Source organism: Neophocaena asiaeorientalis, unplaced genomic scaffold, assembly GCF_003031525.2.
Source record: "Neophocaena asiaeorientalis asiaeorientalis breed wild unplaced genomic scaffold, Neophocaena_asiaeorientalis_V1.1 scaffold36, whole genome shotgun sequence".
Lineage (NCBI taxonomy): Eukaryota > Metazoa > Chordata > Mammalia > Artiodactyla > Phocoenidae > Neophocaena > Neophocaena asiaeorientalis.
Window position 1 is genome coordinate 3,493,165 of NW_020174149.1, and position 72,089 is coordinate 3,565,253.

General features: G+C 41.6%; 1 long non-coding RNA gene across 1 annotated transcript; it reads left to right on the forward strand.

The window, feature by feature from the left end:
- Window positions 1–15,444: 15,444 nt before the first annotated feature.
- Window positions 15,445–57,388, forward strand: LOC112406251 (uncharacterized). Its single transcript, XR_003004516.1, has 3 exons — window positions 15,445–15,561; window positions 43,758–43,857; window positions 57,257–57,388. It is a non-coding gene; the product is annotated as an uncharacterized LOC112406251 (long non-coding RNA).
- The last annotated feature ends 14,701 nt before the right edge of the window (window positions 57,389–72,089 follow it).

Here is a 72,089-nt window from a genome sequence, read left to right on the forward strand (position 1 = left end):
CTTCCCGGACCAGGGCTCGAACCCATGTCCCCCGCATTGGCAGGCGGATTCTTAACCGCTGTGCCACCAAGGAAGTCCCTAAGTGGTATTCTTAAAGACCTCCTTTATCACTAGACTGCCTAGGTTCTAGAGAAATCATTACTTGTTCCCACCTCTCCATTCAGCCCTCTCAGGAGAAAAAGACCTTGCACTGATCGATTTCCAACACTCCAGCTACTTCTAGATACAGGCACTTAGAGGTGAATTCACAAAAGAGCAAGTCGTAAAATTGCACCTTTTATGTCAAGAATTGTACCACCTCTAGCTTCTCTCACTAACCTACCATAATTTGAGCTATGAGATGGGCAGAAGTGAAGACCTTTCTCTCTATTAAAGATCTACAGAATAAATCAGAAAGTTGAAAAACAATTGTGGGTAAACTCTTGGGTACCCCAAGGTCTCACTTGCCTGTGGCCTCTCTTAAGGCAGTTGACGTCACTGGTCTCATTTATTTTGGACTCTGGTAGCCATGAATCCCCACAGCAGGAGGCAATTAATTCAATTCATAGTCTAATGTTAATTTTGTAATGTTGTTATTGGATTATTTGGGTTTAATTTCCCTGAGGATTTAATACATTTCTCTTCCAAATTGTTCCTTTGCAAACTGCTGATGGAACTTCCTGTTTATTGTGGTCAGTAGATCCAAACTTTTGAGAAATGGGTGAAGCAAGGAGCAAGTTACGTTGGCTGAGTTCAGACTCTGGAAAAAGTGGAATGGATCAGCCTGGGTCTCTTTTAAAACATGCTTGTATGTAGTTGTTTCAAACTTTAGCAGTTCACCAGTTTTCAGTGCTGCTACTTGGGGTTTTGGCACATCAATTAATTTTTCTGACTGCAGTCAGTATCCAGAGTAGCTGATGTGACTAATTACTCCCTTGCCTCGACTGGGTTTACACTTCCAAGTTTAGAGTATAATTAGAGTTCTAATCTTATTAATATAGGGCTTGGCTCTTTTCAACTACATCTTCCATTAGCTTTGAAAATGTTAACAGGTATAAGAGAACATTACCTAACATACATAATACGAAATCACCATAAATCTTTGGATGAAATGCACTGCCATATACATAGCACATTTAGGGATTCTTGATGAGACATATGAGCATACAAAAATAAATCTGTCTTCCTGACGTGTGGCATTTCCACACATGCTTCATTTACTAAGACTTTAGAGAACTTAAGGCTACTCCCTTCTAAGCTTTTCTCTCCATCCTGGACATTTCTGAGCTTTGGAAACCCCAGATACTTAGCTTCCTACCAGACAGTGCTGGTGGGATGTCCCACAAGCATATCAAGTCCAGTATATCCAAAATGGAATTTATCCATTCAATACCTGTCTCTCCTCCTGTTTTCCATTTCAGTGAATAGTTACTGTATTTGTCAGGGTCCAATCAGAAGACAGAAAACACACAGCAATTTGAATAGGAAATGGTTAATATAGGGAATTACTAGTTATGACAGGAGATTAGCTATAAAGGGGTAAAGAATACTCGAGGGCCAAGGGAGAGTATCCAAGGGAAGGACAAACTGACTGGAATTTAGCCTGTATTGGAGAAGGTGTGGATAGTAGAGAAGTCTGTTGGGTCACCCCAACAGACTGTTGGGTCTTCCGCATCATGGTCTACAGTTAATTGTGTTGTTTCTAGTTTTGAGCTATTGCACTCAATAATAATGGCCTATATTTTTTGACTACTTGTCATGTGCCAGGAACTGTTCTGTTAAAGTGCTGTTAAGCACTTTGTGAATTAGCTTCTTTATCTTTCATGATAATCCCGTGAGCAGGTACCATTATTGTTCCTATTCTACGGAAAGGGAAACTAAGACACAGAAAGAGTAAGTAACTTTCCCTATAGGTGGCAGATCCAGGATTGAATGCAAGCAGTCTGAACACTTACTCCCTATGCTGGTCTGCCCAATCAAGGCTGTTATCTCCTAACTTCTAGATAGCTCTTACAGCTGTTCATTTGTCTCCATCCCCATTGCTTTTACTCAGTTCATCGTTTTCTCTTGCTTAGACCTTTGTCTTTGTCCTCTCCAGTTCTTCCTCCACCACACAATCAGAAAAATTTTTATAATACAATATATTTATGATTTCTTCCTTAATATCTTCCAATGGTTTCCCACTTCCCTCGGAATCCCTAAGCCCACTCTCTAGGACCTGTTCTCTGCTTATTTCTCCAGCATTCTCTCTCACCACTCCCTACCAACTCTGTTTTATGACTAACTTCTTTCTGTTCTTCCAAATGGATGAGGTTTCTCTTGCCTCCAGGCCTCTGCCCAGGATTTTCCTGTGCATGGGGTATGTATCCACTCCCCTCTGTCCTTCTTACACCGATTCGTTGTTTGGGTCTCAGCTGAGGCATCCTACGTTGGGAGAAGACTCTTCTGACTTCGCGTTCCGTCAATGGCTCCTTTCACTGACTTGCCCTGTTTCTTGTCTCCTCTTCTGCTGCTCTGTAAATTGTGTGAGAGTGGGACCTTGCTTGTGCAGATCATAGGAGTATTTCTATTGTCTATCTCACAGATGCTCAGAAAATTTTATTTCTAAATAAATGAATAAATTTTTCATTAGTATTGGGAATAGGAGTTAAAACTGAAGTTGCTTGTTACTTATTTTTCCTGGTTTTGGCCACCGACCAGAGTTTTCTCTTTACTGAGACTTATATATATTTTTTAATTAAAAAAATTTTTTTTGCGGTACGCGAGCCTCTCACTGTTGTATCCTCTCCCGTTGCGGAGCACAGGCTCCAGACGTGCAGGCTCAGTGGCCATGGCTCACGGGCCCAGCCGCTCTGCGGCATGTGGGATCTTCCTGGACCGGGACACGAACTCATGTCCCCTGCATCGGCAGGCGGACTCTCAACCACTGTGCCACCAGGGAAGCCCGAGACATATATTTTTAGACCTTAAGTTTGTGGCTTATTCTGAAACCATAACATCTTAACATTCTCTTGCTGAGGATTCGCATCGAGGGCTTTCCCAGACTGAGACCTCTACATGGACCGTCAGGGATAGGTAGGTTGAATGTGAACTTAGGTTTATTCTGTCATAGTGGAGCATGCAGCTTGATAAGTTCAATATGTCCTGATGGATCCTGCTGTGTTGATGGGCCAAAACACGAGGAAGGGTGTGAAAGGGGACTGCACAGCCCCAAGGAGGGCTTCCTGATGATGCTTCAGGGTCTCTCACTAGGCAGACTTCTTAGACCCACTGGCTGAGCACAGAAGAGGGTTCTGATTGCTTATTATTTGTCCACACCCACTAGCTGCACCCTAACCTCTGGCAGGCAGTTAGAGTTGGGGACAAATCATTTCCATCAATCAGGAAGTGAGCTGACTTGTTTTGGGTTTAGGACTTTGTAAGGCTCTGGTTTATCTGAACTCCTAGTAAAACATTTCAAATAGGAAACTGTTTTTGTGCCATGGGCTGTATGTTTTTATTTAAATCTTTATATAGAAGGGCCAGCTCACTCCACACATTGATCCAGGCCCCCTGAGGCCGTGGCAAGATCTACCAAAGAGGTAATGAATTTTAATATCCAGAGGAACCTCATTATAGAGCCCTTCTTCTTACCCTCAACCCAGCCATTTACTTTCCAGGCACTTGCCTTTTTACACTGTTTATTTCTTCCTTTCTCTCTAAGCATAATCCAGTTGTTATGCTATGCAGAAGAATTGATGGCTATTATAGTCTTATTTTGCATTTCATGTTTGCGAAGTATTTTGCAGCCATTTGTTAACTAATATCTGGCCCTCTTTAGAGGTGGGTGGTGGTATTACTGTATAATTTATTTCAGTATTATGTGTGCAAAGAGAAAGAAATACCTGCCTTGGTTCCAAACAAAAATATCCCTATGCAAATTGTGTAAAATTACTATTTTTAAAATGTGTGGTGGTGCCTTTGTTTCAAGATTTATGAGTGGCTTGTTATAATGAGCTTGTCATATTTCGGTAGCAGGGTTGTATTTACTTCTGTGTTTACGATGACAGATTACAATGCCAGGGCCTTGGAAGGTGCCGATGTGAATGTGAGACAAAGATTATTCCTTTAGTAAAAGCAGTTGAAATTCAATTCTGGTTGAAATAACTTAAAGAGTCAAATTGTAGAATACAAGAATAGACATTAAATATTTGTAAAAATTAATTCACATGATTTATTCTAGAAGGTTGATTAAATGGCAAGGTCGCTATATCTAAAGGACGTATTTTATTTTTTATTTTAAAAAAAATTTTTTTTTTTTGCGGTACGTGTGCCTCTCACTATTGTGGCCTCTCCCGTTGTGGAGCACAGGCTCCGGACGCACAGGCTCCCGACGCGTAGGCTCAGCGGCCATGGCTCACGGGCCCAGCCGCTCCGCGGCATGTGGGATCTTCCCGGACCAGGGCACGAACCCGTGTCCCCTGCATCGCATCGGCAGGCGGACTCTCAACCACTGCGCCACCAGGGAAGCCTTAAAGGACGTATTTTAGAACAATACATTGAACAAACTTGCAGTATCAGTATTAGATCTTTCAAACGATATGGTGTGGTACTGTTTAAAAATAATTTAAAGCAATTGTGCAAGGCTGATTAGGAAGCAAACTCTCCTCAGCAAGGCCTTCCAACTCGAGCTTTTATGTTTTTTAATGTTTCATTTTTATTGACATTTTTTCCCTTGCAGGAAAAATGTGTGATTTTTACTAGCCTGGCAGGGGGTTGTGGTACCTCTTGCCAAAGTGTCAAGAAAACTACGAATTCTCTACATGAGGGACAAAGGCCAGATGTTTAGTTAAAACAGCACATAGCATTTATACAAATATAGGTAATGGAAACCAAGACCTTTAGTGGGATTTCTTTTTTTTTTCTCTGTTTTTGGCCAATCTTGTCTTTTGATATTTTTAAAATAAGCAAGCAGCCATCTTGTTTTTCTAACCTGAGCAGAAGAATTTAGTTTCTTACAAAGTGTGTGCTTTTTCAATATCTTGGGTTTTTTTGTTTTATCTTTGTTTTGAAGGATTCTGCTCCAAAATGTGGAATGTGTTCTTCAAATAATAATTTGCTTTAATAAAAAGAAAGTGTGAGACTTTGAATAGCTTAGGAAGGACCTAGCCTAATCCTTAGGCTGACTTTTTCCACTATCCTGGCCACACCTTCACTGGGGAGGAAATCTGTCGCTTAAACCTACACGGATGTGGGTTTTGGAGGGTATTTAAAAAGACAACTGTTTCTCATCTCAAACAGAGGAATAAGGACAGATGGGTGACCAATAAAAATTAGCATCATCATTCAAATGGACCCTCCTAGATGCTCTTTCATCTCTGATGGAAAAAAATGAAAAGGGGGTGAATTGAAATATGCATATGAATTGATTGTTGTTCCTTTATTTTTTTCTTCCTGATTGGCGGTCACGTGGTTTCTGTGCTCCTGTGGGCTCTTGGTGAGAGCTCCCACAAGGTCTGCAGGAGCCATGCAATTGCCTTGGTTCTGAGTAGAAGCTGGCCTGGCTCTGACCACGCTTGCACTAACACACGGGCATTTGGACTTTATTCTTTTCTGTTACCAGTCCTTTGGCTTTGGCCATACTTCCTGCCTCTTTGCTCTAGGTCTGAGCTCATGTGAGTACCTCATACCAGTGGGCCCCTGGATTACACTGGCTGGACTTCATCACTGAGAAGGGGGTTACACTTCTCTTCAACACTGGTTTCATTGGACCCTCAAAGGGATGTGTCCATGACATAGCCAGGAATTACTGCATGGCAGTTTTGCTGGCTAAACTCAGTCAGGTCCATGACATATAAAATGCAACCAATTCTGAGCAAGCAAATAGAAAAGCCCTCAGCCAAATAGTTGTATTTGGAGGGGACACTTAAAAACATACTTTTAAACCTACAGTGACTTTGGGTATAAATTTAATTAAAGGAGAAGATTTTCTGGTAATCTTCTCATTGTAAAAGGGGAGATCTAGACAGAAAATTCTATACTTATGGAGGTTAAATGAACTAAATAAGTGTTAACCTAATCCTATTAAATATCAACTGGATTTAATTCTAAACTGGGTTTTGTACCAGGTGAATTTGAGAAATCAGGTATTTCCTTTTTGAGTACCTATAGTAAAGAAAACAGACAAAGCTAGGAAAGGTTTCAGAATATATTTAGATGCACAAGCAGGCATACCATCTCTAGGGACAATAGCCGATTATAAATACAGGCTTGAATGACCCAGAGCAGTTTAAGAATAGTGGGCTTTGGCTGATGGGCCCTGGTGGAGCCCCTTCTGATTTAATGATAGCAGTAGCCAATGATCCATGGTCTAGAAGCATCAATGTGGATCTTCCAATAAATACCTCCTCTGTCTGTGCCCCATTCCCCAACCTCTACGTCAAGAGCAGTAGAATCGCCCTTCCTATGTTTTCATATACTTTAGGCTGAAGTTTATTTAAAGTTATCTCTTTAAAACTTTCCTTAATGAATATCTTGACCTGATCTCATTTGGATTAAAATATCCAGGGGGGAAGGAGTCCTATAATCCTAGGCAGTCCCTGATACACAGGCTAAGCAGGGCGTGGTGAGAGATGGAATAGAAGAAAACTCACTGTGGGCTCACTTTGGACCTCCCTGCCTCCTGAGTGGTTTCCTGTTTGTGTAAGTGTTTTGTAGTTGAGGCCTTCATTATTGAGGACAGCGGCAAAACTAGGCTCTCCTTTACCTGAGAGATTACTCAAATCCTTTGTTGCATATTACTAAAATTTCTAATGTGTTTAAACAAAATGGGGAATTTATTATGAGGATACTGGGATGTCTTATGAATGAGACTGGGGCCTATAGAACATCTGGAGCCTAGGATTCAAATCACCATCAGGACTTTCTCCTGCATCCTCGTTTCTTCTCTCTGTGCATCAGCTTCATTATTCCCTCCTACCGCTGTCTTGATCTCTGCTTCTCTATCTGTTTGCCAAAACTTCTGAGTTTACACATCCTCAGTTTCAGCCACCCTATGAGAAACTGCCTCGTCTGAGTTCCAGATTCAACATGCCAGGGAAAGATTATGATTGGCCCGGTCTAGGTAAGGTACCCCATCCTGAACCAGTCATTTGTGGCCAGGGTGGGTCACACTGCCCTAACATAGAAGATCCAATTGCAAACCTGTGGAAGAGCTGGGGGTGGGTGGTACTACTGGGAAGACAGTACAGTAGGTGTTCAAAAGAGCAGGAAAGACAGAGTATAAGGGAGAATCTGGACTCTTCTCTCCCTAAATCCAATTCACTTTGCAGAGGAAAACTACTTCCCAAGCTGATGAAAAACTAGTTCTGACATGCAGTCAAAGGGCATCTTAACCATCCTGTGATGGTGTGGCTATTTCTGTTCCTCTCTAAAGGTGCTGAGGAGGTCTTTATCCTAGCCCAGTGATACCAGCAGACAGTGCTTTCATTGCTGCTGTCTAGATCTTTGTTTTTGCAAGCAGCTGTTCTTGTGTGATATTTCTGTGGCTCGTTTGGGGCTTTGATGATAAAAACAAAACAAAACAAAATAAATTCTAGATCTTCCTTCCCCAGGGGCAGCCGAGGGCACAATTCCCAGCTATTTCTCCATATATCCATGAAAAGCGGTGCCAACTTTGAGAGCCTGTAAGATTCCCTTTCTCCCCTGGCAGGTGAGAGCCCTGGCTCAAGTGTTCCTCTTTGGCATTTGGAGGCACTCCTGATTCCAGCATTATGCTCAGTACCAGATATGAAGTACTGTCCTGAGAATTTCAGGACCAGATGGTTTGGTCCCTAAATTGTCCTCTTTCCTAAATGTTTCACACCCTTTATGCTGCTATGTGATACTGGCTTGTTTCATTTCTTTGCACTGAGTTTACTAAGGTCAGGTGAGTTCTGTGACCCAAAGTAGAATGGTTCATTGCCCTCTGAGCAAGAAAGTTTATTTTTCTATTAAGTTAGGCAGATTTACCATTCTTTGCCTGATCCTTGGGTAGTCTTCCTTGGAAACACTCCAAAATTTCCTCTCCTTATATAATGAACGACGTAGAGATCAGCAAGGAGTGTTTATTTTGGAGACAGTAAAAATAAGACTCTTGTGTATAATTCCAAATATAGGCATATATTCTTTGGTAATTAGCTTCATTGTTCTCTGTCATTTTTTTTGACAGTGTTTACACTAAATTAGAAGTAGTAATAATGGGATATCCTAGTTCAATCCTACAACCATATCTGTCTACAATAAAATATTTGCTTTTAGTGACAGAAAGTATTTCAGAAGTGTTCATTAAAACAATTTGATAACTGTGTATCCATTATTAATAACCCAAGACGGGGATTACATGTTACGTGACTCGTAACCAATAAGGAGGCTGCCATTTCCATAATTATAAAGAATTCATATCACATCCATTTTACTATTCTGTATCATTTGACCCATTTATGGCTCATTCCGAAAGAGTAAGATTTAAAAATTTATAAAGTTTTTCAAATGAAAAATCTGCCAGGTAATTTCTCCCTTCCATTGCTGGCAGTAGATGCTCTCCATCTAAGAGGCTGAGTGTTTGGTTCCACAGCGCTCTCCTCTAACTACATAACAGTAAAGAGAGTTCAGGATCCCCTGAGTTATGGTGACCCCTCTCCCTCGAGAGAGAGCCTGGGCAGAGGGCGTACACCTGGGAAGCATTCTGAGGTGTAAATTGTGAAAAGGGAGTTGGGGAGGGTGATGTCAGTTGGCTACATCTGGAATAAAATTAAGCTGTGGGGTGAAAGGTAGCCACTCAGTGTCCACGTGCTCTCTGTTCAGTGGTCCAGTCAAAGGTTCTGACCAGCCCATTTGGAGAAAAAGTTGAGCAAATGCTCTGCAGGGCTGGCTGAGTCATCAGCCCAGAAAGTTCCCCCAAAGGGTTGCGTACTAGTTGCTGCTACCACTGCTGCTATTATTCTAGAGTTCACTGTGGGCTGGAGGAAGAGAAGGTGGGGTGCAGCCTGGGAGTGAGGAGAGCATAACTGGAAGGTTGGTAGAAGATGGATTTTTATCTTCTAGGTTTCCTTTCTGGCACAGAAGAAGGAATCAGGCCTAGTGAATGATTCTTGGCCTGTTATTCTTCTCCTTCACCCCCACTCCAAATCTCAAATGCAGTTCACCTTGGAGCGTCTTATAATTAGGGTCAAGGAGATCCCGAGCTTATTGTTACACCTGAGAACCTGGGGCAGCGTTGTTCCTAACACACTGCAAATTAGTACCGAGAGACTAACTCCTTTCCCACGTGATCTGATTGCATCACCCTCTCTCTCTCTTTGGACAGGCATGTTGAACAGCAGTTGCTGAAGTGATTTTGATGAAATATGACCTTTGAAGACTGTGGCCACTGACCAAAGAATCTGAACTACAGTTTCCAACATTTTACAGGCTACAAAACATAAGCTGGCCAGCATTTATTGCTTGTACTAACAGCTTGAGTCAAGTTTCCTAAGCCTACAGAGAAGACCTCTTACTGCTGCTAATTTTACTATCAGCAAAGAAAAGGGAAATAGGAAACCATATGGAATGGCTGAATGAGAGCAGTATGAACTCGGATTATCCGAAGAGAGGGCAACTTTTTTCTAAAACTAAAAAGGACTCAATTTGCATAGAAATAAAGTGGGGAAAAAATGTAATGTAGAAAAAGTTATAAGCAGAGATTCTGCTCTGGCCTCTCAGGATGGCATTGATTTACATATTAAGGCAGTCACCAGGGAAATGTTAAAAACCCTCTAGGGAAATTTCCAATGTGATGGATAGAACTTTAATATTAATATAGGATTCATCATGATAATGTAAGTCATAGATCTAAGTCTCCCTTCATCAAATGAATAGTCCCTTTCCAGCCTATTATACAGGCAGCACATGCTTTAAATAGTGTCACGTGGGAGACTTGAAGTCTTTCTTTACCTGCAGTTTCTGAAGTTTTGTTCACAGGAATAGTGGCCCACCGGGTCATCCATCTTTAATTACATCATCTAGACCATTTGCATTTTCCCCTTTTTATTAATATTTAGTGTTCCTTAAAATATACTTCCATCGTACTTTTTTTCACAAATAGAAAAAGCATAATTCAACACATACTATTTCATACATGCAGTGACTATGAAGGGAAGATCTGATTCTTAATCTATTCGTTGATCATTATACAAGGAAAAAAGTGATTTCTGGGTTGCTATTTGATTTAGTTATCTAGTACATAATTGTCAACCATATGCATGTGTATTGTTCATCTTACTCAGGGTTTCCTAGTCTTCTAACACTGACACCCCACAAAATGGTGGCTGAGTCTCTCTAGAATCCTATAAGACGATGACAATCTTTTTGGAATGAGAATGATTGCAGTGCTGATACCAATATAATAAATGCCAGTAATAATAAATGTTAAGATTCACTGCTGCTTTTTTCAGCAGAAATTCGAATGTTCATTAGTGGAGCATATAATCACTTTTTCTTTAGCCCAAAACACGCATGAAAATAAATTCATAAGTACAGACTATGAATACAGACATAAATTGTGTACACAGACAAGTAGACCCTCAAGTTCTACAAGGAAGAGGGGGCTTTCCTTAAGCCTGGAATCACTGCACTATGTCTTTAAATTCGTGATGTGCATTGGTTTCATTCTATTCCATTTCTCCGCTCATGAAGTAACCAATGTCAACATTTGGGGTATCATTTCATGTATTTAGTTGGTATCCATTTTGGGGTGTAAAGGTTGAGAAGTCCTGCTGTAAAGAAAATTATTTAATGAGTAGACTCTAGCATTCCTAACTTTCTTTTGACCTAACTTTCTTTTGATCTTATTTTTCAAATAAGATCTATAAACACATTTGGAAATGCTGGCCTAGTGGAGGTGTTCATAAACTGGGACTCCTCGATTTTTTTTTTTTTTTGGCTGCGTTGGGTCTTCGTTGCTGCACGCGGGCTTTCTCTAGTTGTATCCGGGGCGGGGGGGCTACTCTTCGTTGCACGTGCTTCTCATTAAGGTGGCTTCTCTTGGGGAGCACAGGCTCTAGGAGCGCGGGCTTCAGTAGCTGTGGCTTGCGGGCTCTAGAGCGCAGGCTCAGTAGTTGTGGTGCGCGGGCTTTGTTGCTCCGTGGCATGTGGGATTTTCCCAGGCCAGGGCTCAAACCCGTGTACCCCCATTGACAGGCGGATTCTTAACCACTGCGCCACCAGGGAAGCCCACCTCCTGGATTTTTTTTTTTTTTGCGGTTCGCGGGCCTCTCACTGCTGTGGCCTCTCCCTTTGTGGAGCACAGGCTCCGGACGCGCTGGCTCGGCCATTGCTCACGGGCCCAGCCGCTCCGCGGCATGTGGGATCTTCCCGGACCGGGGCACGAACCCGTGTCTCCTGCATCAGCAGGCGGACTCTCAACCACTGCGCCACCAGGGAAACCCCACCTCCTCGATTTTTAAGCTTTGGTTTTCACTGGGAACTTTGAGATGAACTCCAATTCATCCTTTAAGTTCTGACTCAGATGTCACTTCCTCCGTGAAGATTTCTCCACTTGACCTAGAATGAATATGTAATTCTTCCCTTCGCCCCCTACCCCCATAGCAATTTTTTCAAGTCCATATCAGTGTTTAGATCATGAGTTATTTATTTTTAATTTCCCCCCTCTAGTCTACAATTTCCTTTATTTTAAGGAGTGTGTTTTTACTCTCAGTGTCCTGCAGAACACCTGGCTCATTGTAAGAGTTCAACAAATAACTGCTGAAGGAATGAATGAGTAAGTAAAGCTTGGGAACTTAAGCAGAAAAATTATCTCTCTGGGGTGTTGGTATGTGATTAATGAATGAACCCTTCTGAGTTAAGTACTTTTTCCATTATAGTGACTAATTCCCATACAGTTGATTAGATTGAGATTGACTCTGATGTGAAATGGTTAATCATTTAGTCTGCCAAAAATACAAGATCGACTGTTATTTAGTCTGTTTTTTCCCCTTGTATAGACATGAGTCGTCTACTGTATATGAAAAATTCTAGTACCCATTCATAGCAGATATATTTTTCTTATCTACACTCACTATCAGTCCATAACTCAGAATTTTCTTTTGTTTAACTGTTAAAGGAAAAAAAATGACATTTATAGACCCTTTTACTTTTCCTCAAAAACCTAGCATTATAGATGAAAAGAATTGCAGATTAGGCTATATTGTGCTTTTAGCCCTTTTATTTATAATATTTAAAACATTTTTCTGATATACTCTTTAAGTTTCAAGCTTATAAATTTTATTGTGGTTTAGGCATATTTTCCTCCCCTCCTTCCTTCCTTCGTTCTTCCTTTTTTTTTTTTCCATCTTTGAAAAGATAAAGATGGACTAGAATAAAGATAATAATCTCCCTCCCTGACTCTACCCTGCTCTAGTTCAATGCCAATGTTAACCCTTTGGTGTATCACTTCGTATATTTGGTTGGCATAAATTTTGGAGGGTGTAAGGACCCAGAAGGCTACACTTATAACAGTCTTTTCTACACTACCCTGTTCTCTTTTGAAGATGTTTCACAAAGCCCCAACCTACTAAGGACATTAAGAGGAATGAATATGCCCAGGAAACTTAATTATGTTTCTGTCATAGATACTAGGCTGGCAAATTAGCTGCGGTTAAGAAGTTCACTGTGAAGTGTTGTCAGAATGTAAAAGAAGAGGCAGCACACCTGATTGGAAGAGGAAAAATAGAGTTAAGCCAGAAAGGTTGTTAGACACCTGCTGTCTCCCTACCTCCCCACTTAATGTTTTTAGCAATGAAGACTACCACTGCAGCTAAGTGACACTCATAGGTACTGTTGGCACCACGGGGAGGCCTAAAAGAAAAACAAAAGGGATGACCGTAGTTGGGGAGGGAAGGGAGGAGGAAGAAAGAGACAGAGGAAGAGGAGAGGGAGACCATGTGATGTAACGGGAAAAGCACTCAATTTAGTAAACTCTGGTTTCCCAGCTTCCCTGTAACCTTGGCAAGTTAGCTAGCTCAGAGTCTCTTCAGATAAAAAGTTTGTGGATTGCTGATGATCTCTAAGGGCTCTCTACCTCTAAAAGGTTACGTTGGTGATGTGAGATAAAGAATTTAAGAGAGCTGGAGAGAAGGAAAAGATATGCATGCACAGGATTGTTAAAGCCACCCAACTCAGGTGCACCTGAATTTGCTCAGGAGCAATTCCTGCTTTCTCAAATCTGGGGAACACCTGATTAGACCTAGAAGTTTCTGTTCATTAGCTGGGGTGGAGATGAATATCTAGCTTACAGAGAAAGGAGCTGTTTTATATATAACCCCTGCCAGGAAGCCAAAAGATGGTGGGAATAGATAGAGTCCTTGTTTATCATTTAAGTCTGGAACCTGCTGCTTCATCCCAGGAAACCAAGCATGGAAATAGTGATTGGATCTTCAAACCCTCATCTTTAGATGGGGTACTGTTGACAGGGCACAAACTCCTTGGCTAAGTACCAGGGGTTCCTGGGAACCAATCCTCTGTAGCAGGGTTTAGACTCAAGACTATTTGAAGGCCAAAACAAAGAGAATGAGTTTCACATTCTCACGCAACTGCTCTGATGTCTGAATTCCAAAGGCATTCCAGAAACAGAGCTCAGACTTGGTCCCTTGACCATCAGAGTTCTCCCTGTAGCCCATTTCAGGGTAAGCCTGGGGACAGTCAGCTGTGGAATGTTAGAAGGGTAGAATAAGTTTCCAGGGCTGTAGGCTGTTAGTTGATTCCCCAGAAAGCAGTCCTGTGAAGCCATTCTTATTTTTACACATGGCGTATCTGAAAAAGGGATTATCTGGCAAATTGCAACATTTTTTGTTTTATGTGCCTCTGAAGGCAAGATGTGTTTTGTCCTCCATCAAGTCTTAAAAAATATTTATCCTGGCATCTTCCCATTTTTCTTTCCACATGGAAACTCCGATATTTTTAAGACTAGTTGTGAAATCATTCCTAGATATGCACATTACATGGAGATCTTAGAAAAACTTTTAAAGAAAATGAATATAAAGTGATATTTCTTTTATGAAGCAGACGTTACAAACTATTCTTTTGTTGGGCTTTTCTTGATTAGCAAGATGTAATAAAATGACGTATATTCTCACCCTGTGGTGGGTACACTTTATCTAGTGGAACAGAATATTGAAAACAGCATGGAAGTTAAGAAAAAAATGAGAATTTGAAAAAATGTCCTCTTTTTTTTTTTTTTTTTTTTTTTTTTTTTTTTGCGCTATGCGGGCCTCTCACTGCTGTGGCCTCTCCCGTTGCGGAGCACAGGGTCCGGACGCGCAGGCTCAGCAGCCATGGGTCACGGGCCAGCCACTCCGCGGCATGTGGGATCTTCCCAGACTGGGGCACGAACCCGCGTCCCCTGCATCGGCAGGCGGACTCTCAACCACTGCGCCACCAGGGAAGCCCAAAATGTCCTCTTGATAGCATCATGAAAGCAATGCTATGTTATGGTTAAATAAGGCACGAACAATAATTTTGTGTTAGGTATGTTTTTCAATTATGCATTTGACTTTGGTAATAAAAGACTCATGTTTTTCAATAATGTTTGGAATTTAAACATACTGTTCCTTTTTTCCAGTCTTCAGGAGAGCACTTACCAATGCAAAAGTTACCTCTTACCCATTCTTGTCCATTAAAAATTAAATGCTTTTACAGTAAATTATTAAAAGTGGTAGGTTGGCGGCAAATCATCAAAGGTACCAATAAACCATTATGCAAGCAAGCAAGTGAGCAGTCTGATTAAATCTAAGGGATCAGAAGGCATTTACATCCCTCGATATCCATCGCAAATTCTCAACTGCAAAAGCAACCATAAAATGCTACATTAAATTACTTTAAAAAACTCTTCCAGGATTTTCAACATTCAAGAGCAACTTGCTTTTTAATTAAGTATGAACTAAGAACTTCTACCGCAAAGTACAGATATACCACTATTTAAAGGTTATTTCCTCTTTCTTTAAAACTGCTGCAAAATTAGCCTCATTTTTCCAACTGACATCACTCACTTAATGGAATTGAAGCATTCTAGCAGAGTTTGCCAAAAAGCTAGTTATTAATTAGGTGCTGTTTTCCCACCAAGTGTCTTTACTATCATTTAATTACATTGAAAAAGGAAATGATGGGCCCTGAATGTTGCAAAATCATGTTGAAAATGTTAGAAGTATTTAAATAAGATATGTTTAAAGAAAAAAACCCATAACTCATGGTTTTGGTTTAAATGAGGTAATATACATCCAATGTGAAATGCCTAGCATACTGCCTGGCACCTAGGAGCTACTCAATAAATGGGGGCTTTTCTTGTTGTTAACCCCATTTTTCATTTGAAAAACTCAGGCTTCACCAAGACTAACTTGTCCAGTGCCATCCAGATGGTGTGAACTGAGGGCTCTTTGATTCTGAGGCCTGTGCTCTTTTATTTGTGTCCCACCAGGTGCTAAAATCTGCCGTGCAGGCAACCACCTAGCTACTCATGGAAGCACAAAATGTCTATTGAACCAACTCCTTGACAAGTAAGAAGATAGGAGGAAGAAAAATATGAACATGAAGGTAAAATTTTGTCAAATTGCAATAATTGTGGACAAGGGCAAAAGCAGCCCAAAGTGTTTATAATTGGGTTTTAGAGCAGGGTCTACTCCCAAGTCTCCCACCCACTGTTCACATCTGCCAAGTGGGGTGAGGACAAATAATTCTGCAGCTTATCTGGTATTGGTTTGGGTGGCTAATAAATCTGAATGAATAAGTGAAAAGCAGACACTTGAAGGTCAGACAAGTGTCAACTGATTTCATCTGTCAGTGGTTCTCAAATTTTAATGTAAATCAGAATCACCTGGAAGGCTTTTTAACCAATGCAGCTGGGCAACCCCAGAGTTTCTGCTTCAGTATGGGGTGGGGCCCAAGGCTATGCATTTCTAAGCAGTTGGCAGGTGATGCTGGTGCTGCTGGTCCAGGGACACCACTTTGAGAACCACTGATTTAGGTTATCTAATTTAACCGTCACCACAACCCTGTGATGTAGGTGTTATCGGCCCCACTTTATTTTATTTATTTATTTATTTATTTTTTGCGGTATGCGGGCCTCTCACTGTTGTGGCCTCTCCCGTTGCGGAGCACAGGCTCCGGACACGCAGGCTCAGCGGCCATGGCTCATGGGCCTAGCCGCTCCATGGCATGTGGGATCTTCCTGGACCAGGGCACGAACCTGCGTCCCCTGCATCGGCAGGTGGACTCTCAACCACTGAGCCACCAGGGAAGCCCCTGGCCCCACTTTATAGAAGAAATAATGGATGAGTTTGGGATACATGTCAGAAGAATAGTTTGAATCCTGGTTAAAGAGAAGTTGAGAAATTGCCTTCAAAGAATCTTCAGAATTTCTGAATCACTCCATTGGTGACAGTAAAGCAAGACTACAGCTGTTCATCTCTTCTCCCACCACCCTCCAGAGGCAAAGATATTATCAGAATGAGATAAAAACCCACTGATAACATACTCAGCACTGCATGGTCCCAGAAACAACAATGAAAACTGAAGCCATGCTTTCAGAGATCCTTGAGCTTTCTAGATGGGGAAACTGAGGCACGGAAAGGTTTGATGACTTGTTTAATTTGACTTAGTGTATGAGTGGCAGCACTGAGGTATCAGATAGCCTGAAACCCAATCAAGGTTTAATTATAAAGGAAAGACTTGGAGCTTCTATCTGACAGCTTGACTGCTATCTGCAGTGAGCACCATCCCAAAAAGTGACTGAATGTAGAGGCAGCCTAATGAGGTGGAATAGGTACTAGGACAGGAAGCAGAATTCATTTGCTGACTGTATATTTATTATCTTTCACATGCTAGGCACTATTCTAGGTGTGGGGATAAAGCGGTAAACAAGATGGACAAAATTCTTGTTTTTGCATTCTAAAGGCAGTAAGGTAATCAACAAGTAAAAAAAAGGCAGGAAATTTAAGAGAGTAATAAATACTAGGAAGAAAGTTAAAACCAGGTAATGTTGGAGAAAATGACCACAGACTCAGAAATTTATAAACATGGGTTTGGTGGTTTACTAAAGATACAGAAAGAAATGTAAGGGATTGACTACCAGCCAGAGGTTTGAACTTTCACACCCCGCTGCTCAACATTTCAATTTTATGGGTTCTTTTTAATCTATGAGTATAACCCAATATTTCCCCCTAGACTTCTCCAGAAATTATTTTAGGATCCTCGGAGGAGGGAGGCTCTTGTACTACATGTAAACAAACTATAAAAAGTTGATAATATACTTGAAAAGCTAAGCAGGAATACATTTCGAAAAAAGGGGAAATAATAGTATGTGAAATCATGTACAGAACTAATAAAAGATTCAGATATGTACTTCAAAGTCAAGGGCAATGATCACAGTAATAATTGATTCAAGTAAGAATTAACAATGGGAGGTTTAGCAAGTGGTGATTCATCTCTTCCCAACCCTGACTTGAATGATGTCACAGTGGTAGCTTGAAGTCAGCCATGGTGGGCGTATTTAAACCAGGAAATTGGTAAATGAATGCTACAGCGCAGACCTTTTAAAATTATTACTTTTCTCCAGAGGGGTGGTTGTTGTTGGGAGAAACACCACCATAGGTCTCTCCTGCTTCTATGCATCTTGCTGAGTATGCCAAGAATGGAAGACTCTGACCTCTCTCAACCCAGGCTATTTCTTAGGGTTGTATCTGCAGTGAACAACTTTGAAGGATGAGGTAACGTCTCCCTCTGGGACAAAAAGCGAACTTGCTTACTACTTGCTATAAAATTGGTAGATTTTTGAAGGTAAGTGTTTCTCTCCCATAACGCAGCACACTTCATTATTTGGGCGCTATTCGAAGCGGGGAAGGGTAGCTAAAGTGGCCTACTGGGTGGGGCTCCTGGGTCAATTCAGTGTACTGAATGTCTAATTGGTAATGATGCTTTATATGCATGTATTGTTGCTTCATATGTGCGTACCTATCTGGGTCCTTCACATTGCTTTCATGGGATTTGGGGGCAAGGGGAACCCGGTAAGCATGCTGACACCCATGATGCTTGCTGTGCTGTGAATAATCAAGCCTGTGGTCTCACTAGAGTTATCTAGCTCACTGATGGTTCAGCAAAGTTGAAAGTTGATGGTGTTCACTAGGTGGCAGCAACCATCCAACCCCAGTGACAATTCTGGAAGACCAAATGCAGCACAATGTGCTAAACCACTTTTGCCTTGGACAACACTCTTAAGGACCCCTGATGACTTTTGGGTTGTTTACCAATGGCCTAGCCAGTTGGTCTGCCACTTGGAAGACTAAGACTGGTAGATTAAAGATATTCCTCTTTGTGTCGTGAACTGGGTAAACACATTGTGTCTGCCCATCAGACATCACCTGTGTGATGGAAAAGGCCTGTTTTTTTGCTCAGATGAACTAGAATTAGGCAATTGATCAAGATAGCCACCATTGCCATCTGGTTTCATCATTGTACTGGGCATGGTAACACATCCACCATCACTGGGCACACTGAAAAGGATGTTTCTCATGGATGTGGAAGCTTCCACTGCATACCAGACTAGTGACTCCTGCAAAAATTTGGCCTATTTGTTCTGTGGTGATGGAAGCCACATTACATGGAATATTAGCTCTGTCTGTTCCTGGCAGATTGACTACATTGAATCTTTGACCGCATTTTGGGACTACTGATATTGCTTCTCTGCTTTGACATTTTGTCAGGGTACGGTATTGCTATTCCAGTCCAATTAGCCAACTCTAGCCACATCCTTGTGGCCTTTACAACTAAACTGTCATGTGTTGTTAGGCTTGCTGGATCATTTGCAAAGACCATCCAGCAATGGGCTAACAGTCAAAGAATTTGATGGGGCTTCCCTGGTGGCGCAGTGGTTGAGAATCCGCCTGCTAATGCAGGGGACACGGGTTCGAGCCCTGGTCTGGGAAGATCCCACATGCCGCGGAGCAACTAGGCCCGTGAGCCACAACTACTGAGCCTGCGCGTCTGGAGCCTGTGGTCCGCAACAAGAGAGGCCGCGACAGTGAGAGGCCTGCGCATGGCGATGAAGAATGGCCCCCGCTCTCCGCAACTGGAGAAAGCCCTCACACAGAAACAAAGACCCAACACAGCCATAAATAAGTAAATAAATAAATTTATTTTAAAAAAAGAATTTGATGGACATTCCATATGGAAGTGGCAAATGACATTTCCAACTTGTATTCTTGATGGGGAGACCTTAGTCACATGACCATGCTTAGTTGCCCAGGAGGGAGTTCTGGGGGTACAGAGCTGGCTCTACACTCGGCTAAAACTCTTTTACTGGGGAAGAAGAGTGGAATAGATCTTGGTGGGCAGACATAAATCTTTGCTGTGAGTACCCTGTGTAAATCTCTATCATAATATTTGTAGCATAGTTTTATTTCTTTATCTTCCCCTACTAGCCTGTTGAGCTCCTTGAGGACCAAGGCCTGTGCTTTCACTTCTGAATCCCTAGTATCTAGCTCACTGCCCCTCCTATATGAAGCACTCGTTATATTTCTGTTGAAGAATGAATGAAGCAAGTAAAGTGTATGAATGGGGGGGAGCAGGACAAGGGGAAGATGAGCGATACTTTCATTACCTAATTCAGAAAGCAAAGCTGGCTTACCTAGGGCCCTGCTCTCTAAGTTTACATAAGGCTTTTGATGAAAAGCTTTGCCGTGACAAGAATGAACTAATTCAGCCAAAAAAAAGGCAAAATTCAAATGTGAGATTCTATAGCTCAGCTCAAAAGGAACAGTTGCCTGATTGTCACCAGGTGACCTCACTTTTCTCCTCCGTCATCAGCAAGGGGAAGATATAAAACAGGTGAACCTGTGAGTTTACACAATTTTTAAACAGAGGTAGGTGATGTAAAAGTAGTTTTGAAGCATATGGGAGGAGCTGTTTATACAAAACCTGATTTCCCAGCCACAGGGTGAGATGAGAGTAGGGACCAGGGACCTCTGTTCGTCTGCAGACCCCACCCCCCAATCCCTATAGAAGGAGAGTTTCCAGCTGGCTTAAGTCAGCAGAACCAAGCAGGGCTGCCCACCCTGGCCTCCTGGAGATAACAACAGATGGTGAATAGGCAAAGCAAATTAATCAAGCCACCAAATGTTCTCAGATTCGGTTTTCGAATTCACTAGGCTAGTTACAGATGACCACTGTTGCTATTGCTTGTCATATTCATTTGACAGCCTTGTCCAGCCCTTACATTTCTCCCTCTGGCTCAGGCTAAAGAACATGTGCACTGCATTTCAATTAGCACTTCTCAAAATTCGAGGAGGTTCTGAGGCTAAGAACACCAGTGTGCCAGCAATTCATGCACATAGGCTATCCATGGGGCCCATTTTAGTGTTCTAATATAACCTAAAGGTCAAAGGCTGGAGCTCAGTTTTTTGAAATACAGGTTTAGAAAACTTCCTTGAACATGTCCAAGTTCAAGGAACTTCCTTGAATGACGCCCTGTTGGCCTATCTTGTCCATCTATCTGGAGGAGTCAGTCATGACTTTTGAGATCTCTTTCCATAGTCCATGTGAGAACCTAGCTTAGTATGGAGCAGACTCTGACAGTCTAACAACCCACCCATCTCCCCATTTGTAGTACTTACTCCTCCACATGAAAGGCTTTTGGCAGTGAGTGGGCAGCCAAACGTCAACGTGGCATCAAACTCCAGAGAAAGCCCTAGTCTACTCGGATAGCGGCCAGTAAAACACAGGGTGTGGGTTCTGTTCCTACAGCATCTGGATGTATTATGTCACTCCTGCAAGATATTTTTACCACCGAAAGAAATGCCTTCTGGGAAGGGCTGTCTAGAGGGCAATTCTGCCAAAGGCACAGAATGAGGAGAAGGGGTGAAATCAAGGTATTGGCCCAGGGCTTCCCTGGTGGCGCAGTGGTTGAGAGTCCGCCTGCCGATGTGATGCAGGGGACACGGGTTCGTGCCCCGGTCCGGGAAGATCCCACATGCCGCGGATCGGCTGGGCCCGTGAGCCATGGCCTTAGAGCCTGCACGTCTGGAGCCTGTGCTCCGCAACGGGAGAGGCCACAACACTGAGAGGCCCGTGTACCGCAAAAAAAATAAAGGTATTGGGCCCGGTAACATGGGCTTGTTACTGACCCTTTTGAGTCGGGCCCCAACAAGGGTCCTCCTGCCCATTTTTGTTCAAGCCAGTAGAACGAGAGGAAGTTTGGTTCAGAAGCAAAGGAAAGCTTTATTCTTTTGATCGGAGAATGGAGAGGGGTAAGCTCAGACTCTACAGCACACACCCGCCCCGACAGGCCCCGGGCAGGGCTGCTTTATAGGGCGGGGCAGCGGAGTGAGGGGGGCGGAGCTCTTGAGGGGTGGGCGCGGCTGCACGGCTCAGGTTCCGGATCATCGCGGTGCTGGCTGCAGCCTCTCTGCACACAGCCCGCCGCCGCCATCTTGAATCGTGTCGTTCCATGCTCGGAGCCTCTGCACACGGCCCCGAGCCGAGGTGTTGGCAGGGCGGTTCTGCACCAGGAACTCTGGGCGGAAGGGCTGGTGTGAGGCCTCTGTCCGTGGCTCCCTGTGAGCAAGTGAAACTAGGTGAAGCGCCAAGGCGAAGAAAAAAGGTTAGATTATATTTTATTACCCAGATTCTATTTTTATTTCCCAGGAATTGTTAATGGGCTTTGCCAGTAACAGGCACATCCCTAAGGACTATGAATTTGTCCCAAAGCCGTCTTCAGGTGCATTTGGAAACTGACCTTAAAGCAGTGTGATGTACTGGTTTGAGAGAAGATGCAGTCTTAGCTCTGCTCGGACCTTTTGTCATTTCTGTGGAACAGTTTTCCCTTTTGTCAAGTAACGGGGTACGACTCCCTGGGTGACCCTCAGTAGGCCACATCCACATGGTGTGACAGGTCTAATGGTGAGGAGAGAGAAGGACAAAGAGGATGAGCTGCAGGCAGGGCCAGCTCTGGGAGCTCCAGCCACCCTCACCAATCAAAGGACATGTTTGACATAGACTTGGCTGGAAGGACCTTAATCAGAATTTTTTGCTTGCTTCCTGGAGAGTGGAAATCAGGAAAACAATGGCCATGATATCTTTGAATCAGGGCTGGTCTCGAGATGACTCATAATAACAAATTCTTTTTATATACTACTGTTCTGTTTCTGAAGTGCTTTGAAGCCCTACTTTGGGAATAAAGAGGGATTATTAATTCATTTTAGAGAGAAACTTGCAGAGAATTTCAGATCTGCTAGCAAATGGTTCAATCTAGACCTAATGATGTCATTGAGAAGGCCAAAGCTTTCCTTGTCTGTCCCAGAATATGTCCTTTAAAACTGCCAAAGTGTAAGAAGTACCTACCCATTAACCCTCTACCATGGATTCCTCATCAGGTTAAATTGATGAATGTCATCTAATGAACAGCAAAAGCCTGCGAATATCAGGCACAGATGAGATACATTTTGTTGGACAGGAGAGTGGATGGAAAGGTCTAGATGCTCAGAGAGTGCTCATATGGGCAGGAAAAGTCCAGGTTGGAACTTAAGGGGAGGCCCAGGAGCAGTGTGAGTGCATGGATACATCTTCAGGGCTGAGGCTTGCAGAAGGCATTTGGGACAGTAGGTTCAGGGGCATAAGCGGGTCCACAAAGCAGGGATTTGAACATATTTAGTAACTGCATGTTTCTGTCTGAGATAGGCCCTGTCTGAAATACAGTGAAGGAAAACAGAGCAAATACTTGAAAGAATGGACAAGAATGCCTTCAATTGCTTATTACATACACATCCGTATTCCAAGGCTCTATCTCCAGGATTCTGACTGTGTAGGTCTGGGATGCTGCCTAGGAACCTGCATTTGCAAATGATCATTCTTGGTGATTCTGATGCAGGGGGCTGATGGACTACACTTAGAGAAATAGCCAAAAGATGAACAATGAGCTTTTGGTGTAATTCTTGAGTGGTGTTTAGGTCTTCCCTCTCCTGTGAGTGTTTTGTGCACCATGCATTATTGCTTCTGGGACTGATCAGTGCTGGCCAGATCTGGAGGCAATGGATGGACATTTTACCGTATTTATATCTGCTATGAAAGAGAGGTTTTGCCACCATAATCCTGTGCTGAGTCCTTGGATTGGGAAGGTTATGGGGACCTCCTTCTGCATTTCCTCAACAAAGATGCAACTTAGGGGCTTCCCTGGTGGCACAGTGGCTAAGAATCGGCCTGCCAATGCAGGGGACATGGGTTCTAGCCCTGGTCTGGGAAGATCCCACATGCTGCGGAGCAACTAAGCCCGTGAGCCACAACTGCTTAGCCCGCGTGCCTAGAGCCCATGCTCCGTAACAGGAGAAGCCACCGCAATGAGAAGCCCGCGCACCCCAACGAAGAGTAGCCCCTGCTTGCCGCCATTAGAGAAAGCCCGCGCGCAGCAACAAGGACCCCAACACGGCCAAAATTAAAAACAAATAAATAAATTAATTTTTTAAAAAAAGGATGCAACTTAAATAACCGTCACACTTTTTGCCTCTGAGGCAGATCATGAAGTAGTTAGGGGGCTTCCTGGTGTGATTGGAAGGGAGTGGAAGCCAGAGAGTAAAACAGGGAAAGTGTGCAGGAGCCCAGTCCTCCAGTACCTCCATTAGAGAATGGAAAGAGCTGGCAACTTTGAGTTATGGGGCCATAATTCCATCTCAGGATTCTGGCAATAGTATAAGCCACTTGAGTTCTTTCTTGTTAGCTTATGAACATTTCACCCTCCTCACCCCCATCCTACACCTGCCTTGGAAGATTAATAACTCCGTAAATTACAGTTGTATTACAATACACATATTTTTACCTCAATATGAGGCTTTCATCTGGGTATGGAAATGCTCTCAACTTACATGTCCTAGGGTGACCTGTCCTGCTCTGTGCACTAATGCAGTTTCAGTTTTGCAAAGTAAAAATGGACTTCTGCTGACATAAGCTTCACAAAAGGCTGTGGTCCTTGAGTCAGACTAGTCTGGGTTGGAAAAGAGCAAATGAAAAAGCATGAAGGTGAGAAGACGATGGATGTGGGAGGAAATCCAGGAGAGAAGTGTGGCTAGAGTAGAGAACTTGAGTGTGTGGGGTGTGTGTGCGTCAGAAAGAGATCCTGAATGCACGAGGTATTCAGACGCTGAAGGCAATATACCTTTGAAGGTTCATACCTATGAAGGTATCTTTGAAAATTTCTGTGTAGGAAGATGATATGATGAAAATGATACCCAAAATGGATTGGTTGCTCAGGATGGCCCTAAGGGTGGCAGGCTGGTTGGAACAGGGCCACGAGGGGAACAAAGAGCTTTATCTTGAGGCTGCCTTTGTATAATGAGCATTGTTTTTGATTATTTAGGGTGTGTGGGGGGGTGGCTTACCAAGGAGCTGGTGGGTGCCCTTCTGCTTTTCTTTGCCGAGGGCAGAGGAACCCACTTTACCTTCCTGCCTCCTGCTTTGCTATGAAGTTGTGCTTCTGTCCAGGTTTCTTGATTTTCCTACAAACATGTTACATCCATATCATATTCCAGGAACAGAGCCAATGCCAGAGAAATCCATGTCTCCCAATTTCCTGTTCAGTGTCTGCTAGGATCTTGATGTCATGGTAGTACCCCTTTGGGTGATTAGTCTTTAATGATTTATTGAAACTGTATTGTCTGAATTCCTTAAACCAGAGTTCAGATCTTCTCCCCTGGCAGAGGGTCTACTGGTTTTAGCCCTCATGGCTGGGCTGCATAATAATAATACTGTGGATAGCTCTTGAATGCAAGGGGAGGGGGGAAGAGGGAAAGAAAAAGAAAGACGACAAAAGGAAGGAGAAAAAGAAGAAAAGAGGGATGGAGGACAGAGGGGAGAGAAGCAGTAAAAAGCAGCTCAAGGATAGGACAATGGTGAAGGGACCAGATGCTCCTAATACCCACCCACTGACCTAGAAAGAATGAGGAGGGCGCCTTGGAAAGTGAGAGCAGCCTCTCGCTTTCACCACGTGGGGGCAGACTTGACTTACAAGAAAGAGCAACAAGGTGCGAAGGCTGCAGGGAAAACGCAATCGTGCTTGTAGAGCGAGGATTCAGCGTTAACCTCATCATTCACTCCCTGTGGCCCTTCATGTCCCTTAACAGCTAGAGCCCTATTTCTGGGCACAATGCCTGGGTGGATTAAAGACAAAAAAAGCCAGCTTTGCTCAAGCTCAGATTCTTACATAATATGGCATATGGAATTACAGTTAAACAGATATCACCTACAAAAAAACGCTTTGACATCTCACCTGCTTATTTAAAGTGTAGAATCACCCAAGCTTTTATGCAGGGCTCTCTTTTCTGTTTGTCTTTTTTTTTTTTTACTGGAGGGTTATTGCCTGTACATTACATGTGCATTATTATTTCAGGCATTTCAAAAGGTTGGAAAGGGCTCTTCTGTATTTCTTCCAGCTCCTTTGCAGTCTGCTTCTCTTACACTTTCAGTGCACGGTGATCAAGTGCATGGAAGTGTGTCTTTCAGTTTCAAAAAAAATTCATAAACTCTGAGCCTTTGTGTTAACAGAATATCTTTACTTGGAGAATGGATGGAAACAACCAAATTACTGCAGCTAGTTCCTTGGTGCTTAAAAAGCAATTGTCGTATGCATGTGATGGTTTCTGAACATAATGTGACTGACATAGTGATAACAGAAGGAAGTCTGAGCTGAGATATTAAAGAGGAACTACTTCCTCCACCTCCCCAAGTTGTTAAGTATTATTATCCCAGATAACTGCATTCCAATGTCCATGCTATTTTCCTTCTGGTAGAATTTGCCCTTTTTTGAACTATATAGATTAACTCCAGCGAGAATGTACATTTTCCAAAATAGACTTTCTAAGTAGCCAATTAAAAACAGAATCTCTTAAAAATAAAAATCTTCTCTTTGAAATGGTGATTGGGCCTCTGAGATAAAGAATCCCATTTGCAAGTTTAAAAGGAATAATAAGAACTTTCTACTATCAACTGGTTGAGTGAGGACTGAGGAAAATGCAACTTTGCTCTTCTAAAAAAAATTAAAAATAAAGGGATAGCAAATTGATCAAATAATTATGGGAAGTTTGGCTCCATTAGTCTCATGCTTTTCAGTATGCCCCAGTTAGCAATAAAAGTCAATTTATGTGAGTATGCGAGGCCACAGTTTTATTCAAATTGTCTGTTAAATTTGGTGGCACAAGAAGAAGTGAAGCGAAGGTACTGTTCTGTAGCAAGGTCTTGGGTCTCACTATCTCCTCATCCCTAAGTATAATGAGAAGAGCATTACCTCCATTTAAGACTTACCTACTTTAGGACTTCCCTGGTGGCGCAGTGGTTAAGAATACGCCTGCCAACTCAGGGGACACGGGTTCGAGCCCGGGTCCGGGAAGATCCCACATGCTGCGGAGCAGCTAAGCCCGTGCGCCACAACTACTGAGCCTGCATGCTGCAACTACTGAATCCCATGCGCCTAGAGCCCATGCTCTGCAACAACAGAAGCCACCCCAATGAGAAGCCAGCACACCGCAGCAGTGAGTAGCCCCCACTCTCTGCAACTAGAGAAAGCCCGCGCACAGCAATGAAGACCCAATGCAGCCAAAAATTTTTTAAAAAAGTAAATAAATAAATAAATAAATTTAAAAAGATTTACCTACTTTATGAAACACCATCAGGTTAATTTAATTGATGGCCCCTTTAACATTTATAATCCATTACAGTGACTGGGAGATGATTATTTCTGGGTGTGGTCTCGGTTTTCTCCTTCTAGTGTTGCAAGCTGCATCCCAATGTTATGAAGCCCTGGCAAGAAAAAACAAAAAAAAGAAATGCCTGCTAGAATGAGTTGTTCTTAAAAAAACTAATGACTTACCATTAGAATGACTTACCATTAGTTTCTGTCTTTGCAGCAGTGGAAAATTGGGAGAGGATCAAACATCCTCCCCAATTTGGCCACCACCTTCTTGGTTTAATAGTGTTTTTAAATGAAATATCTGACATGGTCTTTGTCAGGGCTGTTAATTTGTACCTTGCAGGAACATGATTCAAACTTTTCTGGAATACAGACTGAGGAGAAGTTTCAATAATAAAGAAATACAGGGACATCTGGAATTTCCTCTGAAAGTTGATGTGATCTCTTAACTGAAAATCAAAGGCTTTGCCTCAGACTTTGAGATTCCCTCTCTTAGTTAATTAGTGTCAGGAGAGAAGGTCTGATAGATGCAGAAGGGCTGACAAAACTCACGATGTCTGTTCTTTTCAACTAAGTGTGAGCGCCAAGGCTTTGGGTTTCTCTTATTTGGCTCCATCCCCTGAGAGCCTCGTTTGTTTTTAGTACATAATTTTAGTGTTCATTCTTACCAACCATCAAGTCTGATGCAATTTTAGAAAAAAGTAAACCAAAAGTAATTACTTGGAGAACACAAAGGCCGTATCTATATATGAGATCAAACATTTCCACCGTTCCCTTGCTATTTACCTCTGAACAACTACTCTTCTTTTTAGTGCTTTCCACTTGTTTTCTTGACAAACAAAGAGCTGGGAATATCTTCAGGCTAATTATACAGGACCGTTATGGGATCCCGCAGGGACCAGGATGAAGTAAAGCTCCATCTCCGCTTTAATTTTAGGGGGAAACTAAACCTCAAGGGAGGTCATGCCTATGCTGACTTCTCAGCTGGCAGGTAATCCTGGTCTAGGCGTCCTTCCCTTCCACTAAACAGGACCCTAGGTATCCAGAGGATGGCTTCTAGCATCTCATGGATAGGTGGCTTCACGTGGTCTAGTGTTATATGACCAACCCCTCCCTTCACCTCAGCTGGAAGGTTGAGTGTGGGTGTGAAAAGATGAGAAACAAAAAGGAGTAGAAAAAATAATAGCAGTGACCAAAAATATAGACTTATCTTCTTTTTTGAAAAATAATCTCAACATAAAATCTGGCAGTCACATAAATAATTGTGAGAAATTCTCAGAAGACCCGGTGTTCTGCCCATACTGCAAACCCAGCCCCAAGGTTCTGCCAGGTCTTGCTTGCTCTCGGGAGCAGTCCATGTTGGCCTCTAAGAGGAAGGACTCCTTCAGTTGCAGATGACAGACACCCAATTCAGACTTCTTTTAAAAGGAACTCCAGGGATGCCTCTTTCTTTACGGATCAAGTGATGTTACTGGACTTCTCTGCAGTTTTCATTTGTACTTGTTCATTCTTTAGCCAAGTAGGCAGCATAGCTGCCAGATGCCTGAGACTTACAATCTACCCCCTTAGGGACCTCAGCAGACTGGGGAGGGAATGTGAAGTCAGGTCAGGGTCACGTGCCCACCCCTGGAGCCAGGGGTGGATGAGGTTAGCTCCACCCAAACTACAAGGAATGGGCTTTCCTCAGGAAAGGTAGCTTCCATTACTAAATCATATGGGGAAGTGATTCTGGGCACCCAACACAAAAAATGTCCATTACATGTCTTTATCTATACACATCAAGAATGCTACTGCTCCGGGGAGTAATACTATCTTGCCATTGCCTTATAGTGTGAGATTGTCCCTTAAGGAAACTGTGATGCTGCTTTCTCTTCTTTGTCTGTTGCCTTGCGTCTAGTTTGAAGCTGTACCTTTGGCTTCTGCCCCTGCCCTCACATGGGGCTTCCATGACAGGACATGATGCTCATTTTATCAATATTTCTTAATACTTGTGGATTCCTTAAATGGTGGCCAAATACCCCCTTTGGCTTCATCTCGGGCACCCCCAGAATCCAACACCTGTCTTCTAGAATGCCCGGGGTTCTCTGTCCTTGCTCTATTGACAACCCCTTGCCTGTTTGGAGCACTGTTCCTCATGTCTGGTTAGATTGGCCTGCTCTGTCTCACAGCTGGGCCTGACCAGGTACTGACGGGGAGATGGCTCGTTACACTGCTAAGAACCTGTGCACAGACTGCTGCCTGGCCAACATACTTATTTACTAGGCTTTGAACAGGGGCCTGGAGAATGGAGAGGACATGAACTTCTAGATGACAGCATCAAACATGAGCAGCAGGTACACTTTTCCCTTTCATGTGTGTGGAAAGTATTAGGAGGGAAATATTCCTCTCAGGACATATTTTACATCGGCAATCATGTTTTCCTGCAAGTTGATTTAACTTTTAACACTTGAGTAAGGATCTGATGTAAAACACTTAATAGCCAGGGGAAGGACTATATTTCCTGTCTTTCAACACCACCACGGCTGTTAAATGCCTTTCCCCACTGACTGGGGTGTACTGTTCCATACATTGTGATCTTGCCACACTTGGTTCATTCACTCCCTCCTTCATTCATTCACAAGTGTCAGGCCTTGGAAAGCCACTTGGGGTGCAAAAATAAGACCCTTGAGGGTCTCTCAACCTAGTCAAAGTCCTGATGAATAAACACAGGATAGGAACGTGATGGAACAGATGTTCTTAGGTGCGTCTAGGACATCAGACAGGGGCTCAGAGGAGATAACGTTGTGGGGTGGGCCGGGGGGCAGCCCTTGGGTTGAATCTTGTAGAATGAGCAAGACTTCATCCGATGGAAACAAGGAGGAAGTGTATTCCAGGAAAAGGAAGGTTCCAGGAAGTGTACTCCAGGAAGGATTATGTTGGATGATGTAGGGCTTTGACTAGCGTGGTAGGTTTGAGAGAGTAAGAGATACAGTAGACCATAGGGTATAGGGCAGGGAAGAGAGGGAAGCAACAGGACACAGGGTGGTAGGCAGAGGCCAAATCATGAAAGGTTTTTAAATTATAGTAAGGAGTTTATATTTTATCCATGGGGAGGAGGAAAAATTAAAAGGTTTAAATGAAATGGGAGTATACCATGATTAGGTTTGCATTTTTGGAAGATCACTTTGGCACTCTTGGTAGTATTGCCTAGAGAGGGAGACAGTGAGGCGGGAAGACCAGTTAAGAGGCTGTGGCAGTAGTTCGGGCCTGGGGTGGTGAGGGCTTGAAGTAGGGAAGTAAAGGTGGGCTTGGAGGGAAGGGAGCAGATTTAAAATACAACACATAAAAGGTATCAAAGTGGCAGAGATGAAGGGTAAATGGCAGGTTTTAGCATTGGGTGATGGAGTATTTGGTAAAGCCACTGGAACAGTCTGGGGAATATAGACTTACTAATAGCTTTGGAGATTAAGGTATCAGTTCAGTTTTAGATCCATTTGGAATTGAAAGAGGGACATCCAGGTGCAGATGTCCAGGAGGTGGCTGATATATGAACTTTGAGCTCAAAAGAGAAGTCTGGGCTAAAGATGCAGATCTGAGAGTTGTTCATCATAGAAAGAGTGGCTAAACCGTGTGTGTGTGTGTAAAGTCATTTAGGGCGAACATGCAGAGTGACGAGAAGAGGGCTAAGGACAAAGCCCTCGAGAATTCCAGCTCTCAGTGAAAAGCAGGAGTAACTGCAGAGGACAGAGAGGGCAAGGGCAGATGAGGAGCATGAGTGGTCATAGAAATGTGGGTAGAGCTCATTTTAATAAGAAAGGAATGGTGAACTGTGCCATGGAGAAGAAAGGTGAGATGAAGACTGATACATGGTCGCTGGATTTGTCAATGAAAGTTTCTCCAGTGATGTTGCCTAAATAATAGCAGGAGTATGGGGTGGCAGCTTGATTGCAGAGACCTGAAAAGTGAATGGAGGGTGGGAAAGTAGGGATATTGAATGCAGATTATTTATGTTGCTTATTTAAATCTGAGTTCTTTCTCCCAGATTGTAAGCCCCAGGGGAGTAGGGACATCATTGATCTTGGTCAACATTATAACCTTAGTACTGAATGCAGTTCCCATCAACAGTAGCCATTTAATAAATATTTGGTGAATGGGAAAAGAGAGCACAGTGGTAGATAAAAGGCATAAATTACAATGGAAGATTTTTATTTTCTTTACTAAATTTGAGGAAAAATGTAGAACTTGAAAAATGCACATGAAGCAAGGTTTCAGAGAAAATATAAAGAGACAGACTTCTGCTGTGAATATTACAATATAAATTGGGCATTTCCGCTAGCTCTTTCTAGAAATCATCCCCACAAAAATGAGTGTAAGAAAACCCTGCAAACTCCCGGACAACAGTTTTGATGAAACTAAGGAACTGTAAATTCCCTGAGCAATGGTAATAGAGAAGGGGAGAATTTATGAGAATGTAGAGATTGCAGATCTCAAGGAGCCAGCAAAGGTAAAGTGGAAATTCCTTGAGGTACAAAACCTCAAACCCTCATCGCAACAGGATGCATATCTAGGAGGCAGGGGTGTTTTGGGACTTTGTTTGCTTTTAAGAATCCAAGGAAGCAGGACCAAATAAGAAGTCACTCAGAAAGGCTATATATAGAGGAAATAGATTCCCTGTCTCAAGGCATCAGGGGAGAAGAGAAAGTTTCTTTTGTGAGTCACTGCTGTCAATCACCACCACTCACAAAAAACTGGGTAATGAGAAAATTCCACCTGGATTGGAACATGACACCAGCCCCTTCCCAACATACACTTGCAATTAGTTGTTCCAGAAAAACTCATCCCTTTCAATAATGAGGAACCAAAAAGTGAGAATCCATATAAAAATAGACCATAGGGAAAGGGAAGAAGGAACAGGAAAAAATGTTAGAGAATACTCATGAGAAAAATGTTGGCTTGGAGCAGATGAGTATTGTGACAAAATATATTGCATGAATTAAAAAGAATCAATATAACAATTGTTTTTATGAAATAAGAGCTTCAAACAGAGATGTAAGAGCCCAGGGAAGAGATGGTGAAATGTAGGAGAAGATGTAAACTAGAAGAGCTCAAGAAAGGAATATAAGAAAAGAGGTAGGGCTTCCCTGGTGGCACAGTGGTTGAGAGTCTGCCTGCCGATGCAGGGGACATGGGGTCGTGCCTGGGTCCGGGAGGATCCCACATGCCGCGGAGCGGCTGGGCCCGTGAGCCATGGCCGCTGAGCCTGCGCGTCCAGAGCCTGTGCTCCGCAACGGGAGATGCCACAACAGTGAGAGGCCTGCGTACCACAAAAAAAAAAAAAAAAGAAAAGAGGTAAAATCATCATAGAAATGAAGGCAAAAGTGGAAGGAAAACAGTAAGAATAGATATTGTTAAAATATATTAAAGGACATAGAAGATCAACTAAGAAAAGAAGAAATAAGGAGAAGGTCAAAAAGAATGAGGGGAGGGCTTTCCTGGTGGCGCAGTGGTTGAGAGTCCGCCTGCCGATGCAGGGGACACAGGTTCGTGCCCCAGTCCGGGAAGATCCCACATGCCGCGGAGCGGCTGAGCCCCATGAGCCATGGCCGCTGAGCCTGTGCGTCCGGAGCCTGTGCTCCGCAACGGGAGAGGCTACAACAGTGAGAGGACCACGTACTGCAAAAAAAAAAAAAAAAAAGACGGAAAATGACAGATGGAAAAAACAGGCAAAGAAGATCCAATGTGTACAAAAATATTTAAAAGATGCTCAACTTCCCTCATATTAAGAGAAATGCAAATCAAACAAACACTAAGATAAGGACTTCTATTTCTAGCAATATCACTAAGACACAAGCAGATCCTACTCAGGGACAATGTGCATATTGCTTATGGTTTGAAGAGAAGGAACATCTTTTTCTATGAGACTGGAGGGAAGGAAATAGGATTGGTTCAGATATAAGAACTTCAATTTCCTGCCTTCACAAACGTGTTTTCTCTGTATAGAGGGAGTCAAGCACATCTGCTAGGGAAAAGGGGGGTGGGGTGGAAAGGAAGAGGCATCAGAGAGGACTGGAGATGTGGAAAAACATCTGTGTGGAATGGAAGAAAGTGTGAGCTGGAGGATGCAAAAGAATTGGGTGCAGCGTGTCTCTGAGTTGCTGGTCTGACAATGTGGTCTCCTACAGCATGGTTCAGTTGCCTGTTTGGGGAGCGAGGAAGGCAAAGCTTGGGGGTTCCAGAGAAGATCAAGTGGAGAGACAAGCGGGGGCAAGAATACTGGCAACAAATAGTTGAAGTGAAAATGGAGGGGTCAAAGGAGGTTGGTAATTTATTGGAAGTAAGTTTTCAAAAGTTGAGTATTCCAAATCATGGGCCTCAAAGAATGGGGAGGCTCCCTATGCCTATGTTTTTTCCTTTACTCAAAGTAGAAGACGTGCTGATCTCCTTGGTCAGATCCAGGGTATTGATTAGGCCACATTTACTCATGGAGAAGTCATTTTGAGAAAAGATGTCAGTTCATGGATATGACTTACTCTCTTTTCTCTTTCACCCATGTGGCCAAAGTGGTTAGCTGATCAGGGTTTATTCTGAGGGCTACTGTCCATCTTTTCTTCCTCTGCCTTCCTTGTCCATGCAGCTTAAATACATAAGCACTGTGGCCTCATACCCTTGTCTTTTTCTTCCTTTTGGCTGCCTGGTTTTTGGAGAAATCCAAGATGCAGTGAGGCCCTCATGTATTGCTTGTCTGAGACTTACTAGGTTATGGGAAAAGGGTGCTCACTATGGTCCAGCTCAACCCACTGTGTTTACTTTCCCTGGTTAGGGAGTCCTTTGGGGATGGTGGCTAAGACCAGAGACTCTTAGCAAATGTCTTCTTTACAGTACAGGCAACTGCCTCCAACACATAGCAGCAAGAGGAAAGAGTCTAGGGTGTGGCCAGGGTCATGAGAACCTGCAGTGAAGAGGGGCTGAAGGCCACTGAAGGAGGAGAAGATATAAAGCTCCGTGTCTTGTTTTAGGCTTAGAAAGGTCAGAAGTACTTCTAATTTAAGCTTGTAGTGAAATGTTTCAGCAGGGAGTTGACAGTTTTAAAACAGCCATCTTGAAAACCAGAAGTGTTGTGGTTTTCATAGTATTGAAAAGGAAAGGGGCTTAGGACTAGGTGAGAAAATAATAATAATAATTTAATAAACTAATAAGTTCATGAATACCTTAAATGAGTACTAAAAAGCAATTCCTGAGCTATCATTATTTACAGCAATAGACACACATCTTGATATAGATGTTCATATAAATACAAAGCTTTACATTTTAGATGGGTAAAGGTAAGTTCATGTGTCATTAGCAAATTTGTCATTAGGGAAATATGAATATTTTTACAGGAGGTATAACAGAGATCTGCCACATATGACAGAACAGAGTGTTTGTTAAATTTAATCTTACTTTTTCTTATTCCTATATCATAAATATGGCTTCCTTATTAATACACATGATGGATTTACATCACTGTTTCTGAATAAGCAAAATACTTAATTTCATATCTAAATGACATTCTCCTTTCTGAAAAAGGAGTCTGTATTTCCATGGGGACAGGAATGGGGTTATTTTGATCAAATCCCAGACTGGAATGGGATTGACAGGATGCCAGCTCAGTGGATGGGTCCTAAAGACTCCATAGTTGGTAAGTGGGGTGAAATGTTTGATATAGAGAGTGGAGATGAAGGTAGGTAAAAGAAGTCAGAAAATTTCTGCACAGTACCTGTCTCTTAACAAGTAGTCAAAAGATGTTTGTTAAAATAATTACTTTTATATCTTTTTAAAAAATTAAAATGATAGAACTAACTTTAGTGAAGGTACCACTATAAACCACAAATTATAATTATAAATTATATAATTATAAAATTATATAATTATAAAATAATTATAATTTATAATTATAAAATTATAAATAATTTTATAATCACTAATTTTTATTACTATTGCATAAAATGACAAGATTTCATCTAAAACATATATTCTTAATCGGGATGATATCACCCCTAAGAGGGAAAAAATTGATTCTTTTTTTTAAATTTAAATTTTATTGTTTTATACAGTTGGTTCTTATTAGTTATCTATTTTATACATATTAGTGTATATATGTCAGTCCCAATCTCCCAATTCATCCCACCAAGGCACCAGTTATTTTTCATTGATTGAGTGATTTGTGAAGGTAGAAGAAGAGAAGACACCATTACCTAGCAGTGGCTTAGCCGTCCTCACTAGACAAATTTTGAGAGCCATTCAGCTCTGGAAGTCAGCCTCAATAGCTCTGCTCTGGGTTGGTCGGTCCGTCTACCTGTCTCTCTGCCGGCTACCTATCTACCTATCTATCTATCTATCTACCTACCTACCTACCTATTTATCTTCTAATTATTTTTGTACTACCTGTATTGAGATATAATTCACATACTATACAATTCACCCATTTTAAAGTATCAGTGATTTTTAGTATATCACAGGCTTGTACAACTGTTACCACAATCAATTTTAAAACATTTTCACTCCAAAAAGAAATGTGTGCCTTCAGCAGTCACCCCTGTTTTCTCCCAGTCAGCTTCTCCCAGTCACCTTCTCCTCCAGCCCTAGGCAACAACTAATCTACATTCTGTATCTGTAGATTAGCTTATCCCTGGACATTTTATATAAAAATGGAATCATACAATATGTGGTCTTTTGTGACTGGCTTCTTTCACTTAACATAATGTTTCCAAGATTCATCCATGTTGTAGCTTGTGTCAGTATTCATTTCTTTTTTATAATTTTCTGTTGTATGACCATATATTTCCATTCATCACTTGATGGATATTTGAGTTGCTTATACTTTTTGGGTATTGCTAGTAATGCTGTTATGGACAGTGTACAAATTTTTGTGTGGACTTATGTTTTCATCTCTCTTGGTATATGTGTAGGAGTGGAATTGCTGGATCATGTGGTAATTCTATGTTTAACCTTTTGAGGAACTGCCAGACTATTTCTCAATTAGCTGTACCATTTTACATTCCAACTACCAGTATGTGAAGCTTCCAATTTCTGTACATCCTTGCCAATATATTATTTTCCATGTATTTGATTATAGCCACTCTAGTGGGTATGAAGTGGTATCTCACTGTGACTTTAATTTGCATTTCCCTGATGACCAATGATACTGAGCATTTTTCACGTGCTTACTGGCCATTTATATATCTTTTTTGGAGACATTTCTAGTCAAGATCCTTTGCTTGTTTTAAAATTGGATTATTTGTCTTTTTATTATTTAGTTGTAAGTGTTCTATTGATATAAACATCCTAGATAGAAGTTTGTTATTGGATATATAATTTGTAAATGTTTTCTCCCTCTGGGTTTATTTTTAGTTAGCAGTTTTAGCCACTGCAGAAAGCCTTCTGAAAAGAATGAAAGAGAATTGCTGGGATACTATATTTATGATCACTATGAAATTCTATTCAGGGGCTTCTTATATGTGGCTTTAGGTTTAGGGAGAATGTAAAATGTACTTGCTGTATAGGTTGTCAGTCACGAATCTCATTCTGTTTCCCATTTGGTGGTAATACAAGAGTGGGATGAAATTTGTTTGTGCTATATATAAGCTCCTAATATTCTGCATTAGCCTTAGTGTATTTCCCCAAGTTTCAGAGCTGATTTAGAGTCATAGTGATGGAACAGCTAGACTTTGTGCTTTAGACTTGAGAGGCGTTTGAAAGAATTCTAGTGCAGAATGTAAGCCCTTTCCAAAGTTCACCCTTACTTTACTGCCCTTTAAAGGAATTAAAAGTCTTATTTACTCCGTTTTCTCAATCTATTCTTTTAGAGAAAATTTATTTATTTCCAGTTATTTAAAATCAAGGTCCCCCAAACAAGCTAATTCTTTATATGTTGCTCTTTTTGACAGCATCACAAGGTAAGTTTCAGCATTGCCAACTGAAATGACTTTCCATGACTTTCCATGAGTCACCTCTAATTACATGGGCCATAGCCATTTTAATTCCTTATTTAAATTGCCATGGAGATTTACATACTAAAAATGTTGCCTGATGCATGTAGGTTATTCAGCTGCTTTTTTAGGCTAACTCTGTGAGTACCAGGAACCATGGAATGTGGGAACTCACCTTAAAGATGGTTTACTGCAACTCCTCTTATGAGTTGTAGTAACACCCCAGTAAGTAAGTACATGTTAATATATGTAATCTTTTTTATACTCTTCTGTATTTTCCAAATGTTCTAGAATTAACATGGATTATTTTATAATTCAATAAGCAATTATTTTAAAATTTGACCTTTTATTATTATACAAGTAGTACTTGCTTATGATAGAAAACATAGAAACTACATGTAAGCAAAAAAGCAAAATACATGTCGCTTGTAATTCTACCACACAGAGATGACCATTATTAACATTTTGATGTGGTTTCTTCCAGAAAAATTAAAATGATAAGGTAACACTGATCTTTTACCTTTTTCTGCTAACAGTATGTTGTGACTATCATTCTATATAGTAAACACATTACACACATGGAGAAAATAACCTTCAAATCTATGTCCATGTTTGACAAATTAACTTTATGAAATAGTCAGGGAACGTATTATTTATTCTATTTTATGCATGAAGAAATAGAGATGGAGAGAACTTCATTAACCTGCTTAAGTGCTCAAACTAATAAGTAACAAAAATGGAAATAATATTTGCGTTTTGACTCAGAATCCAGTGTTCCTTTCATTCCTGTGCCAGTAATAGGCTCGTGACACTATAGACACTGAGTCATCAAGGCAGGAAATGATAAATGTTAATTAAGGACATACCGGAGTCTGAGTGAACAAAAAAAATTGGATTGAATTATGAACAGCTGGTGAAAGGAATTTTGTGGGGTTTTGTGCCTCATTAGTTGCTAATTAATTGCTACACATAAATACCTTAATTATTCAAACAGCTTATGAATAAAGGAGAAAATAATGTATAAACAAAGGAAAGGATGAATGTGACTCTGCGCATTAGATAATAAAATGATTACCCAAAAAGTACTCAACAGGTTAGCGAGGTGAGCTGAATCTATCAAGATGCTATGTAATATAGATGAAGGCAAAGTTCTCCACTTGGGAACTCCGGATCTTCTGTGTATTTGTGGAAAACTTCCATCATGAGGGAATCAGATTACTTCTATGCCAAGAGTGCAGTCACTCGACTCTGATACTGTAGTACCAACACAGCTATAAGCAGTACGTCATAGAATGGGCATGGCTGTGTAAAACATCTCTCTTACAAAAACAGGCCATGTTTGACCAATGGGTCACAATTTGCTGACCTCTGTTTTAGATGATATTCTACTAAAGAAAGATTCCCATTTTCAATGGTCATGCCCATTCTTTGACATACTATTTATAGCTGCATTTGTACTATGGTGTCAGAGTCGCGTGATTGCACGGAGATTATATGGTTAGTAAAGGTGAAGATATTTACTATCCGGCCCTTCATGGAAAATGTTTGCCCATCCATGATCTAGAACAAAGATATGGGGTAGGGAGAAGAGTTCAGCTCCAATCTCAACTCCAGGCATTACAATTTTTAGAGAGGTAAATGTCAATGGAAGCGTGCTTGGAGGAAATTCACCATCATGGTGCAGGAACTGAAAAGTAAGTCCCATCTGAGATAATAGAGAGATTGAGACATTTAAACATGGAAAAGAGAAGCATTAAAGATGGGGGGCGGGGGCTGAAAGAGGGTGGAAGATTCTTAGCTGAATTAAAGTGCTGAAAGAATACCGAATGGAAGGATGTTGTGCCCCAACTAGAACCACAGTGACTTGCAGGAAGACTATTTAGTGGACTTTCTAACAATGAAGAGTTAAAAAATGTAACAGGCCAGCCTAAGAAATCAGGTTTCCTTGTCAAAATTTAAAGTGCTCATGGCTGGACTGGATGATTACACATTGGGGACATTAGTGAGGAGATTCAGAATAAGAGTAGTCACCATTTTGAGGATGCCTACTGTCTACCATCACCTCTTTATATACATCACCTCTAATCCTCATAAATAACTTTGTATTATTATGAACCTCACTTTGTGGATGAGGAAATAATTCAGAGAGAGTGAAACATTTGCTCAAACTCACAATGCTGGTAAATGTCAGATCTATAGTCAGATAGGTTGGTAGATAAGAGTTCTTTAAAAAGATTTTTTGGAGATATTTTTGAAAACAGAAAAGGAAAAAGAATAATATAACTAACAGATATTTCTGCCAACTAGAATTTACAATTATTAACAGTTGTCAGTTCTGGGTTGTGAAAATATCTGTGATAATTATTTCTAAGCTAGTTATATTAATTATACAGTTATGATTACACAAAATGATTCTGGTTAACATCTCTACCTTAATGCTATGGGAAGTGAGAGTTTTCTGCTTTTCCCAGGATGAACAGAGCAATCCCAGAACAGAACTCAAAGTTATGACTCATTTTCTTAACTAAAATTCTGATCAGATTAAACTGGTTGTTTCAGTGACTTTTGCTCTTCTTGTTGGTGGGGGAATTGTACCTCCTGCTTGGTAATAGCCCCCAAGGTGTTCATGGGGGCCCCATGGGATGGGGGGATGGGGGGTTCATGTCACACATGCCTTCCCAGACAAGTGGCAGCCTCAGCTTTTCCTCTTTCCTTCTACTCTGGGATTCTGCTGGGTCCCTCAAGCATCCCATTGTGCCAGCCAGTTCTGCTGGCTCCTTTGGTTACGACCCTGAGCACCACTGTTGATGAAAGGAAGCCTGTGAGATGGCAGAGCTTCATAAGGTTCATGGCACAGTGGGGTGACACTGACTCCTCTTTGTGCCCTCTCTGTTGAAGTGGCACCAAAGCCACTTGTGGCCAATACCCCTCAGAGATTTTGGTGAAGCCATTTGTATTCGTTTGTTAGGGCTAATATAACAAGTCCCACAACCTGGGTGACTTCAAGAACAGAAACTTATTATCTCAGAGTTCTGGAGGCTAGAAATCTGAAATCAAGGTGTTGGCAGGATTGTCTCTTCTTAAGATTATAAGGGAGAATCTGTTCTAGGCCTCTCTCCTAGCTTCTGGTAGTTTGCTGGCAATCTTGGGTGTTCCTTGGCTTATAGAAGTGTCACCCTCATCACTGCCTTCATGTTTACATGGTGTTCTCTCTGTGTGTGCATGTCTGTTTCCATATTCCCCCATTTTATAAGGACACTGTTCATATTGGATTAGAGTCCACCCTACTCCAGTATGACTTCATCTTAACTAAGTATGTCTGCAACGACCTTGTTTCCAAGTTATGAGACACTGGGGGTTAAGACTTGAATGTCTGATTTTTAAGAGGACACAATTCAACCCATAACACTGATCCTACAAGGTTTTTTGAGTTTTTTCTTAATAAGAATTGAAAGAGACCCTTTGGTTATAGGATTGTGACCAAAAGAAGGTAAATAGGATAACATAGATGAATCACTTTGTAAATGGAAAAGTGCTATCCAGATGGTAGCTGTTACTAAGGGATAATGCTGATATGTTTGCATATAGGCTCCCATCAAGAGATCTGCATGGAGAAACCCTAAAGGAAACTCCTCAAGCCCCTCGTTCTCTCATCACAGCTAGAAAGACAGGGATGGGTCATTGGATTTTCCTCCATAGGAAGTTGTTGGTGTTATAAGGGAGCTGGTAACAAAGTAAGAGACACGCCTAGCACTCACCTCCCTTCTACTCAGAGAATTGATTACTACCTTTCCCCAAAGAAAATTAACTACAGCGGCCCCTGAATCCAACCTTTTTGAAATTCTTAGTATCTGACTTCAAGTTTGATTGTAATCTCCTTGTGGAGTGGGAGCAGAGAGTCACAGAATTCGGAAGGAGAATCAGAGATCCTGTATTTGGACTAGACTGGTTTCAGCGTTTTTGATGTTGTTGTTCCCTTGATGAGCACAGAGGCCTGAGATCCCACACCTCATTAAAGAACGTTTTGTTTGTTTAATTCCTTTTTTCTTAATTCTTCACAGTGCAGTGCTTTAGAGTCAGTGGGCCTTCTCTGAATGCTACTGGTCAGTTTACTTTGCTTTTCTTCTATGTTTTTATTAGTCTGGAAATGGTTACGAACCCGTGTCCCCTGCACTGGCAGGAGGATTCTTAACCACTGCGCCACCAGGGAAGCCCCTGTTCATTATATTTTAATGATTTATTTACCTGGCCATCTATTCCACTGACCTAGAGAAACTTTTGAAGCCAAGGCATGTGTACTGCTCCTATTTTTATCTAAAACAGTGGTTCTCAAACTTTAGCAGGCATCAGAATCACCTGGAGGGCTTGTTAAACCACAGATTGCTGGCCCATCCCCAGAGTTTCGTTCAGTAGGTGTGGGTTAGGGCTGAAAATTTGTATTTCTCACAAGTTCTCAGGTGTTGCTGCTACTGCTGCTGGCCTCGCCGCGGGGTGGGGGGGGGGGTGGTGTCACACTTTGAGAACCAGTGATCTAGAGCAGTCGCTGGCAGACGATAAGTGCACCGTAAATGTTTCTGGATGCATGAATTCATGAGTGAAGGTGAGGAAGATTATCTTTTATATGACACTAGGAGACTGTGGAGAGAAAAAGGGAGGTTGCTTATCTGCCCCTTCTGCTTTCCTAGAGTGATGAGAACAAAATGACATCATTTACTGAAAGCACTTTGAAAGCAGCTACACCTTTGGCTAGTCCTGTCAGTGCCTATTCCTCAGTCCCGAGGCTTGTCAGGGAGTGGGTTCAGGGCTTCCTTAATGTGAGAGCAGAGGAGACAAGCCTTGAGTTTCTTTACTTGCTGTTTTTGGGGCAAAGATAGTCAAAACTCTGTACTTCCTATTTCAAAGAGTTGCAAAAGCTGGTTTTCAGTTATTTAACTGGCACAGACTTTAAGTTCAGTCTAGTCCTTTTAAGAGAACTGACTTCTCATATATTTTTCTAGTCTAACAAAAGCAATCATAAATTAATAAAACCATAAGCCAAAGAAAATAAATTAGTAGTTGGTTGAAAAAAATTTAATCTATTTGCTTAAATGCAAATTAAATTAAAAATTACATTCATACAATCATGTGTTCCATAAAGATTTCTATGAACACTTCTGATTAATTTCATGGAAAAATAGAAATATGGCTTGTTTCAAACAAGTTATTAAATACATATTGATTGCTGTAAGTGTAACACTGTTGTGTTAGCAATTCATTTACAACACATGCTGCTTTAAAAACAAAATGTTTCCTTGAGCTGTGTTGAACTCATATCTGTTTCCAAATCACTTGAAAACTGGAGTGGTTGAAAATGGATTAGATGCAAAGGAAGAAGCATGGAGTCAGTGGGAAATCTACTAATTGGACTCTGGAGAAAGAAACCATAGAAGTCATTGGTCAGTTCTTGACAGTGAATTGGTAGTAGGGCTTTTGGTAAAAAAAGAGGGAAGAAGTTAATGAAAAAAAAAGGGGGGAATCAAAGCTTCAAGAGAAAGCACAACAACTTGACTGAACCCAGGAAGGGTGAGTTTGGAATCTCAATGGAAGGGAGAGTCTTAGAATGAAGAAGTTGCTCCTCTTCTGAGTCAGGAGGAAGTGAAGGGGAGCAAGGAGGATGGTGACAGTTTTACCTTGTAAAAGTTCAGAGACCTCATCTAATCTTCATTTTATGGCAGAGGAAACCAAAGCCCAGAGAGGTGCAGTGACCTGTCCAAGGTCACCTCACACAAGGCCAGTCCCAGGTCTGGTACCAGGTTACAGCTCTCCTTCCTCACTCCATATTATCCCCTCTCATTTTCACTTCCTTACAACCTCACTTTTGTTTCCTTAGCACATTAAGCAATTGTTTACTAGATATTGTTGATGGCTGTGGAAAAGAACAAAGGCAGGAAAAAAATAATAAAAGCAAATTCAATTTAGATGAGAAACAATTCAAATGCTTAATTGGTTGAAAAAAAATCAAGAACAGGTGGTGCTCTAGTCTGCCAGGAATCTTCAAATGAGCGTCTGGATGTTATTTTGTATTCAAAATGAAAAATGTAGAAGTCTTTGTGTGTAAAGATACATCACAGCATGCAAGGTGTAGAGGTTATATGAAGAAATCCAATTTGGACTGGAGAGAACATTGATGCAGATTCCAGTTGCACAGCTGCTATTTACATAGACTCATGTAGATTGCATCAGTGGTAGTCGTCTACTTTCCATGTAGTCGCAAAATGGCGTCCTGGAAGAAAATGGCCACACAATCACTACTTCAACTGTGCCACACCACTGTTTGTACCACAGTCTGCCAGAGGCAAAACATTCATGGTCCTACTTTTTCAACCTTTGTTTCAAATCCGTCCTGCTTCCTGTCAATGCCCTCCAGTCGAAGACCCACAGGAACACCCCTGGATTTGAACAAGTATGCTTATTACTCATTCCAGAAAGGGAGAATGCACACCATGGGCAACCATGGTGTGTCTCAGCAAGAGGCTGTTAGGAAGGACTTATAGAACTTGTTTGACTGAGTACTTTGGGGAAGACCCAAGGAAGCAGAGGTTCATCCTGGATTGCTACTCTCTGAAATCAAGGACAATTCTATTATTGAATATCCCTGTAAATCTTATGTATAGGGAGTGCAGCAGAGCTAAAGCTGTACTTGGGAAAGAAGCAGCAGTCACTCACATTAGCCAGGCTGTCTGCTATTCTGTGGTCTGGACAATGTTCATGCTTTGTCTGTGTTTAGATACGATTACTAAATGGCTGTGTTTTTGTCTCATTCCATCCTGGTCACAGAGTGGCCTTGTTTGATGATGATTTTCTGTGAAACTGTTTACGTTCAACAGGAGAATGTCAAGGCCCAGCTAACAGTACTAGGTCAGCTTCTTGGATGTCAGGGGTGCTTTTCTCTTTTTCTGAATGAATTAAGTTAGAGGAAAAAGGCAAAGTTTTGTGATGTGATTTCCAAAATTGAGTGTTTGTGTGTGTCCACCGATCTCTTCATTGATACATGCAAACGAGTGGTATGTAATTTGGATAGGTTTACTAAGAGCTTTGGAGCCCTTGTACTAACCACTCTCACTTTTTCACTTGAACTACAGGAACTGCTCTGTGAATTTTGGGTTAAAGCATCTGTGGAACAAGAATAAACAAACCAGCGCCCGAAGATTGGACCTACTTCATTAGCGTGTTGCCTAAAAAGTGAGTTTGGCACAGTGTGGGAATAGAGGATGTGGAGAGCTAAACTGCTCTGCATTACTGGGGGTGAACACACAGTTGGACTGTTCAGGGGCAATCAGGGAGAGAGGTGGTGCAGAGAGAGAAATGCGAAGGAAGGGAAGAGGAATAATCAGCAAGAAGGCAAAAGGTCCAGAGATGTACTGAAGGCAGGTGCCTGATGGAATTTTCAAGAATGGTGCTGTGTGATACATGCTTTAAATTTGCTTGTTTGCAGTGCAGCAGTAAAATCCTCCACTTACGACCTTCAGTAAAAAAACACAAGAGCTTGAAATGAAGGTGGGACTGGGTTGGGGATAATCTAGGAGGAAAAAAAAAGCTAAGAAGTAGAGAACAGACATTCAGTATAATTTGAAATAGAAATAAGCATAGAACATAAGTTCCCCCAGGAACACGAAGAGGTCCTGGGCAGGCATTCCAGAGTGTACAGAACAGGAGGTTGAACCAATTTTATGGACCTTAAGGGACAGGGTGACCTAAGATAATATGCGGATAAGGAACATAAAAGACTTGGGGAAAACAACAAAATAAGTTCTTAGCATGATCTGAGGAGTCAGGACAAATATCTAGATAATTCAAACCAAAATAAATTTAAAAATCCAAACCTCTATGCTTCTAATATATAGATGCTTCAGGAAAAAGTTTAGTTTCTAACTTTCTGTCTTAAACTCTCAGTCAAGAAACAAATTTACAGGACCTATAAGGCAAGCAAACATGCACCCTCTTTTTTTTGGTGTCAAAAAAAGACAATGAATTTCAAGTGATTCTCTGATATTCATGACTGTGAGGATAGATTCAAAGCTTTCAAATTAAGTTTTCAGTGTTTTCTGGTTGTCGGTGTCTGCAGACTGGGTTGGTATTTTAAACCTGAGGTCACGGTTGGAGTTTAGTTTTCATATCCAACTTGGAGAATTTTGAGGTTCCCAAGGCTATTCTTGAGGCTTGATTGTCATATAGTCTCTAGTGCTTGAGTGAGAGAGAGGAAAAGATAGGGAACTGGAGACCTTTGTTTTGTTTTTCTTCCTTTGAACACTGCCGGAAGCAGGTAAAGCTCTCTCCATAGTAACCTCTATCCTTGCCCCTCAAAGTGTGGTCTGAGGACCAGCAGCATCAACATTACCTGGGAACTTGTTAGAAATGCAGCAGCATCTCAGGACCCCATCTGAGACCCGCTGAATTGGAACCTGCGTTGTAGCAAGATCCCCAGTGAGATTCATATGCACATTAATGTTTGAGGAGCATTCATCTAGGAAGTGTTACACAAATCCATTTCTTAGGTGATAGGGGAGCTAGCCTATAAAAAAGGGAAGGGACATCACTAGATGTACAAACTTCCCAGCTAGATGTCTAGCTGCTACTAGAAATTTCATTAGGGATTTTGTTGTGAATTTGGTGTGAATTATATAGCTTAGGGACAGAGAAGGGACAGTAGGGACTTGGCTACACCTGGGACTCTACAACAGCTTACTAAAAGGCCTAGTTGGTTTCTTAATATGCTCCTCACTGAAAAGAGACTAGCAGTTTCCTACCAGGGAACCAGGTGTAGCTGATGTTCCCATTCTGATATTCCCATTACTCAGGATTTTAAAGCTGACAGATTTTGAGACATAATCTAGCTGTTATGTTCCTAGTGAAGGGGTGAGAAAAGAAAAAGGTAACATTAGCTTCTGAGGTAAAAAAAAAAGTGTCTTCTGTTTCCTTTGTACCATCTTACAGCTCTTGGTAAAGTGGGACCCTCGCAAAATGAGCACTCGATAAATGTCATTAACAGTGATTTGAACCAGAGTGGTGATATTTTTAATGCAGCTCATTCCAACGAATGTTCTGCTTCCCAAGTTAACTTTTATATACCCAGCAACCAGAAACCTACACTGCTGAGTGTACAGAATATCGGGCTCCAGCTTAAGTGTGATTAGATATTGATTTCTGAGCCCCGCAAGCATTTAGCGATGCAGAAGCTCTTGAGCGCTGGATCATCATGGACTGTGGGGCTGACGCTGGCAGAGTTCCAGCAGTCACAATCTGTGGAAACATTCTAGAGTGGCCGTAAAACCCAGGCTATGGATTTGACCCTTTTGGTGGCCTGATCTGTGTCCTGGTCCACTGATTGTCCTTCTTACCCTGTCTTTGCCCCTGTCTTTGTAGACATAATGTTTTTGGTCACTGAGGGAACTAGGCAGAGAGAAGAGATATTTGGTGCAAACTCATCCTGACTGCTGGAAAAAACCAACTCAGACTTATAGGTGATGAGCTTGCAGTGAAGAATAACACAATATTACTCTTTTATAGTTGTATTATATATAGTATTGCTCTTTTTTATTTGCTGTGGGAGTTGCTATTAAAGAACTGTGGAAAAATATCCATTTAAAGCTCAAATATATGGTGTTGAGAATAAGAGCTAATCTGTTCACAAGTTGTGGAAGATTAAAGATGGCTGTATTTTTGACATTCCTCTTTCGAGATATAGGGTCTAAGTCCCCTCTCTTAGAATCTGGGCAGGCTCTGTGACTGCTTTAGTCAACAGAATACAGTCAAGGCATGGCCATGACCATTACATGACTGTGAAGTTGCTCTGATGCTGTGCCAGAAGAACGAGCTGGAAATCTTCACTCTGGAACTTGCTGGAAACTTGCCCTCTGAGGTGCCTGGAGAAACCTCCCATGGGGAAGTGACACTCCTCAGAATTTGTTGTGAACCAAACCAAAGGAATGCCCGGAGAAGCTGCTTGCTGCTGCGTGCTGCTGGCTGCTTTGAACTGCAGAGCCAGGAGCTACAGAAGCTACGAGGTAACAGGAGCACATCAGAACCAGGAAGAGAAAGCCCCTCCCTCCTCCAGCACCTCCACTGACAAAGCTTAACATTAATTCTGCTGAAAAAGAAGAAATTACACAGCTGAGAGGCAATAAATTGATCATTGTCACAGGTAAAAAAAAAGCAAACAAAACAAAAACAGAATATAGTGGAAATGATATTTGCCAGTTTCTGGACCCAGACTTTGAGAAACTGGCAGCTTCTACTTCCTGTCTTTTGGAATCTGGCCATGATACTGTGAGAAATCCAAGTCACAGAGAGAGGCTACATGTAGGCCTTCCAGTCAACGGTCTAGCTGAGCTCACAGCGAGTGGCCACGTGAGTGTGCCCTCTTAGATGTCCAGTCCCGTGGAGCCTTCAGATGACCCTAGCCACTGCCTGACCACAACTGTGTGTGAGAACCAAGGGAGAATCAGTCAGCTGAGCCAGGCAACCCACAGAACTATGAGAAAGAATGATAAATTGTTTCAAGCCACTTCATTTTTGAGTCATTTTTTATACAGCTGTAGATAAGTGGAACACAAGTTGCTCTACTTACTTATAGAAGGAGGCCACTCTAAAGCTATATGATTCCATTTTTACTCTTTCAGACATGTTCACAAGCCTCACACTTGGAAGATTCCCTGCTGCCCAGTGCAAATATTTGGCCCACCTAAGCTTACAATATCATACCTTCTCAAGTTCAGACTTTGAAAGGTGCCTTCTCATTGAGAAAAGCTCATGCTTGCTTTATTGAATTATCACAGAGACCACCACAATGGTGAGACCATTGGGTGTTCCTGGTTCTATTCTCAAACACAGATCCAAAAGTAGCATTACGCACACTCTGTGAGTCTGTCCACTTCTGATTCCATGTGGCCAGTTCTTCATTTAGTTCCTTCAGGTGGGAGCTGTTCTGGTAGGGAGTCCACCAGAGCACCAGACAGTGTCCATAAATGTCCTGTGTTATTGCCTTTCATCTGATAAATGGAACTTCCCAAAGGACTATGAGTATGTTGAAGTCAGTATTTTGTTTTGGCCTCTCTTCCTGTATCTTATCTGTGGGGCATTGTGTCAATTCATGAGTCATGACACACTGGGAGCTGGTATTCTTACAGAGTTTTGGTACAAACTTCCAAGGGTACAAACTACCAGTCTCCATGTCTGCCCTATTCTAGCTCAGGATTCTCGGTCTTGGCTGCACATAACAATCACCTGGGAAGTGTTCAGTAAAGCAAAACTACCCATGCCTGGTCTTACCCTGGATTAATTAAATAAAAATATCTGGGGGTGGGACACCAGTCCCACATAGTGTATCTGTATGTCCAAATCTTACCTTTTCTTTAAGGCCCAGCTCAAATACTATTTTCTACATGAAGCTACAGAGTCCCACAATTGGCATCATTTCTTCTTCTTTCGAATTAGTTATTTTATTTTGGACTGTTTTTTCTACCTATCGTATGCTTTATTATCTCTTTTCCTTCTCCTTATACTCATGATATGTCTCTGATATGTATGTATACACAGTGGAAACTCAATAAGTATTTATTAAATGAAGACATAAATGGATGTTGGGAAAACCATCCTGCTTCCCATGAACACCAAGTTTGCTTTTGTGCTGATGGAGATTGAGGTGCCTAGGTATGGCCTCAGTCTACACTCCTCAGTTAGAATTGCCTTGTAGCCATCCCCCCGCCCCAGCCCCAGCCCCCAACCATGGCAGAGCCCACCTGCCGTTGCTCTTGAATCTCTGTCTCTGGTTGCTCCCAGTCACCATCTTTCCTCTTGTTACTATTCAGTTAAGTTTTTTCTTATTTGAATGACTCTTCTTTACAAAGGCCTAAATACTTACTTTCTAGGCTTGGATGGTCATCAGAGGGAAGACGGATGTTCCACAGTGTGCTTTTGAAAGTACCAAGACTGATAGGGGTGCCTGCTTATCTCCCTGCTGACAAAGAACTAGCTATTTACTGAGCTAAAATGATAAATATTCCAAGAGCAAGCTCTGAAATCACCAAGCCCCACAGTACTCTTTGCAGTCTCTGTGCTATCTATACTGATGAAGCCACTAGATGTAAGTCTTAGCCAGTAAAAGAGACAGTGGATAATTGTTTTGGATTTTAGGGCCTCTGCTGAAATGTCACTGATTTTCAAGTTTCCAGTAAACTTAGAACGGACTTCAAACAGATGGATCAGTGTAGTCCTTTTTCACTTTTTGTATGTAGCATTTTTTCCCACCTGTTACTCATTCATTTTTACTTGTGCTCTGAAACACAAAAGTCATCTTATTTTTTCTTTAGAATTCATAATTTTAAGAGGTTACTAGAAAAGTCCTCTGATTCACCTGTAATTGAAGAGTTCCCCTTTGAAGTTCAAATCTTTCTTAGCTCTAATTTGAAAGGGAGTTACATTTCTGTGATGGACTCATGACATTTCTTGCCGGAAAAGGTCAGATTTTAATGCTTTCTTGTGATATATGCATCTGGCTCAAGATCAGGCAGTTTTGAATGATGGAATTTAATTGTAATTTAGTAAAGGGCTAAGAGATAAGAAATTATGGCTTTGCTGTAATGCCTGAGCTATACACCAATTCCCTAGCAGCCTTCATGGGGGTTTGTGGGTTAGAAGCTGCAACTTCAAGAAGCCTTTCAGGGACACCATGATGATGCTCTGAGTAAAAGCAAAACCTCATCTTGGCTCAAGTTCCAGTGATTACCTGACATCCTACCTTAGAAAAATAAAGACAATTGCCAAGGTATAAATCCTTGTCTTCTGAACATTCTGGAAATCCAGATGGATATTTACCTATTACCTCCCATTTTGTCCAACTGCCTCAAACTTCTTACACTGTCACTTCCTTTTTCCCCAACTAAAGTTCTTGAGTATACAAAGATACCTACCTACCTTCCTCCCTTTGTTGTGTGAAAAAAGGACTGCTTAAGATCAAATTAACTGAATGAGAATTCTCCCTTCCCAATCTAAGAAAGTCACTTCTCTCTATTCTGTTTTAAATGAATTAGAGAATTGATCCAACTAGGGTATGAGTTAGTCATACATTTATTAACAACAGATAATGTGATGTGGTAGAAAAAGTATTAGGACTGGATTTAAGCCCTCAATCCTTAATAGAACTTAGACTCTCTGAACTTCAATTTCCACCTGTTTAAATTACCTGTTAGCCTCAGGTTTCTTATCTAGTAAATTGCTTTGAGGCTTAAATAAAATGATAGTCTCCTTGGGATTGTTCTGTTATCCTGTGTTCTGGGGCATGCTAATCCACTGCTCATGGTACCTGATAATGCCCTCTTGTAGTGCATTTTTTTCTCATGTTGTTTTAATTTGTGCTTACGGGCTCATCCTCAGCTGGGATTATTATCATAATGTATGAGTCATATGTTTCCTGGGTTGTGGGAGTACGTTTACAGAGATGGTTTATATTTGTCCTGTCTGGGTGTCCCCAGGATTTCACTTGTCTAGGGTGAATTTTCACAGTAATATGTCCGTTTGAGATTCCAGCACCATGTGGATAGTATTCATTTGGACTCCATATCTATACGTGGCACAAACTAGAGCTTGTGGGCCTACCAGACCTGATGCTTCTTTGCTTCTTACTCGGCCCTCTTGTGAAGTTCTCCCATTCACCTTACACAATGCGGGGAGGGTTTATGTAGAAGTGTAAGTTCTAGCATCACACTTCATATGGACCCAAGGCCTCATCTCTGATTTTCATTGGGATTTTATGACTCTAGTCTCTCTCCTTTAGGGTCTGCTACCCTCCAGGGTTCTGCTGCATTCCCTCAAGTTGTATGAGTTCCTATGTAGTTTTTTGGAAACCAGAAAACTCCCCCGTCTGTCTTTTGAGTTTGACTTTAAAAAAATACTGTAGTTTATCCAGCATCTCTGCTTTGTAAAGGGAAAGAGGGTCTGAGTTCAGTTTGCAACACTGCTGAAACTAAAAATCAAATGTGTATTTCTTATGAGAATTTTCTCTTGTTAACCACTTTATTTCATGAAGACACCACTGTTCACTGGTAGAAGCACTGCTTCCCAGATGCTGTTGAGCATAGGAGCCCCCCTGGGGATTTTGTTAAGGTACAGATTCTGATTCCTGTAGGACTGGGGTCAGGATGAGATTCTGCATTGTTACCAAGCTCCCCAGTGACGCTGATGCTCCTGACCGCACTCTGAGTAATGAGGATTTGAGAGAGACCAGTAATGACTTCTTCCCAATTGCTGATTTATCAGTTGCTGGAATTCATCTGGTGTGGTTGCCTGATAAAATCTTCACCCATCTGGTCTTGAAAATGAAACTTTGTGTTGAAAGCAGTTTGAAATTGTAAAGAGCTATACAATATTTCTCCATTTGGGAAAAAGAATCTATAAATTCAAAATGGAATTAAATTGTCCTTGAAAATACCCAGAAACCCCCATCAGCATTTCTAAAACCTCCCTTCTGCCTCCTCATTTTCTTCTTATTAAACCTATTTTTGCTCAAGCTGAAATTCTGGACAAATTAATGAAAGAATTAACTGTCTAATTTAAGTTTTCTTTTTAAATTACTTATATTATTAATATTTATCTTGATTTTTTTTGTTGTAATTGTATTATTTTGTATGCTTTAGCCTGGGAACTTATTCATTATGGTTAATATCAATCCTAGAGAATGGAATATTTGAGTTCCAAACAATTGGTGTATCAGGCGAATCTTCGGGCTGTGAGATTATTAGTATGATCAAAGATTCACATGAAGTTAGAAGATTCTGTTGCCCTTATATAGGATGGGAACCATTTTCCAAACTTTCTCCTTGTACCCCAGAACTTAAAAAAGCAAATCAAAGGTTGATTGGCATCCTGGCATGGCTAACTTTTGCTACTTACATCTTAATTTTATGGATTTAATTTAATGGACTAAAACTGGTGTGACCTTTAGAATTAATCAGGGGTGTCAAGTAAGGTGTGTTACAAGCTGACTTTCCCCATGTGGACTTATAGAAAGCTGGGTGTGACCTTATAACTGTGGGGTATGGTGGGAGGTGACACAGTGGGAGGTGACAGGGAAGAGAAGCAGGGTCCTGTGCCAGGTGCCTGACTCTGTGATGGCTCTGTCATCATGTCACCTAAAGTACCTGGGCAAGGCACATCCCCTTGTCAGGTCTCTGTTACCTCATCTACGATATGAGGGTTTGAGTGAGGCCATCTTCTGTTTCTTCCGTCTACAACACTATTCCCCACTTCCCATCACTTATGCCCATGTTCCATCTGCAAATCCATGAGCCACACGACAGGAAGAAAACAAGTGTTACCATATCTGTGAAGAGTCTGATCAGAAGGGCCTCTGAACAGGAACAGTGAGTGAAGAAATTTGTAGGAAAAAACTGACCCATGGGGGCTTCCCTCGTGGCGCAGTGGTTGGGAGTCCGCCTGCCGATGCTAGGGAACGCGGGTTCGTGCCCCGGTCCGGGAAGATCCCACATGCTGCGGAGCGGCTGGGCCCTTGAGCCATGGCCGCTGAGCCTGCGCGTCCGGAGCCTTTGCTCCAGAACGGGAGAGGCCACAGCGGTGAGAGGCCCGCGTACCACAGAAAAAACAACAACAACAACAAAAAACTGACCCATGTCCTGCTGCTTCACACAGGAAGAATAAGTTTGAGGCTCGTGTGACCTAAATTGACATTTTTATTTGGAGAGAGGGTGTCGTGGGTTAAATGGTAGCCCACTGAAAAGTTATGTCTACCTGGACCTGTGGATTTGACCTTATGTGGTTATCACCATATTACCTTTGCAGATGTAATTAAGTTAAGGATCTCGAGATGGGATCATGTTGGTTTAGGCCCTAAATCCATTGGCAACAGTCCTTATAAGAGAAAAAAGGGCAGAAGACACATAAGAGGAGAAGGTCGCATGAAGACCTAGGCAGAAATTGGAGAGATACAGCTACAAGCCAAGGACACTAAGACATGCCAGCAGCGATCAGAAGCTAGAAGAGAGGCATAGAACAGATCTTCCCTCAGAGCCCCTGGAAGGAACCAACCCTGCTGACATCTTGATTTTGGACTTCCAGCCTCCAAAACTGAGGGAGAATAAGTTTCTGTTGCTTTAAGCCACCTAGTCTGTGGTAATTTGTTATAGCAGCCACATAAAAACGAATACAGAAAGTATAGCAGCACCAGTATTTACTAAATGTTCTAAATAAGTTTTACATTCATTATTTATATAAATTTATTCCTCATGATCATTTTATAAAGTAGGTACTATCATTACTGACATTCTAGAAGTTAGGAAACTCAGGCACAGAGAGGTTATATAACTGGCCTGAAGTCACACAGCTAATAAGTGAAATTGGAATTCAAACCCCGAGTTCATTTTCCTTTACCTCTAAGGTCTACCTCCTACCTGTCAATAACGTGGTGGTTATGGAGCCCGCCATGTGGTATTTTCTTCACTGGCCATTGGGACCAGCACTTTGTATTCTGTCACAGCTGGTGGTGCTCACTGCTGTAAGGCTGTGGTGACAGGGCCTCTTGAAAATCCAACAGAGTAGAACTTAGAGCTTATTGTCTTAAAGTGAGTAATTTTCCATAAAAGGCAATTTAAGGGAAAGCTATACTCTCCCAAGTTGCAGAGGTGTAGGAGTTACAGAAAGCATTCCTCCCTTTGAGAGCACAATACAACCCTGAAGGTATCTGGGCAGAATTTCACCCAGTTCAGTTTGGCAGTTTTTCAGGAAGTTAGTGCTGGGAGAAGAAAGTGGAAAATGTGAAAATATAATTCAGTTCTTGAAGGGACAGGGGATTATTTTTAAAAATAAAGACTGGGGAAACACTTAAAACCCTAGTTAGCAGGGAGGATAGCCATTAAAAGCATTTCAAAAAAACCAAACTGTGTTCTTATCAGGGTATTCAGTTCTGGAGCAAGCAGCCCAGAGAGAGGCACAGGAGGCCTGAAGCCCCTTTAAGATGCCCTTCCTTGCCTGAGGGGCCTGTGGGAAGGAGCAGGTTTCCAGCGGCCTCTTCAGTCTGGGAAAGTTTCCAGAGAGCAAGGCCTTCTTGAATGCTGACAGCCTCTTCTGCTTTCATGGAAACTTCTAGCTGGGGAGGGGGGTGTTGTCAAATGCATGCAGATTACTTTATGTCACTGCTTTATTGTGAGGGAGAAGGAGAGTTCAACCTCCCAACCTTTACGTTGGCATTCACTTAGTTAAGAACATTTGTTAAATTTTGTGAAAGATGAATGAAGCTGGTTTCTCAAAGATGATGCTTGGGTGCCTTGCTTTGTGTTTGAGGGTACAGGGTTGACTGCTAGGGGACATCTATACTTGATCAGGACTCAGCTATGGCTTGGGGACTTTTTCCTTGAATGTTCTTGGAAGGAATGGAACCTCTATAATAATAAGGATAATAAGGAATATTTGTAAATCACTTTAGAGTTTAATAATTGCACTTGTCTCTGTTTTTTCATTTAATTTTCACAACATCCCTGTGATGTAACTATCATCTCAGTGTAACAGATCTGAAAATCAAAGCCTTGGAAAGAGAAAGTAGTCTGACCAATTTGCTTACACTGGAAATATTATTAAATGAGATAGGTGTAAGGCACTAAGAATGTAGCCTGGCATCCAGTAAGTACCAATTAAGTGAAGCCACCTGTTGTCACTCTCACCCTGCTTGTTATTATTATTGTTTGTTAATTACTATCTGATAGAGTTGGCACTGCAGCCCAGATTGCTGACCCCATACTGCCAACATTTTCTGAAACAGGAGGATGCCATTTCCTACTTGACCATATTTCCTTAGAGTTTTTTCCTTTCTCTTTCTTTTTTTTTTTTTTTTTCTGCGGTACACGGGCCTCTCACTGTTGTGGCCTCTCCCGTTGCGGAGCACAGGCTCCGGACGCACAGGCTCAGTGGCCATGGCTCACGGGCCTTCCTGGACTGGGGCACGAACCCATGTCCCCTGCATCGGCAGGCGGACGCTCAACTACTGCACCACCAGGGAAGCCCTCTCTTTTTTATTTAAGTTCAGAGAGCCAGCTAACAAGTGGAACCAATGGGTTATGAGAACAATCTGGATGCAACATGTCATTCCCTGGATCACCAGGTTGATTCGGGCAATCTGGCTGGGCAGTACTTACATACAGATCAAGAAGAATGGTTCTTTCAGATAGGAGACTGAGGTCAAGTAGAGTCAACAGTGGAAGCCTTTTAGTAAGGCAATAAGACTACCTAAGAACATGGAGCATTTGAGGAGCTTGCAGAGAAATGATTTTCCTGGGTGTGCAGTGAGCACACAGGTAAATCTCTCTCCCTTCAGAGGAGGTGAAATTTACCTATACCAGCCCTGATTGGGGGCTGTGTTGGAGAGGAGGGGGAGGTCTGCAGTTCTTTAGATTTCACTTGAGCATGAGTATAGACTCTTTGACCTTTGCCCACGATAAAGAGAGAAGCTGGCATGGAGGATGTATTCCCTTACATGTCTTCTAGATGCTCCCAGACAAATAGTTCTTGTTTTCTCGCTTTTAACCAAGAGGACAATAATCCCCATTCTCCTGGGCTATTGAGCAGAAGGCTCAATCTATCCTACAGACATTTGTGAACAGTCGGGTGGGGTGTGTAGGTTGTGGAATGAACAGCCAGTCTAACTGACACACTTAGGATGACAAGCCTGGTGATCGTGGACTGGGTGTTCTCTCTGCCCACAGAGTAGCCACCATTTGCAGACCCTTCAGAAAGTGTAAGAACGGAGGAAAGGCGGAAGTCAAAATTCAGTCCACCTGGAGAAAGAAACCAAAGCTAGCCTCTGAGCAGGTGTTGAGTCAGATCGCCTATCCAAGTTAAATGGAAGGAATCTACAGTTTGATTTAGCTGATCAACACAGCATACAGACTGAAATCTCATGGTTAATAACCTACCAGTGGTGCAGGACCAACTAAACTGACTAAATTTCCAATATTAATTAGCCAGTAGATGTTTGAAGGGCTATGAATAGAACATTGAACTCTAGAAACTGGTTCTATGTTGTAGAGATCTAGTTTCATGGGCAAAAGCCCTCCACTGTGTAGGAGTCAGCCTGTGGTGGTGGAGACAGCTGCACCTGAGGTCGGGGCAGCTTAGCAAATTCCACTAGTTCTCTGAGTCTGTGATTCCCAAATAGATAAAATAAGAGCATGATCTTAAAGATTCTCTAGTGATTTTGATTCCAACTCCCATTTCCATTCATTTGGCACCTTATTAAATTCTTCCATAACACGTGAACCTTTAACTATGTCATCACATAGAGTGAGGGTCACCGTGGCCCTGAGGTTGGTGATGGCTCACAGTCTCCTGATTTGGGAAAGCTATATTCATTTCTACAATGTTCTACAATGCAATACTATTGTCTCTCTCTCTCTCTTTTTCTTTAAATTTATTTTTTGGCCGCATGGCATGTGGGATCCTAGTTCCCTGATCAGGGATCAAACCTGCGCCCCCTGCATTGGAAGCTCAGAGTCTTAACCACTGGACCACCAGGGAAGCCCCACATTTGTCTATTTATAACCACAAAATAAACCATGTGGTTCTATCATCTGGGCTGATTAGCTTATTTTATTCACTGGACAAATATTTAATTGAATTTATACCATGTGCAACATGGTATAGTCATTTTGTTCAAGCAGTATGAGGTGAGCCATGGATCATTCCTGGAGGGACTGGTTAACTTCAGGAAGACTAAAGTTTGTTGCAGTAGCCAGGGGCTGCTCCCCTCCTCACCAGCCACTCAGCAAGTATGCTGGGGTCGCCAAAGACACCTTGCAAGTGTACAGATGACTCAGCTGAAAATGTAAGCAAGGAGGTGGGGAAGAATGAGGTTGGGCATCAGGAGACCAAGGTCTTTTGTCCACAGTTGTATGACCTTGAAGAGGTCATTTATGCTCTTCACACTCAGATTCCTTAGCTGTAAATAAGAAATTTTGTTGAAGCGGTCTATGAGGTTCTTTCAGCGCTAAACATTTTACAATTGTAAGTCCATCACCATGACTAGAAAAGAGCTCAGAACACATGTTCCGGGGATGGTGGGTCACCAATGTTGCCCTCATGAGTATTTGTGCTTGGAGCTTCTTAGAGAAGACCCAAGGCCCAGAGTCACAAGTGATTCTCCTAAGGTGTTGTGAGTAAGAATAGGAAGCAACTCTTACATCTCTTAAACTTGTAGTCTGTGCCTTCAACTCTGAGTTATATTAACCCAGATCACAGGAACAGAAACACTCTTAAGAAATGAGGGATTTTCATCTCTTTTAGGTTACTGGTGGACAATATACACACGTGTGTCTCAATAATACCTATTTACCTAGAAACAGCCAAGGTTTCATTCAGATTTACTGTGGAAAATAGTGCTAATTCCTAGTTTTCTACACAACCAAGGGAAAAGAAAAAATGGCCATTGTTTATACCAACACACATATGGAAAATATTTTCTTAGAAGAGACAGGATATTTTAAGGTATAATGGTAGAAATGGTGGTGGGGATAGCGGAAAGGGTGGTGTTTTTTCAGAGAAAACAGAAGGATCCAATTCTTTATGTTTCTGATGCTTTTCACAGATGTGACCTCTTGGTTTCAACGTCAGATGTTCATATGTCGGTTTGATTTATAGAGCGGCTAATTCTGAGGATGGGGAAGTCAAGATGGAAATTTTGGAATATCAATTACAATCTTCATCTGCTTCCTTGTCTGGCATGGCTATAATTTGTGGACTCTACATGTAAGTTAGACATTTTCTTCTTTAACGAGGACTGTAGAAAAAGTAATGTGTGTGTGTGTTGGTAAACAGCACTCACATTTGCTTCAAGGAGAAATGATAGAGTTTTGACTTTATCTCTTATAAATGGGGACAATCTTTGTCTTCAGTTATTCATACCCAGCTCCCGACAACTTTGTTCAGACAAGAGGTGTGTCTCGGTGTTTGAAAGCGTAATCAAATTTAGTTAACAAAATGTAGACCTCACTTTGATGTTTTGCGTTCTTTGCCCTTTGTTTGGGAGGGAGGGGAGTTGCTGGGGCAGGTAAGCAAAGAGCAACTATTGTGCAAAGATGGGAAAGGATGCAGGAGAGACAGCCCAGAGCTCCCCTCCTACTGTGACCACCAAATCAAGAATTGGTTTGGATGTGACATGACCTAGGCAGCCAAGGCTCCCTGAAGAGATGCTTCTGGGTGGAAAGGGTTGAGAGCAGATCTTGTAAGTTCTGGGCCTCTGGGGAAAATGTTACCAAAGTTTCCCCCTCCTTTATTTATTTATCTATCATCTATCTATCTATCTATCTATCTATCTATCTATCTATCTATCTATTTTTGCCGTATGCGGGCCTCTCACTGTTGTGGTCTCTCCTGTTGTGGAGCACAGGCTCCAGGCGCGCAGGCTCAGCGGCCATGGCTCACGGGCCCAGCCGCTCTGCAGCATGTGGGATCTTCCCAGACCGGGGCACAAACCTGTGTCCCCTGCATCGGCAGGCGGACTCTCAACCACTGCGTCACCAGGGAAGCCCTCCTTTATTTATTTTTATAGTCTGTCTGAAATTCACCAGAATGAGGGAGATCATTTAAGATTTGGGTTATTATGATTGTCTTGAAAAACTGTGTCCTCGGTTGAACAAAAATGTTTATGTTAGTATAATGCTATTCCATGTTTGATGTGGCTTCCTTTTTCAAACTGTCACTCTGTAGGTCACTTTGGAAGATTAGAAGACAGTCTGGTTGAGAGTAAAGAGGCCCCAAGGCTGATGCAGAGGAGTTGGGATTGAGTCTTTCCTATTATGTGGCCTGAGTCTTAATGACCCCTCTTACTTCATTTGTGAGATGAGGATAAAATAATACTTGTCTACTTTGGAGGATGTTGTGAATTGGGAATGTGCCATGCAAACAGAAGATGCTAGAAGCACATCTTGGTTTCCATTTATGTTGAAAATTTGTTTTTCATTCATGCTCAGTGGGGCTGGAGAGTGGTGCAGGATGAGCTGAGAAATTCAGGGTGCAAGCCTTTCTGCAGGTGGCCATAAGAGGGTAGATTCTTTTCTGGTTTTGCCTACGACTTAAACGCATCTACCATGTTTCTTCTTGCTGCCCTAGTCCAGGACCTTTTCCCAATGTTAGCTGAGTGCATTTAATGGTCTGGTCTCCAGCTGGCTGGAGAATTCAGTTCGTAGAAGGTCTTATTCTCCAGTGTGGTGATGATGGGTTTGCAGTAGCATGCCCACAATTAGATAGATCAGAATGGGACCAATTCAGGATACCTAGCCACTGGGAGTGTTCCCTCTCTAGTTTTGTAAGTTTAAAGAGTACAATCCCTTTTCAGGAAAATGTCCGTTTTTTTATGGCTTCATGTTTTCTTAGCATCCACAAGTTACATGCATTGAGCATCAGGCAGTGGTTAAGATCATAAGCTTTGATCCAGATACCTACTTTCAAATTCTGTCCCCTTTAAGCTGAGTGACCTTCTATAATTCATACACCTGTCTGAAGTTGAGTTTCCTCATCTGCAAAATGAAGGTAATAACAGTACTTACTGAGTAGGATGAAAATGAAATAATTTGTGTAAAGTGTCTAGCATGTTGCTTGGTATTTGGAAAATCTCATGAATGTTATTATCATTATTCAATCTAGATGAATTTAGTGTTTGCTAAGGTTTGAGCTTCAGTCTGACAGATTGTGTGAGTTGATCCACTAGACCAAGGATTGGTCCAATTGCTGGTTTTGTAAATAAAATTTTGTTGGTACACATTTATTGGGCCATGCTCGTTTATTTATGTGCTGTCTCCATTGGCTTTTGCACTATAGTGTCAGATTTGAGGAGCTGTAACAGAGGCCATGTAGCCTGCTAGCCTAAAATATTATTTGGCCCTTTACAGAAAAAGTTTGTCAAACTCTGCCCTAGCCTGTTGACTCACTGGAGTTCTAATTCTCCTTCTGTGGCTGACTTGCCTGATCTTTGATACAATATTTAATTGCTTTGTTTTCCCCACATTTAAGAGGAATGGTCAAAGAAATCTGGTTGGATATTTGGCACATGTTAGCTCCTGAAAGTGAAATGATACATTGTTACCATCATTGCTAATTGAGCAGGCAGACCAAATGTCTCCTATATAATAGTGCCTATGGGAATGTGACCCTGGGTGATTGAACATGTAGTAAGATAACTTTCATGTAGGTCAAGGCAGCCTTCACAACAAATTTCCTGTCTATTATGGCTTTAACCCACAATTTCATCTTTACCTAATTCATGTACTTTGTAAATATTTTTAAAAGGAGAAAGATTGTAGAAAAAATGAATTGAGCACAGCAGTCATATAAGATTAAGGCTTATTTTATACTGATATTCTCAAGATCTGTAGTAAAACTAAGCATTGGAGATATAGATATCTCCTATACTTGACATTTTAAGACCATAGCTGAACATAAAAATGTGAGAATGCAGATTATCCTAAAAATGACATTCTTATGATAAAAGTAATCTATTAAAAAGTCACATGAATGGCTACAGCCATTTGTCGTTAACAATATAATGGTGTGTTAAAATGCTAGAGGAAGGATTATGTCAGTGTTTTATGTTTTTATAAGTTGCTGCTGCATAAAAATGTCAAATAAGAATAATCTTAAACTTGACATTTTTCACTTGGTTTTCACTCTCAAAATAGCTCTGTGAGTTCTGGTTACCTTTTTGCTTCACACTTTTGATTTTTTTCTTCCCTAAGTAATTTTCTCATCCATGTCACCACTTTATTTCCTCCTTATTAAACTTTTCTTCCTTTTAAAAGAGTTTTTGGTTCTTAAATATTCCCTTACATTCCTCTCCAATTTCCTCAATATAAAAGAATGAATTCCTCAATTTGGGGGGGTCAGAATCCTGAAATAGTATCTCCATGTATCCTTCTGGCCTCGTTCACACAGTCTCCTCTCCACATGATCAGACAAGAAGGTGCACCAATTCTTTTGGAAAATAAACTTGTACTTCACCTCCTTTTTTAACATTGTCTTTTCAAATTCTATTTCTGGCCTTCCACATTTCATTTTATCTAAAAGGGTCATTCCTGGCCCTGTGCTGATGTGGCCTGGTTCTGTAGACAGGCACTTTAACTTCTGTACTTGCGTGCATTATGGACAGTGTGGTGGGTGCTCAGCTCCATTATGCTTGAGATGGGCACAAGATTCATAGAAAGAGCCTCTGGGGAAAAAGAAATTGGGAAAAAGTCATAGGTCAGTACTGTGAGCAGTGTAGTAAATGATGATATCTCATTTTGTAATGGGCTTGCATTTTTGCTCTGTGTGTACATGCATGTGTGCATGTGTACGTGTTGAGTGTGTGTGTATCTATGTGCACGTGTATGACAGTGCATACACATGTGTTTAGATAGTTTGGGATCTTTTATAGTCTCTGGGTCCCTCACAGCATACACACAGACCCTCTCTGTATGCTCACAAAGAAATGATAATATGTTTTTAAAATGAGTTGATACATTTAAGAGTTTTCTTCTTGGTTTTTTGAAGTCATTGAAGGCCTCTGGACCTCAGTTTCACCAACTTCTTTCCTTGTACTCCCTGCAGATTTTCTCTTTATCTTTACCAGTCCCATTCTTTCTTTCTTTCCAAGTAAATGCTCCACTTCTTGCCTAAGCAAATCTCTCCACCCATGTCCTTGAGACCACTTCCTTGATATCCCACCTGAACTTCATCCTATTAGGAATAACTTTAGTCTCCTGCATCTTTGGTTTTGCCCCCTTCACTTGTTTTAAACCTCCTCAGTTCTTTTCTATCTCAAGAGCCCCTCCCTTGATCCATCCGTACTCAAGCCAACAAGTCCCTCCCTTCCTTTTGTTAAGTGGTCTAGGTCTGTAACTTCCACACCATCACCCATCTACTCACTCTTCATGTCCTTGCGGGCTGGCTTCTGCTTCCCACCAGGTCCTGAACCTAGTCTTGTGAAGGCTACAGGGAGCTTTTGACTTCCAAATCCAGCCATCTGTTCTTGATCCTCATTCTTCCTGGGTTTTCTTCCATATCTGAGACGCTCTTCCTTGCAGCTCTCTCTCCTTCGCAGCCTATGTGCTGAGCTCAGGTTCTTGCACCCCGTAGTCTCCTGCTTTGCCAAAACCGCTTCCTCATGCCACGCCCTACTGTAGCTGTTCCTGACAGTTCTGTCCTTAGTCCTCTTCTTCACCTTTGTAACCTTATCTCCTCTCATCTCCAGAGATACTTACTTATCTGCCTCCAGGATTCAAACTATCCAGACTAACACTGCTTTCTTTTTCTTAGTGGGATATATTGATCATCTGTTGTGTGACCCTAATGTGTGCAGAGAGAAGTCTATCAGCTAAATGCTGAATTTGGGAAATGCTATTTCCATGACCTTACATAAATCAAACGTCAGTTTTTCTATTTTTTAATTTGCTGAGATTTTTTTCCTTCTTGCTGTTTTATAAACAGATGTTTTTGAGAATTCTCCTCTCAGCAGGTTCCAAACACAAACTTGCATTACTATTCTTACAAAATAATAAACACCTTTGAGCTATAAAACCTTTCAAATTGTTTTTTCACAGAGAAGGGATTTGCATGCTGACTCATTCCTACTGTATTTATAACCTATCACTGAACCACTGCAAAAGCAAGATTTCTAATAAAGCTGTGGAAATTACATGCATTGCAGTGGGGCTGAATACATTTACATTTGTAGTATTTTGACATTTCCGAATTTATTGCAGATTACCTTGTTTGTGCATGTCTGTGCTTTAATGTTTTTTTAAGGCAGAAAATAGTGGTTTGTGATTGTATTCCCAGTATAAATTTATTATGAATCCACCATATGGAGTATTACATAAAACTAAACTTGTAACATGGGTAGTTTTATTATTGCAAAGCAAGATCTACTGTACATTATTGAAAATTAGTGATAATGTCAAAGAAGGGAAGTTGGTTTATGAGGGGTGTCTTCATTTTGTGCTTAAATTGTCACAAAGATTTTAGACTTTGTTTTGAGATGAAAGAGCTATCCTTTGATAGTTAGGGTATCAGATAATATAAACGTGTAGTACCTCTTCCGTCTCCTGCTCCCAGGTTCCCTCATGCTGATATTTGCTAAAGCAAGAGAGGGACAAAGGGATAGCATGAGTTTTCACTTCATGCACAAGTTCATCTTCCCATGAGACTCAGTGGCACCAATTTCTAGCCACCTCCGACAACCATAAGCCATTAGAAATTCCATGAGCAATGGTCACAGCAGCTATTGCTAGAGCACATGGAATCTTATTATTTTCTTTTTTCTTTCTTACCTAGCATTTATTGGGCATCCTACTTGAGGGATTTTAAGTACCTATTTCTGCTAGCATTTTCAGCTCAGAGAAAGTGTAAGGGTGAGGCCGAAAGAAGTTTCACATTTATGTCAATCAACATTTTGCATGGACATCTCCCAGTGACTTCATTTTTGGCAAGTTCCTAAACGTTTGCATGATGGGTGGAGTAAAAGAAAAATGCATCGACGGGTTTTTTTTTTAAAGTGCGTGAGGTTAAAAAAAATAATTGCCTGACATTTTCTACAAAGGCCCTATAGTTATTTTATAATCAGGAGAGACCCCAATAAATATAGTTAATGTTAAAAAGTTAAAACATTGTACACGACACCTTCGTTTACTATCCTTTGTGAGTACATTTATTTGGAAGCCTTTTTTATTATTTTCACTTACCATTGTATCCATAGGAAGGACTGGCATCACAGGCACAACCACCTTGAAAAATCAGGAGGAAACTGGAGGAGAGGTTTTCAACCATCCAGGATTCTGCAGAGTGTACTGTTGTGTTGTGTGTCAAGAAGGGCAGGACTGAGTCTACTACTTTACATATTTGAATCATAGCCCTGAGTATCTGTCCATGCAAAATGTTTATTGTACAGAGGAGTTAATGTTCTATATATGAAAAATTTGCAACAAGCTTTGCAAATGTAAAGCATTTTAGAAAAATCTTAAAAGTCAATTCATCATTTGTCCCCAGACTGGGTTTTAGATGTAGTCCTGTTCCAGTGGAGAGATTTTGGTGATGGGACTATCTGAGCTCTGAGAGTGTTTTGTATTTATAACTCCACTCTGATCCAAAGTTCCAGCAAAACTTGAGCAACTTTGCTACCAACAGCAAATGTTCACTTAAAGATTCAAGTACCTGTGTGAACACATTTTATACTCTGTGTAAACTACTGTTGAATTTTTGAGAAACTCTTAATGTTTTCAAAATTCATGGGCATGAAGAGGTTGTTTTTTTTTTTTTTCTTTCGGTATGCGGGCCTCTCGCTGTTGTGGCCTCTCCCGTTGCGGAGCACAGGCTCCGGACGTGCAGGCTCAACGGCCATGGCTCACGGGCCTAGCCGCTCCGCGGCATGTGGGATCTTCCCGGACCGGGGCACGAACCCGTGTCACCTGCATCGGCAGGCTGACTCTCAACCACTGCGCCACCAGGGAAGCCCACGTAAATGAATTTTTAAAAAATAAGAATAAAACTGCTTTCCAGTAAGATTTACACACTACCAGTATCTCTTGTCAGCCTTTCTAGTTCTCAGCATCATTTATTTCTCAGGCTATGTAGTTTCTTATTACATTTCATTTTATTCATTATTACAAAAAGCCAACTGCTCAAAGAGAATAGCATCATTTCCCAAACCAGGCATATAGGCACCCAAGAAGAAATTAACCAAGACAGAAATGAGCAGACAGCTGGGAGACAATGAAGTGATAGCAAGGAGGAGGACATAATAAAGCAAATCAAAGGGTTTGCTGACAGATTGTATATCAAAACGGAAATAAAAGGATTATGCGTGAAAATCACTAGTAGACCCTGATACTTTTTAAAAAATATATATTGAAATAGTTGATATAAAAGAACTTCAAAACTTTCCTTTTGCTTTTGGATTTAACATCCTCTTAAAACTCTCTGGTGTCCTAGGGACTATAAACTTGGGGATAGGGTAGGAAAACAATACGGCAGATCCATGTATAGTGAGAAGCATGCTACTTCTTTCTCGTGTATTTCTTCAAGTGACCAACTTTTGGTCAAACACATGCTTTGCAGTTGCCTCTGGCTAAAAACAGGAAATTCTTGTTTTGAGCTTTTTCTGCTAAGAGAGTGACAGAGTGTTCAGTTGAGTAAGTCAATTATCATCATTTCAAATGCATCTCTACAGCATTTTCTGGAATAAGACTCTGTTACAATAACAGCAAATATGTTGATTCTTTGGAAAAATACGAAAAATAGTTGCAACATGGGCCATCGATTTTTAGCAGCAGGTCTCAGTGGTGGGAAGAGGGAATCTATCAGAATTGTGTGTGTATGTGTGTGTAGTTTAAAAAGCCCTGCATGTGATGGGTAGTGTATTGTGGTTTAAAAAACACAAACACTAGTTTGTGGTTCCTCCATTTACAGGAACCACATTTAGAGCTCTGTGACCTTGGGCAAGCTACTTAACCTCTCCTGCCTTAGTTTATTTACTCGTTTAAAAAATGGAAATAGTATGTGCCTCAGAGGATTGTTTTGAGAATTAGATATAATACATAAGAAGCTTTTGCATGTAGAAGTCCCTTAACAACTGTTGTCATTATTACTTAAGGCACCATGCGTGTTCCTACTATAGTTACAACTATCTAAGGAAAGGTCCTCCCCTGGAAATTGTTGATAATGTTCTTAAATAGTCAAAATACAGACATGGGGAAACATAAACAAAATACAGAGTTAAGTAACAGTATGGAATCTGTCACATGATTAACTACCAGTGACTTCTTTTGTTCCTTTCGACTTTAAGGTTTGGGTAATACAGGCTGGAAGTTTCACAGGAAGATGTGTTTCAGTGCCTGTGTAGTCAGGGAAGGCTTCAGGGAAGAGGAGGAGGACCCTCACCATCTAATCCCAACTAACTTTACCCCTTTTCCCATCATACTCTGATTGCCTCTTCCTACCATCCACCTCCAACTATCTACCTCATCTAATTGAGCTTCTCAGTGATCCCTAGGCACTTTTGCAATTCCATGCCTTTGCACACACATGCATTTCTTCCTTCCCTCTATTTTTTTTTTGCCCAGTTATCACAGAATCACAGTTTTTTTGAACAGTGGATCATTTACTCTTAAACTAAGACAGAACTCCTGACCCTTGCTTCCCCTGCCCCAGCCTCCCCTGGCTCACCTCGCTCCTTGCCTTTACATAACTTAGTCTCTTACCCTAAAACTGCCCACTGTCTTTTTTCTTGACTCCTAAATATGAAAGAAGGGATTAGTGGTACCCAGAATTTAAGAGCTTGCATTGTGAAGTTCTCAGTCTATTATAAGTAGATTTGAAATCCATCATGTATATTTTTATATTATATATATATGTATGTATCTAGCGAATGAAGCTGGAAATAAATAATCAAAATGAATCCTGATAAATGCTGAGCATATGTCGAAGTACAATGGTTGTAATTTCTGGAGAATAGGGTAAATTCACCCACTTTTAGGGTGAATGCGCATTATCTATCAGACTGAAAACTCTTATTTTCAAAAGGAAGAATTTAAAAGTAAGCTCTTCAGTGTCTTGGGAAAAAGTCTAGGCAAAGAATAGAACTTCTGAATGTCAGAGCTGACAGTGTCTCTTGATTAAAGTGATTAATGGTGTGGGTGTAACTTCTGATTGCACAAGCCTGAGTAGGAGGCACTTTTCTAAACTGCCTTATAGGTAGAGGCACGGGGAACACTATCATGTCTGTAGAGTACCCATGATGCAGGCAGCTGCTGCGTGGGCCACCCAGTGAAACCAGGAGACAAGGTGAGACAGAGGCTCTCCGACTGCATCTGGCAACCCCTCCGCCCTCTGAAACAAAATCATAAGGTTTTGAGTCATGTCATTGGTATTTGCTTCAGACTTTCTCCCACCCCAAGGCTTTGCTTAAGCTGACTGAATTTCTGAGAAGGCCAGACACTGAGATTTTCCAGAGAAGTGCTCACAATTTGTTATGCTTGGATAGTCCCATTTAACATCCCACAGCATGTCACACAGTGTGGGATCTGGGGAGTTCACTCATTAACTGTGTGACCTTGGGAAAGTCACAGTCATTCGGCTGAATAATAACCATAACTCCTTCCAACTCTGTGCTGCCTGGATCTCCATCCTTGCACATATCTCCCTGTTCCCTAAGACTCTTTCCTCATTTGCTCCTAGTGGGAAATTCTGCATATTGTGCTTAACAGGCTGTTAAATTATCTTAATTAAAGTGTCAAGGGATAAAATTTGAAGATTACTCAGAGCTGCCACCCCAGCCCTTCCCCAGCCAGCTCGAGAAGGCTTTTACCCAGAAGATGCGGATGTGTAATACTTAGTAAGCACTCTCTGGGTTAACACTGAGCCAGTGGATTCCGTGGTCTTTAGACATGGGATGAAGTTGAAATGTGTTGTCTTTTTGGACAGACTTGCCATAAGCCAGAAAGCAATGCCTCCGTCAAATTCAAGACTTTATTTCATGAAAAAGGCTCTAACAAAGACTTAAGGGGAAAAAAGTCGGAGAAAAAAATTCAGGTGTTATTCTGATCCTCCACTCAGGCCAAAGCAGCTCTGTTCAAAAGACCTGATGTTAGACTTCACAGCCCACTCCTGTGATGCTTCTATGTTTGAAGAAATATGTCTTGGAAGCCCTAGACTTGGATCATATTTTTTTATCAGAAAAACAAGTCCTTCCAAAATAATTAGTTCAGGATTTTTGTCTGGATTAGTCAGATACCCAGGGCAGTAGCTGGAACAGGATAAGTTTTTGAAGACAAGGCTGACACTACACATCTTCTAAGGGGAACATTCCACCAAAGTGGAAAAGGTATGACCAACCTGACCTGATATTTAGATAGAATTGGCAATTAGCTACCAGATGTGGAGGGGGTAGGTCTCAGAGAGCTCCTTCCCCAAATCTTCCCAGCCCAGGATTTCCACGACTAAAAGCCCACTTGTTCTGAGAGGGTGTTTAGCATAATAGTTAAGAGCACACACTTTAAAGGGAGACTGCCTGGTGCCAGGTGATGACCTTGGGAGAAGTCCGTAACACCTCTGTGGGTCAGTTTCCTCACCTGTGAAATGGTATAGACTAGTACTTATTTCATAGTGTTATGCGTGTTGAATGAGTTAGTATATGTAAAAGGCTTGGAACAGGAACTGGCATGCAAGGAGTGCAAGTCTCCAAGTTAAGTGTTGATGTCGTAGGAACGTTGTTTAAAATCCAAAAAAAGCAAGGAAATGTAAGAACACAAAGTTATTGTCAGTCGTTTAGCATGAATTAATCCCCTTGTCTGTTCTTAGGGGCTCTGAGAATCATGGGGACCTTGGGAAGCTAGGAACAAGAGAAGTCAGAAGAACTGCTATACATAAAAGAAGAGGTGAAGCAAATGCTTACCTGACTCAAGGTTTTGTTTTTGAGCCAGCTTTCCTTTTTTTCTGTGCATTTTAGCTTCCTTTCACATTCTGATTGTAGATTGTGAACTCATTATTTCCTCATTATTCAACCAACCCTGGCTTTTATGATGACGGTTCTTAGAGACCCTCTGCCTTGTCTAGGTGGGAATTAAGAGGTACTTTCAGCATCTCTTCTTACATCCTTTGTCTTAACATTCAGGAAGACAATCAGTGGACACTGCTGGTTTATCAATCTTGCTCCTGTTCTATTATGGGTAATTGTTGGCTTCTCTTAATATGTGAGTTAGTGATAAATATCTTTGCTCTATCTTCCTCTTTAAAGAAGATCCCCTATAGGAGTGGTTCTGAGACTTAAGCATGCATCAGACTCAAGCAGAGGCTTGTTAAAGTGCAGATTGTCTGGCCCACACCCGTTTCTGAGGAAGTAATTAACATATGGAGGCTGAGAATTTGCATTTCTGACAACTTTCCAGGTGGTGCTGATGCTGCTGGTTCCGGGAGCACACTCTGGGAACCACTGTCCTAGAGGAGAATTCCTACCATTACTTGCACATCAGAATGTCCTGGGGAACTTAAAAAACCCCACTCCAGAGATTCTGATTTAATTGACTTTGGGTATGGCCTGGGCATTGGAATTTATAAGAACAGCACAATACTTTTAGCCGTAGAAGATTATGACTGAAACTGTTGTGATTTAGGGGGGAAAAGTAATTTGCTTGTGTGTACTCAAGGTTTCATTTCAAGGGCAGATCATAGTAGGATAGAAATAGGCTCTTTTTATTAGCTCCCTCTCCAAACAAACAAAAAACTCCCCAAAGCTGTTTTCTGGTGAGGATGACTGCATTGACCTAATAAGCAAAAGTGCTTTTCCTGGGAACCACAGGAAAAGAAATCACTACTGTAGTAATGGGGAATGCTTGTGCACTGTCAGTCCTGGGGGCAGGGTAATGAATAAATACTGCTGTTGGCCTTACGACCCCCCATGGCCTTTTTCTCAGCTATTCAGTGTGAGGGAAGCTCCCCTGCTCTAGCTACAGAATCAGAGGGGCTCATGCCTGCTTGCTGACCATGGTAAACCATCAAGAAAGAACTGGGGTTTTTGTCCACCCAGAGCAAGCGACTCTGGATCTGCTAGATAGAAACTGGGCTGTAAAAGCCATTAATATACTATGGAAAAAGCTGATAATGGTGCCTCTTGTCAGACTCAAGGATAGAGGCTGTGTGAAACAAGAAGTTTAACTAGCTGTGGCCTTTGTTTGATTAAGTGTAGTTTACTTTCTACTTGAGCTTTTTATTGACCATAATAATTCTAATTGAAATAAACATTTTGATTACAGCTCTGTTCCGCAACTGCTTAATAGGGAACTAAAATAACTTTCAATAATCATTTTGTCCAAATGGGATTCATTTAGCCTGACAGTTATTCCAGGCATTTATTGGCATGCGGCAGTCTGGGAGTGTTTCCGAGCATAATTACAGGAACATTTTACACTGGGGTTAACCTTACCAAAATGACAGACTGAAAAGTGGTGTAAAGGAGCAAATAAAACCCATAATCTGCCATAGAAACTCATAAATGAATCCCCTTTCTCTACTGTTTCTGATGCCCAGGGCTCTAGTTAAAATTAAAAGGAGTTTTCTTTTGGAACTGACGGTCTGGCTGCAGGAGCACATTTTAGTGAGGGTTCACTGCAAACCCAGTGCTTCTGGGCCGCGGGGAATTTTATAGCCACTAGGAATTCTTGGGGTTCAGCTAGGGGGATCTGGGCTGTAAGGTGGCTGAGGTGGGGAGTATATATACCTTCAGTTCAGCAAAGGCTCCAGGCCCCATCCCTCAGCCAAAAGGAGGGACAGGGTTCCTTGTCTTCTCTCCTTCTCAGTTAGGGATCAAGGAGATGGACAGGCCAGACTTCCTGGGGCATTGATCCTTTTCCTTCATGCCCTTCCAAAGCAGAGCTACCTGCTGCAGGTTTGCAGGTTCTACCTTCTTTCCTGGAAGCCGCCTTCACTCAGCTTCCAGCCTGAACCACGTGAGACCTTTGATGCATGAAATGGGAGACCAGCATCCTCATGGATGGGGTAACAGAAGAGGCAATCGTGGCTTTCGGGGTGGGACTTTGAATCATCCCTGTCACAGCTGAGATGAATCTGATTGTTCATTGTCAGCAGGGCTGTGTTCAGTCTGCTGGGCAGTTAAGATAGAGCACAGCAGTGATCTGGGGCCTTCTGAAGGGCCCAAGGCTCTTCTGGATGACTGGGGATTAGTTGAAATTTTTTGAGGGGTCCAAGGGCAACCTTAAGTCCAAAACAATTTATGCAAGTTCAGTATTATCATGATGGGTGTTACTTCTTTATGTTGAATGCTATCTTTAAAGCTCTTTGAAAACTGGAAACCTACATTGCTGAAAATAAACGTTCTTGAATGATACAAAGATTCATCAGGGTTTTGGTAAGGTGACAGAAACTAGCTGCAGTTGCTCTGTGTTGGTTCATTGGAATCAGCTGCTACTTTCAGGAAGTTCTCTGCTGCTCCAACTAAGAAGAGGAGGACCTTTGGCAATTGTCTAGGCAACTGTTTCCATTTCCAAACTGTTCCCGTGATCACACACTGCAGGGTGATGCTTCTGTCCTAGGTGCTTCAGGCTCACCTGGAATGCTTTAATTTAGTAAGAAGCCATACCTGAAGCTACTCTACCTCTCTGGGCTTTCCAGTTACCCAGGCCAATGCACCGTCGTCTTTGTTCTTTGAACAAATTTGGTTGGGTTTTCAGTTACTTAAAACTAAAAGTAATCCAGCTAATAAATAGAAATTTGGTGTTATTACACTAAAGTCATGTAAGATAATAAGGTAAATTTATACACCTGGATAGGAAAGGACACTGTGGACCTCCTCAAAGGCAGAGCCTGATATATTAGAACTCTAGATTAAATAAATTTTCTTATTTGCTTCAACCTCTATGTAAATAAAAATAGAATCTATTAAATGTTGACAAAAGTGATTAAACCCCATGCCCATATAAAAGAAACATTTCCACAGAGCAGACACTAAATCTTTCATAGGAGTCATCTGCTAGAGTTTGCCTGTGATGTGACATAAAAAGGTCACCATCACAAACTACTCCTAGAACTGGCTATAAGCACTCTTGCTTTTGTGAGTCTGAATGCAAATCATCTTTTGTTAAATAACAGCCTTGTTTTTGTTTTTCTTTGTGGTTTTTTTTTTTTTTTTTTTTTTTGCGCGGGACTCGGGCCTCTCACTGTTGTGGCCTCTCCCGTTGCGGAGCACAGGCTCCGGACGCGCAGGCTCAGCGGCCATGGCTCACGGGCCCAGCCGCTCCGCGGCATGTGGGATCTTCCCGGACTGGGGCACGAACCCGCGTCCCCTGCATCGGCAGGCGGACTCTCAACCACTGCGCCACCAGGGAAGCCCAGCCTTGTATTAGAAGCTGTCGGGGAGCATATACTTTAAAAGAACCCAAACTTTAATCTTTTTACAAGCCTTTGGAGGCTATCCCTTCTCATAACGCCTGTGCAACACTCCCCTTACCCCTACCCCCAAAGCAAAACACCAGGCCTTCCTATTATAGATGAGAAAATCAAAACAGCACATTCTCTCCAGGGGAATGGTTAGGCAGAACATGAATCGAAGACATTGTTTTCTACCTGCAAAACCAAGGCTGTGTTTTGTTTATGCTGTTCTAATTAGAAATTGTGCCTTCTTGGATAATTTCCTTGTCTACCTCCCTTTGTGAACACAAATTTGACAGAACTGGGGCAGACAGAAAACAGAGGAGATTATTACAACCAGTATTTATTGCAACACATCTCTTTTACAGGAAGGATCATGTCCGTATATTTATAGAGGACCAAAGGTGTAGGGAAATCTGTTTTGAGGAGAGAGAGGCCTATTCTAAACCAAATGGAAGAAAATTGCAAAATGAAATTTCAATTCTAGAATTTTGGGCTGAAGTGACTTTTGT